Source organism: Phyllobates terribilis, unplaced genomic scaffold (assembly GCF_046119375.1).
Source record: "Phyllobates terribilis strain yellow unplaced genomic scaffold, ASM4611937v1 Scaffold_695__1_contigs__length_805405, whole genome shotgun sequence".
In the NCBI taxonomy this organism is placed as follows: Eukaryota; Metazoa; Chordata; class Amphibia; order Anura; family Dendrobatidae; genus Phyllobates; species Phyllobates terribilis.
In genome coordinates, this window is record NW_027363455.1 from 48,758 (window position 1) to 120,846 (window position 72,089).

The 72,089-nt window shown below is 49.9% G+C and overlaps 1 protein-coding gene across 1 annotated transcript; it reads left to right on the forward strand.

Moving 5' to 3' along the window:
- The first annotated feature begins 31,279 nt into the window (after positions 1–31,279).
- On the forward strand, positions 31,280–58,906 carry LOC141236386 (protein kinase C-like 1). The gene is made up of 2 exons (XM_073668249.1): positions 31,280–31,370; positions 58,649–58,906. Exons 1-2 carry the CDS (start codon positions 31,365–31,367, stop codon positions 58,904–58,906), a joined length of 264 nt encoding a protein of 87 aa, XP_073524350.1. The 5' UTR covers positions 31,280–31,364.
- The last annotated feature ends 13,183 nt before the right edge of the window (positions 58,907–72,089 follow it).

Genomic DNA, 72,089 nt, shown 5'->3' on the forward strand with positions numbered 1-72,089 from the left:
GTAGGATATCATGGTGTTAGTGGACAGCGGAGCTGCCGGATTGCGAGACATGGCACTGGCGGAGGTTGTTGGTGGAGCAGTCAGTGTCCAGGCGAGTATTGACATTCCGCAGGTGACCCAGGATGGACTCCTGTTGGGACCTTTGACGGGACAGTTCATGTCACAGGTCCGAGAGCGAGGGAGCTTGGGTGCCACCGGGTTCCATGGCCCGAGCAAACTGTAACGGGTCTGGGAGGCGGAACCTCTGGGCTACTATACAAGGGAGCGGTCCTTGTAAGGGAGCGGGTGGCGACCAGGCAGGCAGTCACAGCAGGTGACCGGGACAGTCTCTGGAAGAACGGGCTGGAGGTCACGGCAAGTGACCGGGGCAGTCTCTGGAAGAACGGGCTGGAGGTCACGGCAAGTGACCGGGGCAGTCTCTAGGTAAGGGGTAGGTACGACCTGTGATGGCAGAACCTCCAGGTAGGCTAGCAAGGCAGATGGAGGATGTGTGCTCCCAGGTGAGCAAGCGAGAGTCTCTGGAATAGCAGGTGGTCACAGCACGTGACGGCGGAGCCTCCAGGTAGGCAAGCAGGCAGGTAGCGGAGAAGCGCTCCCAGGTGAGCGGGCAAGAGTCTGGAATAGCTGGTGGTCACAGCACGTGACAGCGGAGCCTCCGGGCAGGCAAGCAGGCAGGTAGCGGAGAAGCGCTCCCAGGTGAGCGGGCAAGCTGGTCCATAGACAGACTGACCGGAGTTGTAAGGCAGACCGTCGGACCTCAGGCAAGCAGGCAGGTAGCTGATGTGCGCTCCCAGGTGAGCGGGCAAGTTGGTCCTTAGACAGACTGACCGGAGTTGTAAGGCAGACCGTCGGACCTCAGGCAGGCAGGCAGGTAACAGGAAATCAGGCAGGATTAGGACAGCAAGCTGGCAGGAATCTGGCAGGTAACTGGCAGGTAACTGGCAACGGGACCTGAGGGCTGAAGCAGAGTAGAACGGTGCAACAACATTGCTCGGGCACCTCCATTTTGGAGGAGGTGCCTTATATATGGTAAAGTCCTCCGGCCATTGGCCGGGGACTCCTTAGGATGGCGCGCGCGGCCCCTTAGGGAGGGAGGGCGCGCGCGCGCGCGCCCTAAGCACAGTGGCCGGGAAGGAGCGCGCGCTGCCAGCAGAGCGGGAGAGGGACGCCGGGCACGGAGCAGAACGGTGAGGGGAACAGCGTCCCTGCCTAGCAGAGGGCAGGGACGCCGGCACTACAAAAACTTAACATAAACACAGTATCTGCTGGTAACATCAATTTTGCGGAATCATTTCACCACTTTTTTAGCCCATCCTTTGCAAGGCCACAGGAGACAAGAAGTCTGACATAGTCAACGCCTAGAGACGATGGTACAGGAGTATCTCCAAGTAAACATTGAAGCCATGACTGTGTCACTGGACCCTTGCTCTTTTTGGGCTTCCAATCTGGATAAATAGCCGGAGCTTGCCACTTACGCCTTGGAGATCTTGTCATGCCCCGCAGCCAGCGTTCTGTCTGAACGTGTGTTCAGCGCTGCTGGTGGTGTGCTGACAGATAAGCGCACGGGGCTCTCCACTGATAATGTAGACAGACTCACGTTCATAAAGATGAACAAATCATGGATCCGAAACGACTTTTCTACCCCTGTGTCATGCTGGGGAGAGTAAAAGCTTGATGATTTGTTAAAATCACCTCACCAACCGTTATAAGCTTTCAAATTACTAATCATGTTTATCTGTATCTTGGCTGGAAAATAATTTGGGCCTTGTAGCTGTGTGCAGTACTGATTCTATTAGACCATCTATACTAAGCTCCACCAGCTTTCAAATTAATAATAATTTTTTGCTGCATCTAGCCCGGAAAATAATTTTGGGGCTCCGAGATGCGCAAGACACATGAGTGCCTTCTTGCTGCACTACCTGCAACATGACCCTCAGATTGTCAGAATTCGAAATAATCCTGACTACTGGGTTGCCACACTCTTAGATCCCCCACACTCTACGATCAACCTTTTCATTTTAATAAAGAGCAAAAAAATGGTCATTTTTGAAATTATAAGCATTAGCCGGTTATTACAAACTGTAATCAAACAGTTTTCAGCTCAAAACTTTATTCTAGGTGATGTTACATTTGCACATAGGACCCCTTGTTCGAAAGGAGCTTCTGAACTCTCTCGTCCATTGAATTTGTCAGGTTTTGGATGGTTTCTGCTTCAATTGTTTTGCATGAGGACAGAATACCCTCCCAGAGCTGTTGCTTAGATGTGAACTGCCTCCCGCCATCATAGACACTCCTTTTGATGATGCTCCAGAGGTTCTCAATGGGGTTGAGGTCAGGGGAGCATGGGGGTCACACCATAAGTTTGTCCCCTTTTATGCCCATATCAGCCAGAGATGCAGATGTGTTATGTGCAGCATGAGACGGTGCATTATCATGCATGAAAATGATCTTGCTGCGGAATACACGGTTCTTCTTCTTGAACCATGGCAGGAAGTGCTGTTTGAGAAACTCCACATACATTATGGAGTTCATATTTACCCCTTCAGGGATCCTAAAGGGGCCGACAATCTCTCTCCCCATGATTCCAGCCCAAAACATTACTCCACCTCCTCCTTGTTGGCGCCGTAGCCGTGTTTGCATGGGGTGTCCATCAACCAGCCATCCTCCACTCCATCCATCTGGACCATCGAGCGTTGCACGGCACTCATCGGTGAACAAAACAGTTTTGAAGTCCGTCTTCATGTATTGTTTGGCCCACTGTAGCCCTTTCTGCTTGTGTACATTAGATAGAGGAGGTCGACAGGATAACTTACGCACAGCTGCAAACCTCTGAAGGACCCTGCATCTTGTTCGGGGGACGTTGGAGGCACCAGCAGCTTCAAAAACTTGTCTGCTGCTATGACAAGGCTTTTTTGCCGCTGCTCTTTTAACCTGACGTAATTGCCTGTAGGAAAGAGTCCTCAATTTTCCCTTATCAGCATGCACACGTGTGTACTGTGAATCAGCTACATACTTCTTGATTATGCGATGATCAGGATGAAGTGTCTTAGCAATGTTGATTGTAGTCATGCCTTGACCTAAACACTCCACAATTTGTTGCTTCTCAGCAGCCGACACATCCTTTTTCTTTCCCATTTTGGCAGAAAATGTAGGCTGCTTAATAATGTGGGACAGCCTTCTTAAGAAGTCTTGCCTTTCATTGGACACCCCTGCCAAACTAATTAGCACAGGTGTCTGCAATTGCTTACAGTGATATAAAGAGCCCTGACACACATCACCATCAATGAGTTTAACTGACAAACAAACAAATTCTTCCCTTATCACTCCTAAACACTTTTTGCATAATAATTTGGAACACAGTGTACATGTGCTTTTCCACAAAACACCAGTGGTTCACGTAGTGAATCTTACAGTTCTAACTTGCCAACCGTGGTCTGTATGGAGTTGTTCAATAAAGGGCCCAAAATTAAGATAACATAGACGGGAGAGGTCTCTATGAATACGAATTCCTAAGTATTTGATACCCTGTGAGGGACAGGCAAAGGGAAAGTTGGACTGAATGGAATCCTGTATGGATTTGAGGAGGGAGACATCGAGGGCCTCAGACTTCGCTGCATTGATTTTAAAATTTGACCATGTAACAAAGTGATCGATTTCAGCCATAACAGCAGGGATGGATATATGTGATTGAGTGCTATATACTAGGACATCATGAGCAAATGCAGAGCACTTGTACTCTGTGCCTGCCACCTCAATCCACCTGATATTGGGGTTATGGCGAATTGATGAGAGCAGGTGCTCCATCACTAGGATGTATAAGAGAGGGGACAGAGGACGTCCCTGCCTTGTCCCATTGGTGATTATGAAAGGTGATGAAAATGTTCCATTCATCTTCAGCCTAGGTGACGTATTGCGATACCGGGCTGTGATTTTGCCTATGAAAGGGTCCCCTAGATCCCTACCCCAAGCTTTTTAAGAGAATAATATATGGCGTGCCAGGAGACTCTATGGAATGCTTTCTCAGCATCCAACGAGAGTATCTAATTACAAATTTTTAACTGTATCTAGCCCAGGAAATACTTTGGACCTAGTAGCAATGTCTGCTAGTCAGCTTATTATCCCAACTGTTAAGCAAGCTGCACCACCTGTAGTTTGGACACTTAATTTTTTCAAAGGAAATGCTTCGGGCCCCCGGGACACTCAGTGAAAAGCATCGGGGAGGCACCCCAAGGCATAGGGGCTGGGACTGGCGGTAGGACGCTTTGCGGTGGACCGCCAAGCTCAATCCTTATAAAAGCTTTTTAACTGTAGCAGCTTTAGTGGACGCTACTGGAGCTGGAATTACGCGGCTGCTGGCATCAGAGTTGCCCTCCAATAGATCCTTGTAAAAGGATTTAAAGTGTGCTCATTCAAATTACAGAGACAATTTAAATTAAAAAGCTTAGACCTGCCTCCACCGCAGGGGGGCTCGCTCGAGCCACCAGAGGACAGGCACCAGTATTGGGAGAGGGGGGGCTGGCCGTCAGGTTCCACCGCAGCTCTGGCGCAAACCCCGCGACACGGAGGTCGCACGGGCAGGAACGGACTGGCCGTGTTAGCTTCGCATTTTTGGGGTTTTAGAAGGGCATGACATGCCTATATCTGTGTCTCCCCCTCCTTTTACTCCTCCACCTCTTTTCTTTTCGCATGACTATATGTACTTGTCACTTTTACATGTGTGTGTTGTGTCCTCTGAGCAGTTTGTCAGCTTTTGGACACCTTTTGAAGGTGTTTTCTACGTGTTTCTATGTGTTTTTGTTTGCCTGCCATTGGTTTTAACGGTGTTCGAAGGTGTTCGGCGAACATACAGGTGTTCGACGAACCGAACTCTAACACTACGGGGGTGGCTCAACACTACTTTTCAGATCATATATGGAGAACCTAATGGTAAACCCTGGATAAATGAAGCTTGTGACCTGGTTCCTGTTCCCCACTAGGTTTCTGGCACTTCTGATAAGACAGACGAGCAGCAGTACCCCGACACTGAGAAGTTTGTTCCCTACAATCCTGCAGGTAACTTTTCCACACTTTGCTGTACCTATTGCCTGCCATTAGCCACTGGCCTTTACATTTAATTTTGAGCATCAGAATCAATTCTAATACTTGCATCTGAAGCTGGATGGGGTTAGTGAATTTGTCACCAGGATTTTGCTGCCCCATCTGAGAGCAGGGTGATTTAGGAGCAGAGACCCTGATTACAGTGATGAATCGCTTGGTGCAGTTCAGAGTAAGGCTATGCTCCCATGCTGTGGAAATGAAGCAGAAATTTTCTGCTTCATTTCTGCATGTCCTCTCCCGGATAAACGCATGTGGAATTCCGCACGCGTTTATCATGCTTTTATCGTGCAATTTCCACATGCGGAATTGCCTTGAGTTTTTAATTGTACTGCAAAGGCAATTCCGCTTGCGGAAACGCAAAATGAATGAACATGCTGCGGATTTTTCCCCGCAGCAAAATCGCTGCGGAAAAAAACGCAGCATGGGCATTGAACTTGCGTAATCACATTGGGGACCATGGGGGGCGGATAACATAGCGTTAAACAAGCCTTTACGCTGCGGAAATTCTGCAGCATATCCGCTTGAAAAACGCTACGTGGGCACATACCCTAACTGTGTCTGCTGCAGATCTACAAATTCTCTGAATGCTGGGCTCTGTATAACCCCACCCACACCACTGATATGCAGAAAGCTACCAATGCACAGTGTACAGAGCTATTCATCAGTTGTGGGGACAGGGTTGGACTACATGGCAGCAGCTTTACTAGTCCTCTGGTGGCAGTCTCCTGCTGGTGGAGGATCACTTATCAAAACTACATCAGTCAGCCCAGAGAGCAACACGTCGCTGGAATTGGGGATCTTTGTCCCCACATTGTGCTGTGCTCAGATCAGGTGGCAAGAAACCTGGTGACATTCCCTTTGTCAGGCAAAATGTATTTTTGTCCTAGTTTTAAAAATGTTGAAAGGACAGCCAGAGATGTCTTATATCTCCGCCCCCTGTTCACTTGGAAGGGACCTCCATAGAACTCTACTCTTGCTTCCCCCAAACAAGGAATTTTTATAACCGCCATAAACCTCAGCCCAGGGCAAGCATACTGGTATACACTGGATTTCCCCTCCAAAGCCCTATTGTGTAACTGTACAAACTTTTAATGTCAAGTTTAATAATGCACATGACGGTCACAAACACATGGACCACATTTTTGGGATGCTCGCCTTTTTCCAGTTATGATGGTGTATCTTTCATAACTGGGAAACCACCAGAAACCTAGGAAATGGTTTCTGAGCTTCTGAACGTCATAGAAATATCATATTTGATATCAATCTACGTCAATATTGGTGACGGCAAACTTTCCTTTGGAAGTGCATTGAGGTGAAGGGTGCATTGCTGGAAAAGGGGAAAAAAACAGAACAAAACCTCTTTAAATCTCTTAATTTGCAAGTGTGAACGAGCTGAGTGTGACCAGAGCATAAGTGCGAACGAAAGTAAGTGTGTGACTTATTTTTCAGTGACTTGGATTCAGGAAGTTTGGAAGGGAGGACTTTGGACTGAATTGCTGTCTGCATTTCATTAATTCTTTGCTTTTCTTTTTACTTAACATTCTGTCTATTGCAATCCCCATTAGGAAATGAGCTCCATTATTGACAATGCTATCCAGTGTACATCTTGCCACATGTATGCAATCCTGAACAGCCGGTCGTGGTTGCTTACTGCTGCGTGAGATGTGAGCACGTTGTGCTTTTGGAAGCCCAGATACTGGATCTAAATGAGCAGCTGGCAACACTGAGATCCATTGACAACATGGAAAGGAGTCTGCTGCTCACTGAGCAGCATCTCACTGGGGTAGATGTGGGGGAGGGTGGTAGTCTGGAGCTGCAGGACAGTGAGGCCGTTAGTTGGGTGACAGTTAGAAGGGGGGGTAGAGGGAAGAGTGCAAGGGAGGCTAGTCCTGATCTGGCAAGTTTGCAAAGTTGGCAGATGAGGGGAGTGACGGTACAGGGGTAGCACTGCTGCAGCAAGGCATGTCCCCTGAAAGCCGGAGGAGTGTTTGCTCCAGTAAAGAGGGAAATAGGAGAGTAGGGCAGGCCAGGCAGGTGCTGGTAGTGGGGGACTCAATTATTAGGGGAACAGATAGGGCAATCTGTCACAAATCTGTCACAAAGACAGGGATCATCAAACAGTGTGCTGCCTACCTGGCGCTCAAGTCCGGCACATCGCTGATCGGGTTGACAGATTACTGGGAGGGGCTGGTGAGGACCCAGCGGTCATGGTGCACATTGGCACAAATGACAAAGTTAGAGGTAGGTGGAAGGTCCTTAAAGATGATTTCAGGGAATTAGGCTGCAAGCTGAAAGCAAGGACCTCCAAGGTGGTATTCTCTGAAATACTTCCGGTACCGCGTGCCACGCCAGAGAGGCAATGGGAGATAAATAAGTGGCTCAAGAACTGGTGTAGGAAGGAGGGATTTGGGTTCCTGGAGAACTGGGCCGACTTCTCAGTTGGCTACAGACTCTATACTAGGGACCGGCTGCACCTTAATGGGGAGGGTGCAGCTGTGCTGGGGGAGAAAATGGGTAGAAGGTTGGAGGAGTGTTTAAACTAGGGATTGGGGGGGAGGGTATTCATTTTATAGGTGGGGAAGATAGTGCAGATAGTGACCTGGGCACAAATAAATTGGGGGTGGGGTTAGAACAGCCAATAAAGTAAGAAGGAATAGAGGTACAGAGAGATACATAAAATGCATGTACACTAATGCCAGAAGCCTCACCAACAAAATGGAGGAATTAGAATTAATTTTGTTGGAAAATAATTATGACATGGTAGGAATATCTGATACGTGGCTGGACGAGAGCCATGACTGGGCAGTTAATTTACAGGGCTATAGTCTGTTCAGAAATGACCGTACAAACAAGCGAGGGGGGGTGTGTTTATATGTAAAATCATCCTTAAAACCTGTCTTGTGGGAGGATATATGTGAATCTAATGAAAATGTAGAGTCCCTGTGGGTGGAGATAAGGGGAGGGGGAAAAAATAATAAATTACTGATAGGGGTTGGTCTCCAAAAATAATGGAAGTAGCAGAGAATATCCTCGTAAAGCAAATAGATGAAGCAGCGACTCAAGGAGAAGTCATTATTATGGGAGACTTCAACTACCCTGAAATACATTGGGGGACAGAAACATGTAGTTCAAGCAAAGGTAATAGGTTTTGACAACTATGAGAGACAATTACCTTTCACAACTGGTTCAGGACCCAACAAGAAGGGGGGCACTGCTAGACCTAATATTAACCAATAGGCCAGACCGCATATCAAATATACAAGTTGGGGGTCACTTGGGTAATAGTGATCACAAAATAATACGTTTTCATGTAACCTTTAATAAGATGTGTAGTAGAGGGGTTACAAGGACACTAAACTTCAGGAAGGCTAATTTCCAACGGTTGAGAGATGATCTTAGTGCAATAAACTGGGACGATATCCTGAGATATAAAGCTACACAAAGCAAATGGGAGACGTTTATTAACATCCTGAATAGTACCTGTGCACAATATATACCCTTTGGGAATAAACATGCTAGAAATAGGAGGAAACCACTATGGCTAAATAGAGCTGTAAGGGGCGCAATAAGTGACAAAAAGAAAGCATTTAGAGAACTAAAGCAAGTAGGTGGTGATGAGGCATTAAATAAATATAGAAAATTAAATAAATTATGTAAAAAGCAAATCAAGGCAGCAAAGATTGAGGCAGAGAGAATCATTGCCAGAGAAAGTAAAAATAACCCCAAAATATTCTTTAACTACATAAATAGTAAAAAACTAAAAAATAATAATGTTGGCCCCCTTTAAAAATAGTCTGGGTGAAATGGTGGATGAGGATAAGGAAAAAGCCAATATGCTAAATGATTTTTTTTCAACCGTATTTACACAAGAAAATCGCATGACAGAAAACATGATTAGTGATAACAAAAATTCTCCATTAAATGTCACTAGCTTAACCCAGCAGGAAGAACGGCGGCGTCTAAAAATCACTAAAGTTGACAAATCCCCGGGCCCAGATGGGATACACCCGCGAGTACTGCAGGAATTAAGTAACGTCATAGATAGACCATTATTTTTAATCTTTAAAGATTCAATAATAACAGGGTCCACAGGACTGGCGTATAGCAAATGTGGTGCCAATATTCAAAAAGGGGACAAAAACTGAACTTGGAAATTATAGGCCAGTAAGCTTAACCTCTACTGTGTGTAAAATCCTGGAGGGTTTCCTAAGAGATGCTATAATAGAGTATCTGAAGAAGAATAACCTCATGACCCAATATCAACATGGGTTTACGAGGGACCGTTCCTGTCAAACTAATCTGATCAGTTTTTATGAGGAGGCAAGTTCGGGACTGGACCAAGGAAATGCAGTGGATGTTGTGTATATGGACTCTTCAAAAGCTTTTGATACGGTTCCACACAAAAGGTTGATACATAAAATGAGAACAATGGGGATAGGGGAAAATATATGTATGTGGGTTAAGAATTGGCTCAGTGATAGGAAACAAAGGGTGGTTATTAATGGAAAACACTCAGACTGGGTCTCAGTTAACAGTGGGGTACCACAGGGGTCAGTATTGGGCCCCCTTCTTTTTAACATTTATTAATGACCTTGTAGGGGGCATACAGAGGAATATTTCAATATTTGCAGATGACACTAAACTCTGCAGGGTAATCAATACAGAGGAGGACAATTTTATATTACAGGAGGATCTATGTAAACTAGAAGCTTGGGCTGATAAATGACAAATGAGCTTTAATGGGGATAAATGTAAGGTAATGCACTTGGGCAGAGGAAATAAAATGTATAATTATATGCTTAATTGTAAAACACTGGGCAAAACTGTAACTGAAAAAGACCTGGGTGTATTGGTGGATGACAAGCTCACGTTTAGTGGCCAGTGTCAGGCAGCTGCTGCAAAGGCAAATAAAATAATGGGATGCATTAAAAGAGGCATAGATGCTCACGAGGAGAACATAATTTTACCTCTATACAAGTCACTAGTGCGACCACACTTAGAATACTGTGTACAGTTCTGGTCTCCGGTGTATAAGAAAGACATAGCTGAACTAGAGCGGGTGCAGAGAAGAGCGACCAAGGTTATTAGAGGACTGGGGGGTCTGCAATACCAAGACAGGTTATTACACTTGGGGTTATTTACTGTGGAAAAAAGAAATGCTTAGAGGTGATCTTATTACTATGTACAAGTATATGAGGGGACAGTACAAAGACCTTTCTACTGATCTTTTTACTCTGAGGCCTGAGACGGGGACAAGGGGGCATCTTCTACGTCTGGAGGAAAGAAGGTTTAATCATAATCACAGACGGGGATTCTTTACTGTAAGAGCAGTGAGACTATGGAACTCTCTGCCGCATGATGTTGAAACGAGTGATTCACTTTTTAAATTTAAGAAGGGCATGGATGCCTTTCTTGAAAAGTATAATATTATAGGTTATAAATACTAGATTCCTTGATAGGGCGTTGATCCAGGGAACTAGTCTGATTGTCGTATGGAGTCGGGAAGGAATTTTTTTCCCCAATGTGGAGCTTAGTGTTTTCCACATGGTTTTTTTTTGCCTTCCTCTGGATCAACATGTTAGGCTATGGGTTGAACTAGATGGACTTAGTCTTCCTTCAACCTTAAAAAAAAAAATAAAAAAATGATGTATTCATCTTGGATGTGGGCCCCCCCCCATACCAAGATATGGAAGATGAAGGATTTTTATGTCTTGTGCAGCTGGGTGGGTTCACAAAACAGAGCCCCGTGTGAGGTAAACAACATGGGTGTGTCCTAGTGTTTTGCCTCCTTACTAAAAACCAGAACGTCCATGTTGGCTCATTCCAACCCAGGGACGTCAGATGCAAGCACTCCTCGTTGCGTGGAGGAATCACACCTAATTTCCGGGGAGCCGTCCCCGCCACAGAATCTGAGACCATCACCTCGTGGCGCAGGTTTTGCTATTATTTACCCCTTTTATTTTAATAACTGTTTTATGCATATATGTAAATTGTCTCTTTTATAATATCTTGTATATCTTTTGTAAACACTGCCAACTTTCGGGAGTAAATTATTATTTACCAGCTTCGTTCTTCTTGTCCTATGTCGAGCAAACACGTTCCTCACCCGCTAATTCACGTTACCTAACGGGTACCCAATCCACCTGTTAAGAGATCGGTGGTGGCAGCATACGGTGTATTTATGTGATATTGTGGTTGAGGGTGGTGGGATTTAGGTATATATACGTTCCTGGACTGAACTGGTGGTATATATACGTCCTGTCACATCACGAGCCACAATAGTCGACATAAATGAGAGCAGCTGCGCCCTGTCGCTTATCCTCAGTCAATACCGTGTTTGACCAGCAGGATAAGGGGGCGCCAGAGGGCTGCAAAGTCTGACTAAGTTTTCCTGACACCCTTTAAATGCAGTTTAGGGCCATCTCTGTTGCACTCTTACTCTCTATTAGCTGCAGTGTCCCATCTGCCTAATGCTGCCACAGATCTCATGGCTGCAGTATCCAGATCTTCAGCAACTTGCTGACATCGTGTCAGTTAATCCAATGAGTGTCTGCAGTGACAGCAATGTCTGTTAGCTGGGTTTCTGATGTTGCTCAGTTGTGGAGGAGACAAGACAGATGTCAGTGTGGTGTTCGGAGGCTCCTGAGGCCCCTGCACATGACCTCATGAGTGCCAGAGATCCAGCATGTGATCTTGTGGTCTTGGGCTCCAGTATACAGGTGGGACTTTGCAGCTATTTGGGGGGGCGGGGGAGAAGGGCACAACACTGACGTGTGCAGTGAAGGTGGTTAAAGTTCATTGACGCTAGATGACTCATTTTGGTGCATTGACCCCATAGGCAAACTAGGAATGTCAAAGAACCAATCAAGAACAACCGAACAAAATTGTCAAATTATGCATAAATAGGAAATTAAAAAACCTATAATAAATACACGGTTAAGTAAGACACCATAGAGACAGGCACTCACACCAATGTACATACAATAGTTAAAATAGAAAAATATAGAATAGATGTATACTACCAGGAGTAGTTCTAGAACCGCCCACCAGGGGTAGTTCTAGAAGCGCCCACCAGGAGCAGTATTAGAACCGCACACTAGAAGAAGTTCTAGAACCGATCATGGCACCAGGGGTAGTTCTAGAACCGCCCTCCAGGGGGTAGTTATAGAAGCGCATAACGGCATTAGGGGTAGTTCTAGTACTGCACACTAGGAGGACTGCTAGAACCGCCCACCAAGGGTAGTTCTAAAAGCGCCCACCGGAAGTTCTAGAATCGCTCACGGCACTGGGGGTGGTTCTAGAACTGGACACTAGGAGTAGTTCTAGTAGCGCCCACGAGGGTAGTTCTAGTAGCGCCCACGAGGGTAGTTCTAGTAGCGCCCACGAGGGTAGTTCTAGTAGCGCCCACCAGGGGTAGTTCTAGTAGCGCCCACCAGGGGTAGTTCTAGTAGCGCCCACCAGGGGTAGTTCTAGAAGCGCCCACAAGGGGAAGTTCTAGAAGCGCCCATCGGCACCAGGGGTAGTCCTAGAAGCGCCCATCGGCACCAGGGGTAGTCCTAGAAGCGCCCATCGGCACCAGAGGTATTTCTAGAACCGTACACCAGGAACGAGGGTAGTTCTAGAAGCGCCCTCATGGGGTAGTTCTAGAAGTGCCCACCGGCACCAGGGGTAGTTCTATAACTGCTCACTAGGAGTACTTCTGGAACTGCCCACCAGGGGTAGTTCTGGGACTGCCCACCAGGGGTAGTTCTGGGACTGCCCACCAGGGGTAGTTCTGGGACTGCCCACCAGGGGTAGTTCTGGGACTGCCCACCAGAGGTAGTTCTAGTAGCGCCTACAGACACCAAGGGTAGTTCTAGAAGTGCCCACCGACACCAGGGGTAGTTCTAGAAGTGCCCACCGACACCAGGGGTAGTTCTAGAAGTGCCCACCAGGGGTAGTTCTAGAAGTGCCCACCAGGGGTAGTTCTAGAAGTGCCCACCAGGGGTAGTTCTAGAAGTGCCCACCAGGGGTAGTTCTAGAAGTGCCCACCAGGGGTAGTTCTAGAACCACCCATCGGCACCAGGGGTAGTTCTAGAACCGCACACTAGAAGTTCTAGAACAGCTCATGGCACTGGGGGTAGTTCTAGAACCGCCCACCAGGGGTAGTTCTAGAAGAACACACCGGCACCAGGGGTAGTTCTAGTACTGCACACTAGAAGTACTTCTAGAAGCGTCCACCGTCACCAGGGGTAGTTCGAGAACTGCACATTAGGAGTACTTCTAGAACCGCCCACCAGGGGTAATTCTAAAAGCGCACACCAGGAACAGTATTAGAACCGCACACTAGAAGTTCTAGATCCGCTCACGGCTCTGCGGGTAGTTCTAGAACTGCACACTAAGAGTACTTCTAGAAGCGCCCATGAGGGGTAGTTCTAGAAGCGCCCATGAGGGGTAGTTCTAGAAGCGCCCATGAGGGGTAGTTCTAGTAGCGCCCGCCAGAGGTACTATTAGAAGCGCCCGCCAGTGGTACTTCTAGAAGCGCCCGCCAGGGGTACTTCTAGAAGCGCCCGCCAGGGGTACTTCTAGAAGCGCCCGCCAGGGGTACTTCTAGAAGCGCCCGCCAGGGGTAGTTTTAGAAGCGCCCGCCAGGGATATGACGCGCCCCCTGGGCCTGTGTTGTGCATGGGAGCCCGGAACCGGGCCTGTTGTAGAATGCTGGGGGTTGTAGTGTCCGTGTGGCGGTGACCCGGTCCGTGCCCACGGTGGTCAAACCAGTGGCAGTCTTAATGTATAGCAAATGTCCGACTACGCCACCCGTGGATTGCGGTCAGTGGGGACCGCCGCTGCGCTGCCGACCGCTGAGGCTGATGTTGTTTGCGCAGCAGAGTATGGGATAACTCCCCATGGGAGAAGTATTGCCTCAGGGCAGCTAATGTGAGAGATGATGGGAGTGATGGTGTGAGGGTCCCAGTGCTAATGGTACTGGTGCGGCAAGGAATCACAGAGACTTGAGGTGCAGTTCAGGGTCTTTACTGATGGTACAAGGCAGACCCTCCCGGGAGTACTGGCTAGTATAAGGGGCCTGGTCAGTCTGCGAGCAAGCAGGAGTTCCCCTGGCCAGGTGGAGTTGTAGGCCTCCCCGTTTATCTGCACTCTTCCTGGCTACCTTGCTGTCAGCGGTTTCAAGTAGCCCACGTCCCTGAGTATACCGTGTGGTGCTCACCCGTATGGCTGGTGACTTGGGGCCTTCTGTTAGCCTCCGCTCCTGGATGGCGGCGCTGGTCCCTTCTTTGTGACTGAGCCTCCGGGCTTCTATGGCCAGAGGACCTGGAATCCCCTGCCGGCTGGTTTCTGCTGCTGGGTATATATCAGTCCCCACAGCCTCGGACTCCTGTGTCCGGTTTTAGTAACTTCAGCCAGGGCGAGCTATATCTCTGCTCACAGCCCCTGGCCTTCAGCTGCTGCTCCTACAGAGCTCCTGGTTCTTACTTCCCCTCTCCAGGCTCTGACTCCTCTGCTTGTTCTGCAGGCTCTGTCTCTGTCTTCACTCACTAATCCCACCCCAGACCCAGTTTATAAGGGAAGATTCCTCCCCTCCCAGGTCTGGGCGGACCGTGTTGCATGCTTAGGGCTCCTGACCAGAGAAACCTCCCACTTGCTCTCAGACATAATATCTCTATTACTGTGGCAACCAGACCCCTGGGGTGTCACATTCCCCCCTAGTAAATTTTAGTACTCCGGGACTAAACATATTTTTAAAGAAACATAAATACAGGGTATAAACAATAATACGATAACATATTTACAAGAAGCTTTAGTTCTTTAAAGGTCACGGCGTGTCCGCAACCGGGTGTCCATTTCACCCAAGGTGAAGTTTGTGAAACAAGAGGGTGTCCATGTCACCCAAGGTGAAACTTTAAGCGAAGTAGGGGACCTGTCCAAAGCAAACCCCTTGCGTTGGCCCTGGGCGTGGCTGCAAGGCTGGAGCTAGCTACTTTGGGCCGCAAGTAGGCCACGCCAGACAGGTTTTCTCTTCCGCGGCCGTCTTCACAAGAGGCACCAAGGTGCAACTATCTACAAGAATGTTTCGGTTATCCAGTGTCCATAACCTGTTAGTCCAAATAAATCTGCAGGGTAACTGAGAAACATAATTAATAACAGGCAACAAACATAAACCATAAACAGTTAACAGATAAATTCACAGTGCATTAGTTTAGATTATCCAGCGAGCGGGCATCTGACCTCTAGTGACTCTAGTGGACCTACGGAGCTCACTAACTGGTTCTGCACTACAGGATGTAGGAGGTGTTATGGGTAAGCTGGGCAGCTGTCTGCGCACTCTTTGGCTCACTAGGGGCACGGCAGGCTCACTACTAGCAGAGGGTTGATCCTCCTGTACTGCTGGTGTGGACTCTTCTGCCTCTTGGGCCGGCTGCTCTTCCAGCTCTACCGGTTCCTCTGTAGGCACTTGCGGGGCTGGCTGGAGAAAGGTGAGGACGGGTACCACGACAGCGCCGTTTACTTGTGTCCAAGACCGGGGGAAGTCTCCGAGTACGGTACTGATCATTTCTTCCCTTTCCTCTGCGGGTTGAGGGTTTTCTTGATCTTCTTCAGGGCTTTGCAGCTGCTCGGGACACTTCTTCAGGTGGTCTCTGGAGACAATGGCTGTGGTTTCTCCATCCTTACTGATTACGCAGATTTTTGGGTTCTCATGGCTTGATGGCAGTACGGTGTACGGGTCCTTCTCCCACTGGTCGTCCAACTTGTGGAGCCGCCTCTTCAAGACCTGCTCTCCAGGTACCAGGGGAACAGCGGGAGCATACTGGTTATAAGCCTTCTCTTGCCTTTCTCTAGCTTGAGACAGACTTCGCTCGACGCTCTCCTGTACTTTCCGATACTGCTGCTGCCGTTCTGTATCCCAGTCTGCCTCTGGCGAGGTGTCCTCAGGCGTCAGGACTCCCATATCCATGTCAATAGGCAGCTTACCAGGTCTTGCTCTCATTAGGTAAGCCGGGGTACAGTTGGTGGAACCTACAGGGATGTGGTTATACAGGTTCACCAGATCGGGCAGTTTCTCAGGCCACAGACTGCGTTCTTCCAGGGGCAACGTTTTTAGCAGATCTATCACCACCTGGTTCATCTTCTCACAGAGTCCATTGGTTTGAGGGTGATAGGGCGTTGTTCTTATCTTCTTGCAGCCATACAGGTTGCAGAACTCCTGGAAGACCTCCGCTTCGAAGGCTGGTCCTTGGTCTGTCAACACTTGGTCCGGGTACCCGTGTGGACGGCAGAAGTGCTGCTGGAAGGCTCTAGCTGCTGTTTGAGCCGTTAAGTCCTTGACCGGGACCACCACCAGGAACCGGGAGTAATGATCTACGATTGTGAGGGCGTAGACATACCCAGATCTGCTTGGAGCCAGTTTCACATGGTCCAGGGCTACCAGTTCCAGTGGCTGTCTGGTGATGGGCTGCAGGGGAGTCTTCTGGCTGGCTCGGTCTTTTCTTCTCAGGTGGCACGGGCCACAGTCTCTGCACCACCTCTCGATGGCTCCTCTCATGCCTACCCAGTAGAACCGTTCACGCAACAAGAACTCCAGCTTCTTCCATCCGAAATGCCCTGCTCCATTGTGGTATGCCTCCAGAACCATAGCCGCGTCTCGTCTTGGGGCCACTACCTGCCAGGTCAACTCATGTGTTCGAGAGTTAACCATTCTCCGGCACAGCTTCTCCCTGTAGAGGAACAGCTTACTTTTCTCCTTCCACAGTTGCTTGGTCTCCTCCGGAGCATCTGGGTCAAGACGGGCATCGGCCTGGGTCAGCATTTCCTTCACCAAATGGACTGCGGGATCACTGTCTTGCGTCTCCGCCCAGTTGTAGTGGGGCAAGGGATTGAACGTCACGGAGCGCCTGTCCTTCACACGGTGGGAATACAGGGTAATCCCATGACGGTGGAACGCAGGGAGCTCAACTTCTTCTGGATCTTCCCCTACGTCCGGTAAGTTTGGCATTCTAGACAGGGCATCCGCGTTGGCATTTGAGCGTCCTGCCCGGTATTTGATGGTGAATTCATAGTTGGACAGGCGGGCCATCCATCTCTGTTCCAGGGCACCGAGCCTTGCAGTGTCCAGGTGTGTCAACGGGTTGTTATCCGTGTACACGGTGAATTTGGAGGAGGCAAGGTAATGCTTGAAACGTTCGGTCACTGCCTACACTACTGCCAGGAACTCCAGCTTGAATGAGCTATAATTCTCAGGGTTCCTCTCCGTGGGCCGTAGCTTTCGGCTGGCGTAAGCGATTACCCGTTCTTTCCCTTGCTGGATCTGGGACAGTACGGCTCCTAGCCCGATGTTGCTTGCGTTCGTGTGGAGGATAAAGGGCTGGCTGTAGTCTGGATATGCCAGGATTTCATCCCCCGTGAGGGCCATCTTCAGCTGGCAGAAGGACTCCTCTTCCAGCTTTTCCCACCTAAAGGGCGGCTTCTGGTTTTTAGCTTTCCGAGATTGACCTATCAGGAGGTCCTGCATAGGGGCTGCCATTTTGGTGAAACCGGGAATGAATCTTCGGTAGTAGCCTACCAACCCGAGGAACTGCCGCACTTCCTTTATGCTGGAGGGTCTTGGCCAGTCCTTAATCACTGTGATCTTATCAGTGTCAGGAGCTACTCCGTCAGCACTCACCACGTGTCCCAGGTATTGCACCTTTGGTTTCAGGAGGTGACACTTGGAGGGTTTCACCTTTAGGCCGTAGTTTGCCAGAGCTTCAAACACTTCTGGCAGGTGTTTCAGGTGGTCCTCGTAGGTCTTGGAATAGACGATGACATCGTCCAGGTATAACAGGACCGTCTCAAAGTTCCGGTGTCCCAGACAGCATTCCATCAACCGTTGGAAAGTTCCTGGTGCGTTGCAGAGCCCGAACGGCATACAGTTAAATTCGCTGAGACCCATCGGGGTGGTGAATGCGGTCTTCTCCCGGTCCGCCTCTGCTACAGGAACCTGCCAGTACCCGCTAGTGAGATCCAAAGTAGAGAAGAAGTTAGCAGATTTTAATGCAGCTAAGGACTCTTCTATCCTTGGTAACGGGTACGCATCTTTGTGTGTGATACGGTTGACCTTCCTGTAGTCTACACACATTCTCATGGTGTTGTCTTTCTTTTTCACTAAGACTAGTGGAGCTGCCCAGGGGCTACAGCTGTCCCTGATTACCCCAGCCTCCTTCATGTCTCTAAGCATCCCCTTGGCGTGTTGGTAGTGTGCCGGGGGTACGGGTCGGTATCTCTCCTTTATGAGAGGATGGTCTCCCGTGGGGATGTGGTGTTCTACCCCCTTTACTCGCCCGAAGTCTAGCGGGTGTTTACTAAACACTCTCTCGTACACTCGAACCACCCGATCACTCCCTCACACCAAAAACAGGGAGTCTGAGTCAGTACCCAAATGCAGTTGCTGACACCAGTCCTCCATTGGTTTCTTTGAGCCGTTACCTTCCTCTAGTTGAGATGGAGGCAAGGGTTCCACGGCCTGTACAGAGTTCTGGTTGATGGTGAACAATTTGGCTAGCGTGGCATACCGGGGCAGGTGTACTTCTTTCTCCCCGATATTTATGATGCGGACGGGCACCCTCCCATGGCGTACATCGACCACCCCCCCGTGCTGTCAAAATGGTGGGCCTACTGTCTGAGTAGACGGGTTCTACCATTGCTTGGTAGTCTCTACCTCTTAGACCAATAGCTGCCCGGCACCAAATCATCATCTCACTTTTTGGGGGCATGGCAATAGGGAACGGGTAGCACATTCTCACGCTACCTATCTCACCACCAGATAGTTCCACCTGTTGCCGCTTCATTAGTGCCCGGATCTCTTTTTGGAGCACACGCTGCTGGCCGGAACTGGCGTTCTTGGCAACCTGCTGTAAAATGAGAATCACCTCTGCAAGACAATTTTCAATCACATTACTTCCCAAGGTTATTCTAGGGTGACTCTCATGACGGTCTATGTCCACTATAATCAGTCCTTGTGCCGCCAGTTCGACTTTACCGATCTTAATGGTCACCTCTTTGAATCCCACCTGCGGCACGGGCTGACCATTGCTGGCGATGATACTCAGGTCGTCATCTGGGTAGCTGGTTATGTCCGAGTCATTCCAGTACTGTTTAAAGAGCACGTACGGGATGGTGGTCACCTGTGACCCAGTGTCTAGTAGGGCACTCATAGGAATGCCATCCAGTACCACAGGCAAGATTGGACGTCCCCCTACATATTTATCACGCCAGTTTGATGGGCCTGATGGTCTTATGCCTGGGGGTTGGCCCTCTACCCCAGGTTGTGCCCGTTTAAATGACAGTACCTTGCCACATGTCCGGGTTGATTGCAGCGGCGGCAGATGGGTCGTCCGTCCTCGTTGTATCTGTCGCTGGGTCTTCCTCTGGCCGGTGGGGTCCTCCTCAGTCGGCGCCACGGGACGTCCTCCAGTCCGGATGCCAGCTGGATCTTTCCTGGAGAAGAGACCTGTAAAGACTGCACAGTTCTGGTTAGCGCGGCAACGCTCTTGGTCAGCTCTTGGACCTGATGGTGCAGGTCTGTAGTCGGGTTATTGTTCAAAGCCTGCGCATCAGCTCCCACAGGCCCTGCAGACAAGGGCGCCGTCTCCTGGTGGTAAGTGATAGCAGAGCGCCTGTGGGTCACAGCGCCACCTGGTGCCGGTTCTCCGAGCACCCGGATGGCTCTGTCCTTGAACTGTGCAAAGTCCAGGTCAGGGTCCTGTAAGGCCATTGCCCGCAACTGGGTTCGGTGGGCATTGCACAGTAGACCCTCAATAAATTGTTCAGTCAACAGCTTATCTTCATTTCCCACGCTGTCAGGGTCTGCCTGCTTAATGGCTCTCAGGGCCTCTTGTAGGTTTAGAGCATAGTCTCTTATACTCTCATGTGCCCGCTGTTTACACCCGTAAAATCTGAGCTTTATTTCGGCTGAGGTGCGGGTATCAAATGTGTCTTTCAGCCGGGCTAGTATTTCTCTGACAGTCCTCTTCTTCCCAGGTGGCCAGGACTTTACCTCCCTTTGGGCTGCTCGATTAATTGGGCCACCAGGATGCTCACTTTTTGCTCTTCTGTGAGGGGGTACACCTGGAAGAGGCTATCCAGTCTTTCGCTAAAGTCATTTAGAGTATGTGACTCCCCTGAGTACTGGGGTAGCCAGGTTGCCCCCGGGATATAGGGCATGGTGAATGGCATGACTGCTGCAGCGGTTGCGCTGGCGGTGGCTGTGGCAGTGGAGCTCCCCTCGGTATCCGGCATCCTCCTCCCCCCTAGTGGACCGTGGCCTACCTTGCGATGCTCTTCTTCCGTAGGCCGCGGCTCCGCAGTCAATCGTCGGGGTTGAGGACCTGGCGTCGCGCTCCGATGACGTCAGCGTCGCTCTTCCTCCCTTCCAGGACCTTGCGCAGTGTCAGAGCGTGGGGCGGAGCTTCGGCGTCCACGCCCCTCTTCTTCCCGTGCGGCGTCCCGAAGATGGCGTCCGAAGGCGGGAAGCAGCTGCGGATGGCGGGAAGAAGGCAGAAGACGGCGGGAAACGGTCCAAGATGGCGTCTGATGGCGGGAATCGGCTCCGGATGGCGGGAAACGACTCCGGACGGCGGGAAACTTAACCACAGGTAAGTATAAAAGTCTCTTTTTCAGTCACGCAGTATCCAGTGGTTGCGGGCACGAAATCCTGCCGACTACGCCAAAGTTGACGCGCCCCCTGGGCCTGGGTTGTGCATGGGAACCCGGAACCGGGCCTGTTGTAGAATGCTGGGGGTTGTAGTGTCCGTGTGGCTGTGACCCGGTCCGTGCCCAGGGTGGTCAAACCAGTGGCAGTCTTAATGTATAGCAAATGTCCGACTATGCCACCCGTGGATTGCGGTCAGTGGGGACCTCCGCTGCGCTGCCGACCGCTGAGGCTGATGTTGTTTGCGCAGCCGAGTATGGGATAACTCCCCACGGGAGAAGTATTGCCTCAGGGCAGCTAATGTGAGAGATGATGGGAGTGATGGTGTGAGGGTCCCAGTGCTAATGGTGCTGGTGCGGCAAGGAATCACAGAGACGTGAGGTGCAGTTCAGGGTCTTTACTGATGGTACAAGGCAGACCCTCCCGGGAGTACTGGCTAGTATAAGGGACCTGGTCAGTCTGCGAGCAAGCAGGAGTTCCCCTGGCCAGGTGGAGTTGTAGGCCTCCCCGTTTATCTGCACTCTTCCTGGCTACCTTGCTGTCAGCGGTTACAAGTAGCCCACGTCCCTGAGTATACCGTGTGGTGCTCACCCGTATGGCTGGTGACTTGGGGCCTTCTGTTAGCCTCCGCTCCTGGATGGCGGCGCTGGTCCCTTCTTTGTGACTGAGCCTCCGGGCTTCTATGGCCAGAGGACCTGGAATCCCCTGCCGGCTGGTTTCTGCTGCTGGGTATATATCAGTCCCCACAGCCTCGGACTCCTGTGTCCGGTTTTAGTAACTTCAGCCAGGGCGAGCTATATCTCTGCTCACAGCCCCTGGCCTTCAGCTGCTGCTCCTACAGAGCTCCTGGTTCTTACTTCCCCTCTCCAGGCTCTGACTCCTCTGCTTGTTCTGCAGGCTCTGTCTCTGTCTTCACTCACTAATCCCACCCCAGACCCAGTTTATAAGGGAAGATTCCTCCCCTCCCAGGTCTGGGCGGACCATGTTGCATGCTTAGGGCTCCTGACCAGAGAAACCTCCCACTTGCTCTCAGACATAATATCTCTATTACTGTGGCAACCAGACCCCTGGGGTGTCACAGATACTTCTAGAAGCGCCCGCCAGGGGTAGTTCTGGAAGCGCCCGCCAGGGGTAGTTCTAGGAGCTCCCGCCAGGGGTAGTTCTACAACCGTGCACCGGCACCAGGGGTAGTTCTAGGAGCGCCCACCAGGGGTAGTTCTAGAAGCACCCACCAGGAGTACTTCTAGAACTGCTCACTAGGAGTACTTCTAGAACCACCCACAAAGTGTAGTTCTAGAAGTCTCCACAGTCAACAGGGGTAGTTCTAGAACCGCCCATCGGAGTAGTGCTAGAACTGCACACCAAGGGTTGTTCTACAAGTGCACACGAGGGGTAGTTCTACAAGCGCCCACCAGCACCAGTAGTTTCAGAACCACCCACCATGGGTAGTACTAGAACTGCCCACCAGAGGTAGTATTAGAAGCGCCCACAATGGGTAGTTCAAGAACTGCATACTAGGAGTACTAATAGAACCGCCCACCATGGGTAGTTCTAGAAGCGTCCACCAGGAGCAGTATTAGAACCGCACACTAGAAGAAGTTCTAGAACTGATCATGGCACCAGGGGTAGTTCTAGAACCGCCCACCAGGGGTAGTTCTAGAAGCACACACCGGCACCAGGGGTAGTTCTAGTACTGCACACGAGGGGTAGTTCTAGTATCACCCACGAGGGGTAGTTCTAGTATCACCCACGAGGGGTAGTTCTAGTAGCGCCCACGAGGGGTAGTTCTAGTAGCGCCCACGAGGGGTAGTTCTAGAAGCGCCACGGGGGGTAGTTCTAGGAGCGCCTGCCAGGGGTAGTTCTACAACCGCGCACCGGCACCAGGGGGTAGTTCTAGGAGCGCCCACCAGGGGTAGTTCTAGAACTGCAAACTAGGAGTAGTTCTAGAAGCGCCCACCGGCACCAGGGGTAGTTCTAGAACTGCTCACTAGGAGTACGTATAGAACCACCCACAATCGGTAGTACTGGAAGCGTCCACCAGGGGTAGTTCTAGAAGCCTCCACCGTCAACAGGGGTAGTTCTAGAACTGCACACCAAAGGTTGTTATGCAAACGCACACGAGGGGTAGTTCTACAAGCGCCCATCAGCACCAGTAGTTTCAGAACCACCCACCATGGGTAGTACTAGAACTGCCCACCAGAGGTAGTTTTAGAAGCGTCCACCAGGAGCAGTATTAGAACCGCGCACTAGAAGAAGTTCTAGAACTGATCATGGCACCAGGGGTAGTTCTAGAACCGCCCACCAGGGGTAGTTCTAGAAGCACACACCGGCACCAGGGGTAGTTCTAGTACTGCACACGAGGGGTAGTTCTAGAAGCGCACACTAGGAGAACTAATAGAACCGCCCACAATGGGTAGCTCAAGAACAGCAAACTAGGAGTACTAATAGAACCGCTCATGAGGGGTAGTTCTAGAAGCTCCCACCTGACGTAGTTACCGCTCACGGCATCGGGGTAGTTCTGTCCCGGTGGGCAGAGGCGGGCCCCGATCGCCTGTCCCGGTGGGCAGAGGCGGGCCCCGATCGCCTGTCCCGGTGGGCAGAGGCGGGCCCCGATCGCCTGTCCCGGTGGGCAGAGGCGGGCCCCGATCGCCTGTCCCGGTGGGCAGAGGCGGGCCCCGATCGCCTGTCCCGGTGGGCAGAGGCGGGCCCCGATCGCCTGTCCCGGTGGGCAGAGGCGGGCCCCGATCGCCTGTCCCGGTGGGCAGAGGCGGGCCCCGATCCGATTTCAAAGGTATAAAAATTTAAGACGCGGAAGTAGCATTTAATCATTTCGCCATATAAAAATGTTAAATTATTGAACCCATAATATTAGCTCCATAGCAATTATTTACCCCTTTAATAACCATATAACATACCCAAATAATGATTTTAAAAAATAATCAAAATCTTCTTTGTTCTCTAAACTTTTGTCAATAAAAACATGAGCTTCACTCACACAAACTAAATCCTCATTTTGCTTTACCAATAGGAAAATATTTGGCCACAGGAAATAGTGGGAAACGAGTTATTTTCTTTGTTGCAAAATGAAATAAAATAAAATGTTTTCACCACTAAGATAAAAACAAACTATACAACTATATATTTATCATAGGTCTGAAATGTGGAGAGAAAAAAAATCTTTGTTGGGATGAAATAATGAGATAAAAGCAATTCCACTATTGTCTTTTAAGGATTTGTGTTTAGATTATAATATAATTCTCCAGGTCATTGAGATAACCGCAATACCAAACTCAAGTTGTTTTATCTCCCACGGTGGTTAAACAACTATGTAACAACACTAAAAAAATTGGTTTGGGTCACCATATTCTGAGACCTTTTACATTTTTTTTTCTGTTGATGGACCTTTGTGACTGTGTGATTTTGCGTAGCTTTTATTGATACAATTTTGGGGTATATTAAAAGGTTTGCCCAGGTTTGGGGCGCCATCTGCAGTCAGACTTGTGGCTCCTTAAAGTGCACAGTGTGCGAGCGGACAGAATTTCTCTAGTACTGGCGCCGCAAGATTGCAATTTGCATACACGCTATCACGTGCCGACTGGATGTGTTCGGCCTCTCTCAATACAAGTGAATTGATCCGTTTTTGATACCTTTTTGGGTTGCATTAAATGTCATTGCTTTTGATTGTGTTTTTTTGTGAAGAAGAGCATTTCATTTTTTGTTTTGGGGGGTATTTTAACATAATGGTTGAAGTATAATTTAAACGTTCATATTTTTCAAAACTTTTTCAATTTTTACTTTATTTTTAAGTTAACTTAGTGGACTTGTGATCATTTAACCCCTTATACTATATTTTGTATTATTGCAGTATATACATGTAGTTTAATTGACATTCTCTTGTGAAGCCGAGCTTTATAGGAGTACTAAGATGGCAGTGATTGAATCCTTCTTTAAGGCCCCTGACTGCCATGGTAAATCTTCGGCAATCACTTCTATGGGGCGATGGGAAGAGGTACATGAGTGAAGTAGCTACCAGGACACTTAAATGCCCCTGTTAGTGATTAACCATGGTATTGACTGAACGGCAGCATTTAATGCTCCCTCCCTCCTGCATCTGACACAGCGGGCACGATGACGACACTTCATCGCACTCCATGCTGTGTCAGATAGTGTAGCTGCTGAGGTGAGTATATGCGCTGCAGAGACTGAAGCAGTGGGGGAACAAGGAGCGGTGAGTATTGTATTTTTCTTAAAAATAAAATCAGTGAGTACGTGGTGCCCATAATACTGGAAAACGGTGGGCTGCATTTTACCCTATGGGGGGTGGGGGGGGGTTGAGCTTCACCCTATGGGGGGGTGGGGTTGCGTTTTACCCTATGGGCGGGTGCATATTACTGTGAGGAGGACCATGGGGAAGTGAATTATGCTCTGTGGAGGACTATAGTGAGTATTTTATTGTATGGAGGATTATGGTGGCGTGTTATACTATGGGGGGCCATTATAATATTTGAAGGGTTGTGTGGGGCCATTATACAGTATGCAAGCAATTATACAGTGTTAAGGTTTGTGTGGGGTCCATCATGCTTGGATTGAAGTGAATATCCAGCTCCAGTAAAAAAAACAAATGGATTGTTGTGACACCATTTAGCTGTAGTTGGGGGTTTGGAAGGTGTAGAAAATGTGCAACACCGAACGCGTTTTGAACACTCTGCATGTTCTTAGACTCCTCTTTTGTGCATCTTCCAAACCCCCAACTACACCTAAATGGTGTCACAACAATGCCATTGTTTCAATCGTTCTTATAAAGACTTTTTTTGTACTGGATTTGGATGCACCTTGCTTCTACATCTGGCAGAGTGTCACACTGTCACAGAATACTGGAGGTAGGGGGCCTAAGCTGACCCTAAGCTGGGGCCCTGACTAATCCCTCATCCTGGAGGTACTGTTAAAGGTACAGAGGTCCAGGCCGCCAGCGTAACCCCTACCTCCTGAGGATCCCTGCACCACAGTAATCTAGTCCTGAGAAGGACCCCGATCACAACAATTGGGAACCAGCGATAATATGCCCACACACAGTATTTAGACGAACGAGACAGTACAAGGGAAAAACCAAAACCACCTTGCATACAACTTCAACAAAACTACAACAGAGGGAACACCAACGGGAAAGGAGATAAATGATAAAGCGAGGAAAGGGAAATAACACTTTCAAATACACTTATCTCAGCAACTCCAAACACCACGATCCGCTCTGTAAGTCTGAATGAAAAGCTGCGAGAAGTCAGGCTGTGTACTCGTGACGATCTTCGTGGCAACACACCCGTGACAGTACCCCCCCTTCTACGAGGGGCCTCCGGACCCTCAGGGCCAGGTTTATCCGGGTGAGTCGTGTGGAAGGCCCGAACTAATCGGTCTGCGTTAATATCCGACGCAGGAACCCACATCCTCTCCTCAGGACCATACCCCTTCCAATGAACCAAGTACTGAAGGGACCGGCGATTAAAGCGTGAATCAATGACCCTCGATACCTGGAACTCCAAGTTACCATTGACAACCACAGGAGGGGGAGGTAAAGGTGACGGTACCACCGGCGCCACATACCTCTTAAGCAATGATCTGTGAAACACGTTGTGAATTTTAAACGTAGGGGGGAGGTCAAGACGGAATGCCACCGGATTAATAACAGAACTGATTCTGTACGGCCCGATGAACCTGGGACCCAGTTTCCAGGAGGGAACCTTAAGTTTAATATTCCTGGTAGACAACCATACCTGATCGTTCACACTTAGGTCCGGACCAGACACTCTCCTCCTATCAGCCATACGTTTGTATCGGTTCCCCATAGTATTCAGATTCTTCAGCACCCCTCTCCATACTGAAGCGAGAGATGAGGAAAATCGTTCCTCCTCCGGAACCCCCGAAGAGCCCCCCCTACTGAAAGTACAAAACTGGGGGTGAAAACCATATGCCCCAAAAAACGGGGACTTACCAGTGGACTCGCTTCGCCTATTATTGAGAGCAAACTCTGCCAGAGGTAGGAAAGAAGCCCAGTCCTCCTGGTTCTCTGACACAAAACACCGAAGATATGTCTCCAAGCTCTGGTTCATACGTTCCGTCTGACCATTGGTCTGAGGATGAAAAGCCGACGAGAATGACAAATGCATCCCCCGCCGTGCACAAAACGCCTTCCAGAACTTGGACACAAACTGAGACCCCCGATCAGACACCACCTCGGAGGGTACCCCGTGAAGCCTCACAATCTCCCCAATGAACACCTGCGCAAGAGTTTTAGCATTAGGGAGAGCCGGAAGAGCGATAAAATGTGCCATCTTGCTGAACCTGTCCACTACAACGAGTATGACCGTTTTACCCGAAGACGGAGGGAGGTCCGTAATAAAGTCCATAGACAGATGAGTCCAAGGACGCTCCGGGATCTTCAAAGGTAAGAGGGCCCCAGACGGACGGGTATGTGAGGTCTTAGAGCGCGCACAAACCCCACAGGACGCGACAAAAGTTACCACCTCTTTATGTAAGTTAGGCCACCAAAACCGACGCGAGAGGAGATCCACAGTTGCTTTACTCCCCGGGTGTCCTGCAAAAACTGAGTTATGGTGTGCCTCGATCACCTTTTGTCGCAACTGATCTGGAACGAACAGTCTCCCCGGAGGTCCAACAGGGGCGTCCCCCTGAGCCTCCAATATCTCCTCCTCCAGCTCAGAGCATACTGCCGAAACCACCACCCCCTCCTGAAGAACAGGAATCGGGTCGTCCGTATTCCCGGCCCCAGGGAAACTACGAGATAAGGCATCCGCCTTTACATTTTTAGACCCAGGACGATATGTAACGACGAAATTAAACCTGGTAAAAAACAATGACCACCTAGCTTGTCTGGGATTCAGACGTTTAGCGGACTCCAGATATAGCAGGTTCTTGTGATCGGTGATGACGGTGACCGGATGAACTGCCCCCTCCAAAAAATGGCGCCACTCCTCAAAAGCTAACTTAATGGCCAGGAGTTCCCTATTGCCGACATCGTAATTCCTCTCAGCGGACGACAATTTTTTAGAGAAAAAGGCGCACGGATGCCACTTACCAGGGGACGAACCCTGTGACAATACTGCTCCCACCCCTACCTCGGAAGCGTCTACCTCTACAAAGAATGGCTGAGACGCATCAGGTTGAATGAGTATGGGTGCCGAGGCAAAACATTTTTTCAAGGAGGAGAATGCTTGACAAGCCTTGTCAGACCACCTAGAAAAATCCGTCCCCTTTTTAGTCATGTCTGTGAGAGGCTTAACCACGGACGAGAAATTACGAATGAACTTCCGGTAATAGTTAGCAAACCCCAGGAAACGTTGTAGTGCCTTAAGATTCTCCGGCCGATCCCACTCAAGAACTGCCCGCACTTTCCCAGGGTCCATACGAAAACCGGACGCAGAAACCAGGAAGCCTAAAAACTGGAGTTCCTGTACGGCGAACACACACTTTTCCCACTTGGCATACAGTTTATTATCCCGCAAGATCTGTAACACCTGTCTAACATGCTCCTGATGAGACACCAGATCCGGCGAGTAAATTAAGATATCATCCAGATATATGACAACAAACTGTCCCACCAGGTGGCGAAAAATATCATTAACAAAGTGTTGAAACACCGCCGGGGCATTAGTCAGACCGAATGGCATGACAAGGTTCTCATAATGCCCCTCCGGAGTGTTAAAAGCCGTCTTCCACTCATCCCCCTCCTTCATCCTAATCAAATTGTACGCCCCCCTGAGATCCAACTTAGAGAACCATTTGGCGCCCACGATCTGATTAAAGAGATCGGGAATAAGTGGGAGCGGATACGGATCTCGGACCGTAATCCGATTAAGTTCACGGAAATCCAGGCAAGGGCGTAGGCCTCCATCTTTCTTCTTAACAAAGAAGAACCCCGCGGCCACCGGTGAAGATGAAGGTCTAATATGCCCCTTAGCCAGACTTTCAGAAATATAATCCTTCATGGCCTGCCTCTCAGGACCAGAAAGGTTATACAACCTAGCTTTAGGTAACTTGGCCTCAGGGAGCAGTTTTACAGAACAGTCATACTCGCGATGAGGAGGTAGTTCCTGACACCCATTCTCCGAGAATACATCCTCAAAGTCTGCCAGAAATGGAGGTAAGACCCAAGGAGTAACCGCACCGATGACCGTGTTCATGCAGTTTTTATTACAGAATTTACTCCATTGGCTTATCTCTCTGGTTTGCCAATTAATAACAGGGTTATGCTTAGCTAACCAAGGAAGGCCCAACACTATAGGAGTGGGAAGACCCTCCAACACGTAGCAAGACAACAGTTCTTTATGTATTGCCCCCACTTGAAGTTTTACGCCATGCACAGCTTGCAAAAAACTTCCCTGACCGAGAGGCCTGGCATCGATCGAGAATATGGGGATGGGTTTAGCCAACTCACTCAATCGCATACCTTGAACCCGGGCAAACCGAGCATCAACCAGATTAGCCCCGGCCCCACTATCCAGAAGAACAGATATCCTCTCAGTTCTCGTACCCACCACCACCTCCGCCGGTACGAGAAACTGAGACGAACCTAGGGACGAAATACCTACTCCCAGATTGCCGTCCACCACACAACCTGGGATCAACAGTTTTTTCGACGACTCTTTACTCAGCAAGGGGCGGGATGGACACCCCCCAATAAAATGTCCCTTTTTCCCGCAGAGGAAACACCTTCCTGTCTTATGGCGCACCACCGGTCCCCTTCCCCGAAATGATGTCCCTCCTAATTGCATAGGCTCCTCCGGACTGACCAGGGGAACCACCATATGAGGGGACCTTGTAAGAGGTGGAGACATTACAGGGGGTAGAGTTATCCCGCACCTCTCCCGAAGCCGTCTGTCAACGCGAATAGCAAGGGCCATAGCGGCTTCCAGTGACGCGGGAGAGTCATACTGTGCCAACACATCCTGTAATTTGTCGGATAAACCATGACAAAACTGGCTCCTAAGAGCCGGGTCATTCCACTGGGTGTCCGTGGCCCACCTACGGAACTCCGAACAGAATTCCTCCGCCGGACGATCTCCCTGCTGAATCCTACGTAACTTAGACTCAGCAAGGGAGATCCGATCTGGGTCATCATATACGAGTCCCAAAGCAGCGAAAAACCTATCCACTGACTGGAGAACTGGGGAGCTAGGGGGAAGAGAGAACGCCCAAGATTGTGGGTCCCCTTGTAGGAGCGAGATGACAATTCCCACCCTTTGTTCTTCACTGCCCGATGACCGAGGCCGCAGCCGAAAGTACAATTTGCATGCCTCCCGGAAAACAAAAAACTTGTCCCGCCCCCCAGTGAACCTGTCAGGGAGAGCTACTTTAGGTTCTGGTCCGGCTTGCTCCAGAGGATGCAAAACCTTGGACCTAACGTCCGCCAGCCCCATGGACAAACTCTGCAACTGCTGAGCTAGACCGGCTACTGGATCCATGGTAGCTGGAGAAAAACTAAGTTGGTCGGTGAAAATGTCACACTGTCACAGAATACTGGAGGTAGGGGGCCTAAGCTGACCCTAAGCTGGGGCCCTGACTAATCCCTCATCCTGGAGGTACTGTTAAAGGTACAGAGGTCCAGGCCGCCAGCGTAACCCCTACCTCCTGAGGATCCCTGCACCACAGTAATCTAGTCCTGAGAAGGACCCCGATCACAACAATTGGGAACCAGCGATAATATGCCCACACACAGTATTTAGACGAACGAGACAGTACAAGGGAAAAACCAAAACCACCTTGCATACAACTTCAACAAAACTACAACAGAGGGAACACCAACGGGAAAGGAGATAAATGATAAAGCGAGGAAAGGGAAATAACACTTTCAAATACACTTATCTCAGCAACTCCAAACACCACGATCCGCTCTGTAAGTCTGAATGAAAAGCTGCGAGAAGTCAGGCTGTGTACTCGTGACGATCTTCGTGGCAACACACCCGTGACACAGAGACTGGATCCTGTGCTTCGTTATATGGAACCCGCTGGGAATCCTTCAAGGGTGAGCTGAATATTACTCTGACCTATGTGGTGTCCATCATACTGTTTGGAGGGCTAGTGCAGACTATTGTACAGTGTGGGGCCTTTATACTGTATGTAGGCCCATTACACTGCATGGAGGGCTGTACACTGCATGGAGGGCTGTGTGGGGGTCAAAGTTGGGGGATTACTGTGTTGTGGTCACCTTACTTTGCCTTGGGAGTTGAGGGGGGGGGGGCACAGTTTGATGACCCTACTGTACATGTGGAGGTTAAGGTAGAGGAATTCACCATGGGGGGTATCATACTGTTTTTGGGGGGCACTTTTGTTGGCATCATACGTTATGGTGGCAATGAGAGGGGAATCTAGGACTTCAGCAGGAGGAAAATTACTATGTAAAGGCTGGAAAGTTGTGACACTGACAAATATAATTGTTTTATTCATTTCTTTTGAAGGGAGAGACCTCAACTCAAACTTCTGCTATGGGCCCGATGATTTCTATGTACGCCCCTGCCCCACGGCATCAATATACGCGCACAGCACTGCTACAGCAATACACAGAATTAACAAAATGAAGGTGAGTGACCCCCTAACCTATTAGCCCCCTGTGCAGCTGCTCTGGTTGCACCAATGATATCCACTTAGTCTAGTAAAATCTGTCATCCCTCATCAAAGCTGAGCAACAAACTCTCCTAGTTACCCATAGCAATCAGAGATTAAAAGGGTATTCCCATCTCCAAGATCCTATCCCAATATGTAGTAGGTGTAATAATAATATTAGCAAAAACCTCCAATTAGAAATGTAGAATAGTTTTTCTGCTTCGCTGTCTCTTTCCTCATGTGCAGGCATTGCAGGACCTTAGGTATCCATGGTTACGACCACTAGCAACTAGATAACTGGTGGTTGTAAGCATGGATATCTAATATTATTATTATTATTACACCTACTACATATTGGGAGAGGATTTTGGAGATGGGAATACCCCTTTAATAAAAGCTGAGCTCTGACTGGTTGCTATGGGTAACAAGAATAGTTGTAATGTTGCTACATAATCTACATAATTTCTCCCCTTTCTCATCAGTCAGGTGGATGTGACGGGGTCCTGGGTCTCCTCCTCCGCTTCCATCCGCTCAGTCTTGTCATGGCTCAGTGAAGGCTAAGAAGCGGGTTATTCTGTTCTTGGCTTTCTCCTGTCCCTGTTCTCCAATCGATTCTTCTTGCCTTCCTTGTGGTTTGTGAGCTCCCGTGTGTCTCCTCTCACCTGCGCTTCTGTGTATATAGGCGCCTGCCATTGTGATGTCATCGCTATGTCATAAATTCCACATTCCGGCACCTCCCATTGTGATGTCATCGTTGTCATAGATTCCACATTCCGGCACCTCCCATTGTGATGTCATCGTTGTCATAGATTCCACATTCCGGCACCTGCCATTATGATGTCATCGCTATGTCATAGATTCCACATTCCGGCACCTGCCATTGTGATGTCATCGCTATGTCGCCATGCTTCCACATGCTGGTATGTGCCTCTGTGATATCACAGCTTTGGCCAATATGGCTGTAGTCCTGGGGCAGCATAAGTCACATGACTGGTACAAGTCGTATGGTTCAGGACATTGCAGTCCAATTGAAGAAATCATTGCTTGATTACAATCCGGTTTTCCACACCATTTACCTCACACACATTATTTACACCAGTGCATTATTAATGGCCGTACAGAAGTAGGCCTCAAAAAGGCTGGGTTTATTGAGGTCCTGACAAGACCAGGTAATGAAGGGTTTATTACAGGGTTTGATATGGAGGTTGGATGTGGAACTAGGAATGTGATAGGCTGGTGGAGTTATAGTGAGATTTATATAATAGGAGGGCAGCCATCTTTGGCGTGACATTCAGCGCTGGCTTCACTTTCCTCTCCTACAGACAACATTGACATCTGGAGGAAGTGGGAGAGCAGCTGCAGCGGTCAATTCCTCCAAAGTACGAGAGAGTGAAGATGACTCGCCCCCTGGGCCGCATGGGGAACCCGGAGCCGGGCCTCTGGTGGGATGCTGGGGGTGGTAGTCTCAGTGTGGCGGCGACCCGGTCCGTGGCTCAGGGTGGTCAAACCAGTGGCAGTCTTAGTGTAATAACAAATGTCCGACTACGCCACCCGTGGATTGCGGTCAGTGGGGACCGCCGCTGTGCTGCAGGCCGCTGAGGCTGATGTTGTAAGCGCAGCCAAGTATGGGATAACTCCCCACGGGAGAAGTATTGCCTCAGGGCAGCTAGTGTGGATGATGGGAGTGATGGTGTGAGCGTCCCAGTACTAATGGTGCTGGTGCGGCGATGAAACACAGAGACGTGTGGTGCAGTTCAGGGTCTTTACTGATGGTATAGAGCAGACCTTCCCGGGAGTACTGGTTAGCAGTAGAGGCCTGGTCAGTCTGTGAGCAAGCAGGATCTCCCCCTGGCCAGGTGGAGTTGTAGGCCTCCCCGTCTATCTGCACTCTTTCCTGGCTACCTTGCTCTATGCGGGTAGAAGTAGCCCACGTCCCTGAGTATACTGTGTGGTGCTCACCCGTATGGCCGGTGACTTGGGGCCTTCTGTTAGCCTCCGCTCCACGACGGCGGTGCTGGTCCCTTAGTGTCTTCAGCCAAGGCGAGCTATCTAGCTTCCAGCCTCTGGCACTCACTCCTGCTCCTACAGAGCTCTTGCTGTATCTTTCCCTCTCCAAGCTCTGACTCACCTAATCCCGCCCCAGACCCAGTTTATAAGGGCAGATTCCTCCCCTCCCAGGTCTGGGCGGGCAGTGTTGCATGCTTAGGGCTCCTGACCAGAGAAACCTCCCACTTGCTCTCAGACATAATATTTCTATTACTGTGGCAACCAGACCCCTGGGGTGCCACATTCCCCTCTAGTAAATTTTAGTACTCCGGGACTAAACACATTTTTAAAGAAACATAAATACAAGGGTATAAACGATAATACAATAACATATTTACAAGAAGCTTTAGTTCTTTAAAGGTCACGGCGTGTCCGCAACCGGGTGTCCATATCACCCAAGGTGAAGTTTGTGAAACAAGAGGGTGTCCATGTCACCCAAGGTGAAGCTTTAAGCGAAGTAGGGGACCTGTCCAAAGCAAACCCCTTGCGTTGGCCTTGGGCGTGGCTGCAAGGCTGAAGCTAGCTACTTTGGGCCGCAAGGAGGCCACGCCAGACAGGTTTTCTCTTCTGCGGCCACAGTGTGCAACTATCTACAAGATTGTTTCGGTTATCCAGCGTCCATAACCTGTTAGTCCAAATAAATCTGCAGGGTAACTGAGAAACATAATTAATAACAGGCAACAACAAAAACCATAAACATTTTCAAGAAACAGGTAAATTTACAGTGCATTACTTTATATTTTCCAGCGAGCGGGCATCTGACCTCTAGTGACTCTAGTGGACCTACGGAGCTCACTAACTGGTCCTGCACTACAGGGTGTAGGATGTGTTATGGGTAAGCTGGGCAGCTGTCTGCGCACTCTTTGGCTCACTAGGGGCATGGCAGGCTCACTACTAGCAGAGGGTTGATCCTCCTGCGCTGCTGGTGTGGACTCTTCTGCCTCCTGGGCTGGCTGCTCTTCCAGCTCTACCTGGTCTTCTGTAGGCACTTGAGGGGCTGGCTGGAGAAAGGTGAGGACGGGCACCACGATAGCGTTGTTTACTTGTGTCCAGGACCGGGGAAAGTCTCAGAGTACGGTGCTGATCATTTCCTCCTTTTCCTCTACGGGTTGAGGGTCTTCCTGATCTTCATCCGTGTTTTGCAACTTCTCGGGGCACTTTTTCAGGTGGTCTCTGGAGACAGTGGCTGTGGTCTCTCCTCCATCCTTGCTGATGACGTACACCTTTGGATTATTGTGGCTTGAGGGCAGTACGGTGTTCGGGTCCTTTTTCCACTGGTCGTCCAACTTATGGAGCCGCCTTTTTCTTTTCAAGACCTGCTCTCCAGGTACCAGGGGAACAGCGGGAGCATGTTGGTTATAAGTCCTCTCCTGCCTTTCTCTTGATTGACAGAGACTTCGCTCGACGCTCTCCTGTACTTTCCGATACTGCTGCTGCCGTTCTGTATCCCAGTCTGCCTCTGGCGAGGTGTCCTCAGGCATCAGGACTCCCATATCCATGTCAATAGGCAGCTTACCAGGTCTTGCTCTCATTAGGTAAGCTGGGGTACAGTTGGTGGAACCTACTGGGATGTGGTTGTACAGGTCCACCAGATCGGGCAGTTTCTCAGGCCACAGGCTGCGTTCTTCCAGGGGCAATGTTTTTAGCAGATCTATCACCACCTGGTTCATCTTTTCGCAGAGTCCGTTGGTCTGCGGGTGATAGGGCGTTGTTCTTATCTCCTTGCAGCCATACAGGTTGCAGAACTCCTGGAAGACCTCTGCTTCCAAGGCTGGTCCTTGGTCTGTCAACACTTGCTCCGGGTACCCGTGTGGACGGCTGAAGTGCTGCTGGAAGGCTCTAGCTGCTGTTTGAGCCGTTAAGTCCTTGACGGGAACCACCACCAGGAACCGGGAGTAGTGATCTACGATTGTGAGGGCGTAGACATACCCAGATCTGCTTGGAGCCAGTTTCACATGGTCCAGGGCTACCAGTTCCAGTGGCTGTCTGGTGATGATGGGCTGCAGGGGAGTCTTCTGGCTGGCACGGTCCTTTCTTCTTAGGTTGCACGGGCCACAGTCTCTGCACCACCTCTCGATGGCTCCTCTCATGCCTACCCAGTAGAACCGTTCACGCAACAAGTACTCCAGCTTCTTCCATCCAAAATGTCCTGCTCCGTTGTGGTATGCCTCCAGAACCATAGCCGCGTCTCGTCTTGGGACCACTACCTGCCAGGTCAACTCATGTGTTCGAGAATTAACCATTCTTCGGCACAGCTTCTCCCTGTAGAGGAACAGCTTACTTTTCTCCTTCCACAGTTGCTTGGTCTCCTCCGGAGTGTCTGGGTCAAGACGGGCATCGGCCTGTGTCAGCATTTCCTTCACCAGACGGACTGCGGGATCACTGTCTTGCGTTTCCGCCCAGCTGTAGTGGGGCAAGGGATTGAATGTCACAGAGCGCCTGCCCTTCACACGGTGGGAATACAGGGTAATCCCAAGACGGTGGAACGCAGGGAGCTCGACTTCTTCTGGATCTTCCCCTACATCCGGTAAGTTTGGCATTCTAGACAGGGCATCCGCGTTGGCATTTGAGCGTCCCGCCCGGTATTTGATGGTGAATTCATAGTTGGACAGGCGGGCCATCCATCTCTGCTCCAGGGCACCGAGCCTTGCAGTGTCCAGGTGTGTCAACGGGTTGTTATCCGTGTACACGGTGAACTTGGAAGAGGCAAGGTAATGCTTGAAACGTTCGGTCACTGCCCACACCACTGCCAGGAACTCCAGCTTGAATCAGCTATAATTATCAGGGTTCCTCTCCGTGGGCCGTAGCTTTCGGCTGGCGTAAGCGATTACCCGTTCTTTCCCCTGCTGGATCTGGGACAGTACAGCTCCTAGCCCGATGTTGCTTGCGTCCGTGTGGAGGATAAAGGGCTGGTTGTAATCAGGGTACGCCAGGATTTCATCCCCCGTGAGGGCCATCTTCAGCTGGCAGAAGGACTCCTCTTCCAGCTTTTCCCACCTGAAGGGCGGCTTCTGTTTTTTAGCTTTCCGAGATTGACCTATCAGGAGGTCCTGCATAGGGGCTGCCATTTTGGTGAAACCGGGAATGAATCTTCGGTAGTAGCCTACCAACCCGAGGAACTGCCGCACTTCCTTTATGCTGGAGGGTCTTGGCCAGTCTTTAATCACGGTGATCTTATCGGGGTCGGGAGCCACTCCGTCAGCACTCACCACGTGTCCCAGGTATTGCACCTTTGGTTTCAGGAGGTGACACTTGGAGGGTTTCACCTTTAGGCCGTAGCTTGCCAGGGCATCAAACACTTCTGCCAGGTGTTTCAGGTGGTCCTCGTAAGTCTTGGAATAAACGATGGCATCGTCCAGGTATAATAGGACCGTCTCAAAGTTCCGGTGTCCCAGACAGCATTCCATCAACCATTGGAAGGTTCCTGGTGCCTTGCAGAGCCCGAACGGCATACAGTTAAATTTGCTGAGACCCATTGGGGTGGTGAATGCGGTCTTCTCCCGGTCCGCCTCTGCCACAGGAACCTGCCAGTACCCGCTAGTGAGGTCCAAAGTAGAGAAGAAGTTAGCAGATTTTAATGCAGCTAAGGACTCTTCTATCCTTGGTAACGGGTACGCATCTTTGTGTGTGATATGGTTGACCTTCCTGTAGTCTACACACATTCTCATGGTGTTGTCTTTCTTTTTCACTAAGACTAGTGGAGCTGCCCAGGGGCTACAGCTGTCCCTAATTACCCCAGCCTCCTTCATGTCCTTTAACATCCCCTTGGCGTGCTGATAGTGTGCAGGGGGTACGGGTCGGTAACTCTCCTTTATGGGAGGATGGTCTGCCGTGGGGATGTGATGTTCTACCCCCTTTACTCGCCCAAAGTCTAGCGGGTGTTTGCTAAACACTCTCTCGTACTCCTGAACCACCCGGTAGACTCCCTGTTTTTGGTGTGAGGGAGTGGAGTCAGTACCCAAATGCAGTTGCTGACACCAGTCCTCCATTGGTTTCTTTGAGCCGTTACCTTCCTCTGGTTGAGATGGAGGCAAGGGTTCCACGGCCTGTACAGAGTTCTGGTTTATGGTGAACAATTTGGCTAGCGTGGCATACCGGGGCAGGTATACTTCTCTCTCCCTGATATTTATGATGCGGACGGGCACCCTCCCATGACGTACATCGACCACCCCCCGTGCTGTCAAAATGGTGGGCCTACTGTCTGAGTAGACGGTTTCTACCATTGCTTGGTAGTCTCTACCTCTTAGACCAATAGCTGCCCGGCACCAAATCATCATCTCACTTTTTGGGGGCATGGCAATAGGGAACGGGTCACACATTCTCACGCTACCTATCTCACCACCAGATAGTTCCACTTGTTGCTGCTTCATCAGTGCCCGGATCTCTTTTTGGAGCACACGCTGCTGGCTGGAACTGGCGTTCTTGGCAACCTGCTGCAAAATAAGAATCCCCTCTGCAAGACAGTTTTCAATTACGTTAGTACCTAGGGTTATTTTTGGGTGACTCTAGCGACGGTCAATGTCCACAATGATCAGTCCTTGTGCCGGCAGTTCAACTTTACCGACCTTGATGTTCACTTCTTTAAATCCTATCTGTGGCACGGGCTGACCATTGCTGGCGATAATGCTCAGGTCGTCATCTGGGTAGCCGGTTATGTCCGAGTCATTCCAGTACCGCTTGAAGAGCACGTACGAGATGGTGGTGACCCGTGACCCGGTGTCCAGTAGGGCACTCATAGGAATGCCGTCCAGTACCACAGGCAAGACCGGACATCCCCCTACGTACTTGTCACGCCAGTTCGATGGGCCTGATGATCTTAGGCCTGGGGGTTGGCCTTCTACCCCAGGTTGTGCCCGTTTAAATGACCGTACATTGCCATATGTCCGGGTTGATTGCAGTGGCGACAGATGGGTCGTCCGTCCTCGTTGTACCTGTCGCTGGGTCTCCCTCTGGCCGATGGGGTCCTCCTCAGTCGGCGCCACGGGACGTCCTCCGGTCCAGATGCCAGCTGGATCTTTCCTGGAGAAGAGACCTGTAAAGACTGCACAGTTCTGGTTAGCGCGGCAACGCTCTTAGTCAGCTCTTGGACCTGATGGTGCAGGTCTGTAGTCGGGTTATTGTTCAAAGCCTGCGCATCAGCTCCCACAGGCCCTGCAGACAAGGGCGCCGCGTCCTGGTGATAAGTGATAGCAGGGCACCTGTGGGTCACAGCGCCACCTGGTGCCGGTTCTCCGAGCACCCGGATGGCTCTGTCCTTGAACTGTACAAAGTCCAGGTCAGGGTCCTGTAAGGCCATTGCCCGCAACTGGGTTCGGTGGGCATTGCACAGTAGACCCTCAATAAATTGTTCGGTCAACAGCTTGTCTTCATTTCCCACGCTGTCAGGGTCTGCCTGCTTAATGGCTCTCAGGGCCTCTTGTAGGTTTAGAGCATAGTCTTATACTTTCATGTGCCCGTTGTTTGCACCCGTAAAATCTGAGCTTTATTTTGGCTGAGGTTCGGGTATCAAATGTGTCTTTCAGCCGGGCTAGTATTTCTCTGACAGTCCTCTTCTTCCCAGGTGACCAGGACTTTACCTCCCTTTGGGCTGCCCCGATTAACTGGGCCTCCAGGATGCTTACTTTTTGCTCTTCCGTGAGGGGGTATACCTGGAAGAGGCTATCCAATCTTTCCCTAAAGTCACTTAGGGTATGTGACTCCCCTGAGTACTGGGGTAGCCAGGTTGCCCCCGGGATATAGGGCATGGTGAATGGCATGACCGCTGCAGCGGTTGCGCTGGCGGCCGGTGTGGCGGTGGAGCTCCCCTCGGTATCCAACATCCTTCTACCCCTCTAGTGGACCGTGGCCTACCTTGCGATGCTCTTCTTCCGTAGGCCGCGGCTCCGCAGTCAATCGTCGGGGTAGAGGACATGGCGTCGCACTTCGATGACGTCAGCGTCGCTCTTCCTCCCTTCCAGGACGTTGCGCAGCGTCAGTGCGTGGGGTGGAGCTTCGGCTCTCGCGCGCTTTCGGCGTCCACGTCCCTCTTCTTCCCGTGCGGCGTCCCGAAGATGGCGTCCGATGGCGGGAAGTGGCTGCGGATGGCGGGAAGACTGCAGAAGATGGCGGGAAACGACCCAAGATGGCGTCCGATGGCGGGAAACTACTCCGGTCGGCGGGAAACTTCACCACAGGTAAGTACAAAAGTCTTTTTCAGGCACGCAGTACCCGGTGGTTGCGGGCACGAAATCCTGCCGACTACGCCAAAGTTGACTCGCCCCCTGGGCCGCATGGGGAACCCGGAGCCGGGCCTCTGGTGGGATGCTAGTTGTGGTAGTCTCAGTGTGGCGGCGACCCGGTCCGTGGCTCAGGGTGGTCAAACCAGTGGCAGTCTTAGTGTAATAACAAATGTCCGACTACGCCACAGGGCAGCTAGTGTGGATGATGGGAGTGATGGTGTGAACGTCCCAGTACTAAGGTGTTGGTGCGGCGACGTGTGGTGCAGTTCAGGGTCTTTACTGATGGTATAGAGCAGACCCTCCCGGGAGTACTGGTTAGCAGTAGAGGCCTGGTCAGTCTGTGAGCAAGCAGGATCTCCCCCTGGCCAGGTGGAATTGTAGGCCTCCCCGTCTATCTGCACTCTTTCCTGGCTACCTTGCTCTATGCGGGTAGAAATAGCCCACGTCCCTGAGTATACCGTGTGGTGCTCACCCGTATGGCCGGTGACTTGGGGCCTTCTGTTAGCCTCCGCTCCACGACGGCGGTGCTGGTCCCTTGCTTGTGACCGTGCCTCCGGGCTTCTAAGGCCAGAGGACCTGGAATCCCCTGCCGGTTGGATTCTGCTGCTGGACCTGGATGTCCCCACAGCCTCGGACTCCGTGTCCGAGTTTAGTGTCTTCAGCCAAGGTGAGCTATCTAGCTTCCAGCCTCTGGCACTCAATCCTGCTCCTACAGAGCTCTTGCTGTATCTTTCCCTCTCCAAGCTCTGACTCACCTAATCCCGCCCCAGACCCAGTTTATAAGGGCAGATTCCTCCCCTCCCAGGTCTGGGCGGGCAGTGTTGCATGCTTAGGGCTCCTGACCAGAGAAACCTCCCACTTGCTCTCAGACATAATAATTCTATTACTGTGGCAACCAGACCCCTGGGGTGCCACATTGACACCTCTGATTGGCCGCAGGGATTGCGGACCCCGGGAGAGCCAGTGCTGACACTGCTGGAATGGCACAGAGTAGAATAGTTATTATTTTACTGAGGGGAAACAGTGATTGAGAAGTTGTCTGAATAGTGGAAAAGCCTTTTAAGTTTGGGGGTGGCGCGTTCTCATGAAGCCTCAGCGCCACCTGATGGTGTTTAGGTTTTCTACAATAGGGGGCTAGTTAATGTTGTGACTTCATTGCCACCTGCTGGTCATTCAGTGCAATGCAGAAGAGTTTACTTTATTATTATTATTTTTCATTATTGCAGGCTTCATCAGAGGTCGTTAATCCAGAAGATACTTTGCATCAGGTCCTCAGAGTGCCCAGAGTCAGTTAGGATGGACCATTAGTGGGTTGTGGTGATGACCTCCGGTGAGACATGCCAGTTACACGCTTTCACACCTCACGTACGGTAACCTGAGTACATCTTTTAGGCCACCGGGTGTTGCAGTTGGGACAACAGTGTGAGGGGCCTGTAGCAGCATGGTCTGTTAGGGTTGATGATGCGGAAGGATGTGTTGGGACTTGGCCAGTGGCAGCAGAGACTGTTACCAAAAATAGGCTTGTCCGTCTGCAACAAAGTCTGACTTGGGAGCGTGTGTGTATGCTTTCAAGGACCATTAGGGCCTCATTTAAAAAATGGAAGTTAAAAATATTTGGAAAAGGAAAACTGCAGCTATATCTACTTTACTGCCTCTTGAGTGTTTCATCACTGAAATGTGGGAGCAGGGAAAAAGCATAGGGAGGTGGAGGGTGAGCAATGTAGGAGGCACTTTTGGAAATTGGCTACAGGCATTTATTATTCTCGGCAGGGTGCTAGGTGAGGAGAATCCTGAGCACTGTTCAGATCTGTTCTGTAGTGATAAGCTAACGTGCTCCGATAAGGCGTTATCCGAGTATTCTCGGGTGCTAAGAGTATCTTCGGCGTGCTTGAAAAATATGTTTGCGTCACCGCGGCTGCATGTCTCACGGCTGTTAGACCGCCGCAATACATGCTGGGCTTGCCAGTTTGTGTGCAGCCGCGGCGGTGTGAACATATTATTAGAGCACGCAAAAGATAATCTGTTAGCACCCGAGCATGCTCAGATGACACCTTATCCAAGCACGTCTGCGCAACACTACTGTTCTGTTATCTTGATGCAAATTGGGAGGATTATAGTGTGTATAATAATGATGATGGCCACTGGATGCCATACCATAATGATACTGGCCACTGGATGCCATGCCATAATGATACTGGTCACTGGATGCCATGCCATAATGAAACTGGCCACTGGATGCCATACCGTAATGATACTGGCCACTGGATGCCATACTGTAATGATACTGGCCACTGGATGCCATACCATAAAGATACTGGCCAATGGATGCCATACCATAATGATACTGGCCAATAGATGCCATACCATAATGATACTGGCCACTGGATGCCATACCATAATGATACTGGCCAATGGATGCCATACCATAATGATACTGGCCACTGGATGAGCTTGAGAGCAGAAGTCGGTGCAGACTTCTGGACAAACCAGGTCTTCATAGGTAATTGAATAAAATGGAGGTTAATTTAGAATAAACTTACAATTAAAAAAGGTATAGATAAGGCTAAGATATAAAAAAAACTTCTACAGAAACCTCTAGGAATGAGCAGTGGGTCGGCCTTCTTGCAAAAGGGTGAAGTATATAAATGTAAATTTCTCTCATGCATGTGTAGCACCCTGAGGATTCGGCTGCTACAGGGGTATTGCACCTCAAGCCAGAGGTGTGGTATTCCACTCCCGGGTAAGGATGGAGTGTGGAACTGAGCTCAGTAGGCTGCATACACTACATACATCCCATTTCCGGGGGACAGATCAACGGTACTCCCACCAGTTTATGTGCAGGTACGATAGTGTCTGTCCCTGGCTGGAGTGGGAGGGGGGTGGAACATCCCAGTAGTGTAGGGGCAGATAGGGGGAGCAGTCTGGGTAAAGCTAGGAGCTCATTGGGTGCTGGTCACCTGAGCTCACACATAGAGGGAGTATATAAGGTGGGAACCATCTTAGATCAGGGTCAGACAGGCAGACAGCTACTAGTCAGTCTGTTGTAGAGGGTCAAGCAGTCCTGAAAGAAGGAAGAGAGAGAGGAGTCAGAAGGACCCAGAGGGGAAGAAGAGGGAACCCCAAGAGCCCAAATACAAGCAACAGGGTGAAGGGTTGGCACAAGGGTACCGGATCCCAAGCTGGTGGAGGGCACTAATCCTCAGCCAGAGACCGGAGGTTGTGGGCAGGATCTGCCACGACCCCCCACTATATCCACCCGAAAGGCAGACCAAGTATAGGGTCAGGGAACCCAGAGGAGGTGTACCCACCAAGAGACCCGAGGGAGCCGGACATAGGTGGATCCCTGGTGGGGAAGGCCAGAGAAAAGGAACGTCAGAAAGGGAGCTCAGGATCACGCTCCAGAATTACCTGGGGGTTGGCCGAGTCCAGGACCTGGTGGACGCAGCACGGCTCGGGCGGTCACTCAAGGCCGGAGTGACCAGAACAACAGCAGTAAGTAAACACCCTGAACTGCACAGCCCGACTCTGAGTCTTAATACCATCCTCACTGCACCACCACAACCACCACCCTCTACAACTGACCCCCTGAGGCTATACCCCTCCCGTTGGGGGTTATACCACCAGAAGCTGCACACACACCACCAGCCTCAGCGGACCCTGCTGCAGCAGCGGCCGTATTGACCGCAAATCAACGGGTGGCGTAGTCGACACGAAAGAACATCCAGCAACATCTGTAGGACTGCCACACACTGAGCTTGACACCCTGGGCACGGACCGGGTCACCGCCACTCGGAGACTACAACCCCCATCTGATCCGGCTCCGGGTATCCCCCAAACAATACTGGCCCAGGGGGCGCGTCAACTTTGGCGTAGTCGGCAGGATAACGTGCCCGCAACAACCGGGTACTGCGTGCCTGAAGAAAAGTTCACCGTTACCTTAAAAAGAAGTCTCCCGCCGGTTCCGGAGGGTCCCCGCCAACGGACCCCATCACAGGTCGTTTCCCGCCGGTTGTCCGCCATTTGCAGCTTTTTCCCGCCATTTCCAAAGATTTCCCGCCTTGGAAGAGCGGACGCCATTATGGGCGTGCCAGAGGGTGGCAAGAGGCCACCTCCCATCGTGGGCCAGGTCGAAGAATGGCGCCAAAAGTGGAAACCGCGCCCACCAACAGAGACTGTGATGCTGGAAGTGTCCATCAGCGTAAGAGAACTGCCCCTGGAACTGACAATCACAAAGTTGCCCCGGGACCACCCTCAATGTGGGCGGAGACTGAACAAAAGAACGAAGATGGGTGCAGCCTGGAGGAGTCTGGAGAGAGCGCACCCGGAGACAAGAAGTCTGGAGAGGACTCCGGAGAAAGCGTACCCGGAGATGGAGGGAGAGACAGGCAGCACCGACCCAGTGGTCAGGAGCCTGCTGCAAGCAACAACCCCACTAGGCTTAGTGGAGATCCTGGCACAGCTCCCCCGAGACCGGGAGTGTGCACAGACCGCGCTGGAGGACCTCGCACGGAGGATGGCCCAGGTGCAGCAAGACACGCTGACGGAGTGGAGCCGTGAGATGGCCCAGCAGACCGGAACCCGTCAGCGGAGCACGCCACCCGAGACGAGGAGACAGACCGCCTCTGAGGATGGTGCAGGAGGAGTGAAGGCCGGAGACGGCGCCGAGGAGGGAGCTGAACGGACGGAGGCAGGTAAAGGGGACGTCTCTACCCCGAGCCGAGAAACCGTGTACCTGTCCCAGCTCCCCGTCGCAGAGCCCGAAATTCCCCCTGCCGTGCCCGTCGCTGCATCGTCACCGTGCCGGACTAGGCCTCAAGCAGAAGCCGCGGCCGCGACCCCTGTGACGTCACACGCCTCGACCCTGAGCGCGACCAAACAGGAAATACCAACGGCCTGGTCGCAAGGTCTAGTACCTCCGGGCGCCGCAATTCCAACAGCGCCCCCTACCTCCGCGGAGCCACCGGCCTGGTCGCAGGGCCGAGTACCCCCGGGCGCCGCCGTCCTTACAGTGCCCTTTACCTTTAGGGTGCCCCAAGCCTGGTCGCAAGGCCTGGTCAACCCGGGCGCCGCTACCATCAACGCGCCCTCAACATCTCGAGTGCCGCACCTGGGCGAAGATCTATTTGCCAAGCACACGTGCCCGGATGGGCAGCCCTTTGTATGGCCCCAGGAGTACTACCAACTGGAACTCCGAAGAGCAAGGCCCCTGTGCGAGCCTCTGATTCCGGCTCCGAAGCCCGTCAGGAGAACCCCGCTCCCGCTAGAAGAAGCACAATTCGAGTGGAACCCCACCGGAGGAGACCTCATGGGGTTCACTCAAGAAACGCGGGCAGCTGCAGCAGAGCGAGTGGAGTGCTGCCGCCAGCAGTTGGCAGACTTCGAGCGAGAACGGAAAGAGAGGCGGATCCGAGAGCAGCGGCTGCAAGAACAGAGCGCAGGGCAGAAGAGCCGGACCAGGAGGAACCCCCGTGCAGCTCATGGTCCCCGTACCACCGGGACTGTGATTAAATTCAACCTGCAGCATGGGTGGGGCTTCATAAGAGACCATCATACCCCCGGCGACGTCTTTGTAACCCGCAGAGACGTAGAGAGCCATCTGCCGGAGGGACACAGAGGTCGTGACCTGTACGTAGGGGACGAGGTCACGTTCACCCGGCACAAGTGTGCCAAAGGACCCTACGCCCTCCATGTACACCGGCTGACGGAGGAGGAGCTACGGTGTGAGGAGGAGCAAGATGACCCGGACGGGTCTGAAGATAAAGAAGGAGCAGGAGGACGCCGTCGTTAAAGTACGGTAAAGAGACTGTAAATAGTTACCCGCCGGGGTACAGTGAACTGTTGCTGCTTTAAATATGTCCCCGTTGGGACAAGTTTAAACTGTTACCCGTATTTCCCTTAATCCAACTGACCGAGGACTGAGAGCGGTCATTCCTTCCTTATACCTGGCCGAGGACTGAGAGCGGCCATACTTTCCCCTGTATATAGTTGCGCTTTCTAAGGCGCCCCCTACCGGTTTTATAGGAAACTGTTGTTTTTCTTGAAGAGACTGTCGCACTTTACCCGGTCACAAGTTGCACCGTGGCCGGAGGAACAAGAATGTTATTTATGAAAAGTTTATGCTGATATATATACTGTTTTATATGTTTATGTTTTATGGAAAAAAATTTGTATGTTTTGGATGTTTATTCTCTTACAGCCCGAGGACGTGCTGTGATTTACCAGGGGGGAATGTAGCACCCTGAGGATTCGGCTGCTACAGGGGTATTGCACCTCAAGCCAGAGGTGTGGTATTCCACTCCCGGGTAAGGATGGAGTGTGGAACTGAGCTCAGTAGGCTGCATACACTACATACATCCCATTTCCGGGGGACAGATCAACGGTACTCCCACCAGTTTATGTGCAGGTACGATAGTGTCTGTCCCTGGCTGGAGTGGGAGGGGGGTGGAACATCCCAGTAGTGTAGGGGCAGATAGGGGGAGCAGTCTGGGTAAAGCTAGGAGCTCATTGGGTGCTGGTCACCTGAGCTCACACATAGAGGGAGTATATAAGGTGGGAACCATCTTAGATCAGGGTCAGACAGGCAGACAGCTACTAGTCAGTCTGTTGTAGAGGGTCAAGCAGTCCTGAAAGAAGGAAGAGAGAGAGGAGTCAGAAGGACCCAGAGGGGAAGAAGAGGGAACCCCAAGAGCCCAAATACAAGCAACAGGGTGAAGGGTTGGCACAAGGGTACCGGATCCCAAGCTGGTGGAGGGCACTAATCCTCAGCCAGAGACCGGAGGTTGTGGGCAGGATCTGCCACGACCCCCCACTATATCCACCCGAAAGGCAGACCAAGTATAGGGTCAGGGAACCCAGAGGAGGTGTACCCACCAAGAGACCCGAGGGAGCCGGACATAGGTGGATCCCTGGTGGGGAAGGCCAGAGAAAAGGAACGTCAGAAAGGGAGCTCAGGATCACGCTCCAGAATTACCTGGGGGTTGGCCGAGTCCAGGACCTGGTGGACGCAGCACGGCTCGGGCGGTCACTCAAGGCCGGAGTGACCAGAACAACAGCAGTAAGTAAACACCCTGAACTGCACAGCCCGACTCTGAGTCTTAATACCATCCTCACTGCACCACCACAACCACCACCCTCTACAACTGACCCCCTGAGGCTATACCCCTCCCGTTGGGGGTTATACCACCAGAAGCTGCACACACACCACCAGCCTCAGCGGACCCTGCTGCAGCAGCGGCCGTATTGACCGCAAATCAACGGGTGGCGTAGTCGACACGAAAGAACATCCAGCAACATCTGTAGGACTGCCACACACTGAGCTTGACACCCTGGGCACGGACCGGGTCACCGCCACTCGGAGACTACAACCCCCATCTGATCCGGCTCCGGGTATCCCCCAAACAACACTGGCCCAGGGGGCGCGTCACATGGAGTTTCCACGCACGCCCAGACAATATAATGAAATGACATGGAAATCTGTATTCCAAGCAAAACATCCATATTCACAGGTGATTAGAATGAGAGAAAAATGTATTTTGAATAATAGTTACAGTTCAGAGATGGAGATGAGACATAAATTGTGTATACAGGACCCCTATGAATGAGAGAGGGACCTACTCTGTTACAGAAGAGTGCAGTATCTAAACCAAAGTTCTGGCTCACAGTAACAAAGTTTCCATGCATGTTCAGATTAAACATTACAATTCTTAGTTCTCAAGGATAAGTCTGTTGCAGGAGACCTCCAGACACCTGGTTTCTGTGAGTACATTTTATCCATAGAATAACATGGTACAGAACTTTCTAACAATATCTGCAGGCTCAGCCTTGATTTCCTTTACAGAAACAAAACATGATTTACTAAAGCTAGACTATATCAGACGTATCACAAGTAATATAACATATTGGAATATTATGGATTATAATTACTGTATTGATTATTTTCTTTATTAGAAATATTTAAAGTAAAATATAATTAGTTCTTAAGCATAAATCTGACAAGGAGGCTTCCAGGCGGTTTGTTTTTGGAAGAATATCTGATCTATAGAGCAATGTCTTACAGAACCTTCTGACCATATCTGCAAGCTTAGCACAGAGGCAGATCTGTTTTCCGGCACCCGGAGCAGGAATTCAGTTTGGCGCCCCCCACACACACCGCTCATGCAGTTTGAATAGTAGTCATGTGACCGCTCATCTACGATTTGCTTTTTGACAGTCACGTGACTACCTACTCTTCCTAATTCTCTCAATTTCAGTCAAAAACTACAGCCTACAGGCTAGTTGTCACATAACCGTAAGTATGAAAATCACATACGAGTGGTCATGTGGTGTCTGCTGGACCCAGCTAGCAGAGCTGAATCCTGACATTGAGTATATTACACGCTGTTAGGATTGGGCATGCTACAGTACTTAATTGTATAATTAAAAGGGTTGTCCAGGTTTGTGAATAAAGTCGGAAGAACTCTAGGTGACTGCAGACTTCTGAATACTCGCAGCGCATGCACTGCACACTTTCACCTTTCCTCCAGTACAGGAGAATCCTGAAAGGTCATGTGAGTCCAAGTATGAGATTTTCATATTTCTGGCCACATTCCAACTAAACGTGACCAGCCTCACTCAAGTAATTTGTATAGAATGAGGCCACGCATGTCTAGTCGGCATGTGACCATTAGAGATGAGCGGTGTTCGAATCGAACTGTTCGCCAATCTCAAATTCGAGTGGTTTTGGGCGGTGTTCGAGCCGTTCGACGAACCCGAACGATTTGAAAAAAATCCGGCTGTTCGAGGTTACGTTCGATAACTGTTCGTGCACCCAAATCATAACTGGATTTTTTCTCAGTAATGCTGATAATGTTAATACACAGTTTGAGTGTACAGCGGGGTGGGGGGAGGGGCAGGGGATGGATCTCTGCAGGAATAATGAAGATCTCCATTTTTTTTTTCTCTTTCCCGCATTTACAGTGGGGAGGTGCAATCTATCAGCAGCGCACACACGGAGCGAACTGCTTTTTTTCACACAAGCAAGGGCATGTGTCATTGGCTGTGTATGTCACATGTCCTTGCCCTGTAAGACCCAGCCATTTTCCCCGTCGCCACCATTTTCTCACTGCTGCTGCTGTTAGCGCTATATTGTGTAACTGAATTGCAAGCAAATTTTCTCTTAAATAGACAGAAAGGTTTAGGGAGTAGGGACTAGTTTGTAATTGCAGCTCTTTTGAGGGTTAGATTACATCAGTTCCTATCACTTTTTGCCAGGCAGGTCTGTGCCAGTGCTGTGAAAGTGTTTTTGACAGCATTTGGCTATATCTAGCTAAACAAATCCTTTGGGCCTATTGCAGTGTGTTAGTCAGTGGAGTAGCCTATCTGTGTTGCAAGCTACACCACCTGTGTATGTAATACTCATTTTTTACTGCACCTACCCAAGTAAAACCTTTTGGGCCTGTAGCAGTGTGTGGTACTCAATCTATTAGGCCATCTATACTAAGCTCCACCAGCTTTCAAATTACTAATAATTTTTAGCTGCATCTTGCCTGGAAAATAATTTTGGGCATAGCAGTAGTGTGTGGTAATCATTGTATTAGGCCATCTATACCAAGCTCCACCAGCTTTGAAATTAATAATAATTTTTAGCTGCATCTAGCCCGGAAAATAATTTTTCTTCCCAATAGTGGTAGCAATAGAAATATGGGGCGCGCGCCTGGCTAACAAAAATATACGCTTCATAACAAAAAACACCAGCCTAGAGCACTGCATTAATAAGATGGCATTATCGTCTCTCCCAGTGCTAGGCCAACTACGCCGGCTAGCATTCCTGTGCCTAAAACACAATGTATGGGTCCGCGCTAGCCACGATGCTGAGGGGTCTAAAGCTGCTGTTAACGCTTTATCACAATTCAATTGGCAGATTTTCACAGAGCTCCTCCCCAGCGCCCACCCATCGGGCAACAGTTGCCCACCCTCCCTATGGGATCTAGTGGCGAATAGTTGATGCCATTAATCATAGCGTCAGTTGCCCCGTCGACGTGGCAAGCATACGGTAAGGCAAGGGAAGAGTGGACACGACTAGTAGCAGGCAGACGGGTTGACCAATGTGAACAAGCCAGATTACAAGTCACCATAGAATTTCTCCACCAGCTAATGATGAGGGGCTTTTCAGGGGCGTCAGCGCAGCGGTGTCTGACCGGAGTAGCATTTCACTTCCAACTACTGAATTGAGGAGATGTGACAAAGAGATTCATCATCAGACAATCCATAAAAGGGTGGAAAAGGGGTCAGCCAAGTCAGGAGTGTAGACGTCCCATCCCGTGTCAGTAAAACTGATTTCTCACATCACATCCCTAACACCATTAACATGACACTCACAATTTGAAGCAACACTACTGTCTACTGCATTTGCGATCGCCTTCTTCGGGGCGCTATGTATAAGCGAATTAGTCCCTCAATCCAAAATTACCACCAGTGGAGGCTTATTACACCAGGACGTAGTCCTAGCCAATAATGCTATACGTCTACGCATACGCCAATCGAAAACGGTTCCAGCAGGCAGGGGCACTTGGGTACTTCTACAACCCACAAACGGTACACTGAGTCGGGTAACAATAGTAAAAACATATATAACCATCAGATCACAAAGTAATTTCTTCCTATCACACATTGATGGAATGCCATTATCAAGATACCAGTTCCAAGCTATATTTAATAAATGCATAACATCCGCAGGGAATCACCCCAAAGATTATGGGACACACTCATTCCGCATAGCCGCGGCCACGGAAGCAGCAAGAGCAGGACTGTCAGAAACGGAAGTTCAGAGGATAGGGAGATGGCGTCCACGTGTTTGGCGAGATACATAAGACCGGACTTGTTATCCTAACGTGGTTTGTTTCTTCTACAGGTGACGCTAAGTCAACAGTGTGGGTGATAGGCCACTCGTTTATATATTGGGCAGAAAAAAGGGCGAAAGTCCACCCAGGCGGGAGGAAATTAGAGTTTCATAACACATATTTCAACTGCAGAGGTATTAGAGGCCTGCTATGGCCACAGGTACTAATGGAGGTAATCAAGGTAGGGAGAGAGGCAAGAGGTCTGGTCATCTTAGTTATACAGGCCAGGGGAAACGACCTAGGTCATCACAAGAGCGCATAACTAATGGCAATAATGAAACTAGACACTGAGCGCTTCAGAGAATTTTTCACAAAACTAGCTATAGTATGGTCAGAGATTGTGCCGATAGCGGTGTGGCAAGGTGCGCGAGACATCACGGCCATCGAACGGACAAGGCGGGTAATAAATATTCGGATGGCAAAATTTAGAAGCGACAGAGGCGGTGTAGTGATACGACACCGACAACTGGAAGGAGATAAAGCAGGCCTCATACGGCCCGACGGTGTTCACTTAATGGATATTGGACTAGACATATTCCTGTCAGGACTCCAGGACGGAGTGGAACAAGCGTTAAGAGTGATGGGTGGGGGTCAGAGTCCTGCATACGAGTACGCAGGATCCTCCGTGGCCTGGAAATAGAAAGGACATGTTGGAGAGTTACATTTGTTGGCCAACTTGCCAGAGTGGAGACCCAGGGCATGCTGCAACAAGCTGAATTATTTTAGAAATAAAATGCCTTTCTAATGGAATGAGTATAAAGAGTTAATAAAGCTGTGACCGATCCTCACCCATCCAGTTGTAAGAGTTACATTATTGTATCGTCAAGGAAAGGGGGGCGGTAGGGGGGCTGAGCGTCTGGGTTTGGTTGGGGGTCCCCACAGTCTGCCTAGGCTAGATGCATTTAAAAATTCTTATTAGATACACAGGCGGTGCAGCTTGCTTCGCAGCTGGGCTACTACGCCCAAAGTATTGCCTAGGCTAGATGCAGTTAAAAATTCTACGCTGACTAGCAGACACAGAAGCTTTGGAGCAGACCTCTGAGTAAACAGCTCTTCACACTCAGCCATCTGTGTTACCCCAAGCCATAATGTATGTAGTTTCTCACAGTTAAAAGGGGGGGGGGGAGCGACCCAACCCACCTGGAATTGACGATGCCAACGTCACGTAAGACACAGCAAGGGGACTCAAAAAAGAGTCTCCATTTTTTCCCAAAATTGTGGCACAGACACCACTTAACGCTAGAACACATACCTGGGGCCTCGCAGGCCCGCCCTGTTAATTGTTTTCTATTTTCTGCAAGATTACTTCAGTTAGAATTTTGAAACTCTAGGTATTCTTCATGTATATAGTTGTTTGTCATTTGAGTTTGAGTTATTCCATGTTATTTGCACACGGGCCTGAAAGGTCCCAGGTATGTGAAAGTGTAGATTTTTATGGTCATGCGTTCTAGGGTTAAGTGGCATCAATTGCCCCACAGTTGCTTAAAATGGTTGGTGAGGTGATTTTACGAAATCCTCAAGCTTTTAGTCTCCCCAGGATGACACAGGGGTAGAAAAGTCCTTGCGAATCCATGATTTGTTCATCTTTATGAACGTGAGTCTGTCTACATTCTCAGTGAACAGCCGTGTGCGCTTATCTGTCAGCACACCACCAGCAGCGCTGAACACACGTTCAGAGAGAACGTTGGCTGCAGGGCATGACAAGATATCCAAGGCGTGAGTGGCGAGCTCCAGCCATTTTTCCAGATTGGAATCCCAAAATGAACAAGAGTCCAGTGACAGTCATGGCTTCGATGTTCACTTGGAGATACTCCTGTACCATCCTCTCTAGGCGTTGACTATGTGTCAGACTTCTTGTCTCCTGTGGCCTTGCAAAGGATGGTCTAAAAAAGTGGTGAAACTATTCCACAAAATTGCTGTTACCAGTAGATACTGTGTTACTGTTACGGTTTGAGTGATGAAGACTCGACAGTCCCACGGTTGGCAAGTTAGAGCTGTGAGATTCACTACGTGCACCACTGGTGTTTTGTGGAAAAGCGCATGTAAGATTCTGCAACAGAGTCTGCAGATACTCCTGCATGCGTAAATCCCTTTTTATGGCAGGAATTATTTCGGCAAATTTACTTTTGTACCGGGGATCTAAGAGTGTGGCAACCCAGTAGTCGGGATTACTTCGAATTCTGACAATCCGAGGGTCATGTTGCAGGTAGTGCAGCAAGAAGGCACTCATGTGTCTTGCGCATCCAGGAGGACAAAGTCCTTGTTGTGTTGGTAGCGAGGTAACAATCATGCTTCCTTCCTCTGCCCTCTCCCCCCAACCTCGCACAACAGAAATGTGATCAAGGTCTCCCTCATCTGATGAGTCTTCCATGCCCATCGCCAGTTCGTCCTCCACTTCTTCCTCGGCTCCTGTACCTTCCTCAACAGTTTGGCTGCTACCATGCGCCCTGGTTAATCCCTCTCCCCCACCCTCCCATGCCTGCTGCCTTGGTGCTGCCGACCGTCTGGACCTTGGAGATGTTATCCCTTCCGCAAACCAATCCTCTACTTCCTCCACCTCCTCTTGTCCCACCACCTGACTCTGAATTCTGTTTAATGTGTGCTCCAGCATGTAAATAACCGGAATAGTCATGCTAATAATGGCATCGTCGTCAGCACTAAACATCTTCGTAGACATTTCAAAACTGTGCAGAAGGGTGTGTGGCGCCCCTGAGGGTTCAGTCGCCACAGAGTTACTGCATCTCACCCAGAGGTGTGGTATCTCACCCTCAGGTAAGGAAGGAGTATGGCTCGGGACCCTAACACCTGCATCCAACACATACCCGCAGTGGGTGTAGGGTGAGATTACTCCTAAGGGAGAGCACAGTCCCAGGTCCCTAGCTGGCGGGAGGGTCCTATATAGTGGGTGCTTAGGGGAGCAGCTTAGGGGAGCACATGACAGGGAGAGTATAAATAGGAAGCCATCTTAGAAAGAGCAAGCCAGTCAGAGGAGGAAAAGTGACAGGAGCAGAGGCTCTGCGCCGGAGGCGGGCCTAGCCTGGGAGGCCCAGGACTGAAGGAGAGAAGAGAGGAGTGGGAGCAGGAAGGCTCCAGGAACCGAAGGGACCCTAGGGGTACGGGCCGTGCAGAAGGCCACCTGTACTCCCGCTGCTACCAGGAGGTAGAGGGGTCAGGCCAGATAAGGGGAACCGGTCCCTCAACTAGCGGAGAAACAGCAAGGCTCAACTAGAAACCGGAGGCTGCAGCATTTCATTTACTGCAGGCCAAAGTCCACACCAGTCTCACTAAGAAGGTAGCCACATAGGACCCAGGGGACGGAACACACGTCGCCCGCCAAGGCCCGAGGATACCGGATAGAAGTGTCACTGGGTGTGAGGTGCAGGGAGAAGGCCAGAGAAAGGACACACAGAAGGGGGTCCTGCTAAGTACCCCAGAGCTATCTGGGGGTGGACTGAGCCCCTCACTGAGTATGCACAGCACAACGGGGGAGATTGCTCTGGTACCTGTAATCTGGACTGCAACAACTGTGAGTAAAGATCTTGGGACTGCATCACATGGACTCTGTGTTCATTACTGACTCCCTGCCCTACAACTACCATCATCCACCCACACTGCCCTGAAGCTACACTCTTCCTGTGGGGAGTAATAATACCATTGCTGCAAAACCACCAGCTTCAGAGGATTGTTCCGCAGCAGCGGCCCCTTTTGCCGCACTCCAGAGGTGGCGTAGTCGGACATCATAAAACCCATATATACAAATTACCCTTGGATTGACCGCCCTGGGTCACCGCCACAGTGACTACAACCCCCAGCGTCTACCGGCCCAGCTCCGGGTACCCCACGGCCCAGGGGGCGCGTCAACTTCATAGGTCCCTGATCTGAGACCACTCCTGCAGCGTGATTTGCCCCACCTCTGGATCTCGTTGGCCCAGGCTATACGTCAGAACGTATTGCACCAGGGCTTGTCGGTGCTGCCACAGTCGCTGCAACATGTGCAGAGTTGAATTCCACCGTGTCGGCACATCGCATTTCAGCCGGTGAACTGGCAGGCCCAACGACTTCTGTAGAGATGTAAGTCGTTGAGCTGCGGGATGCGAACGGCGGAAGTGAGCACACAGCGACCGTGCCGTCTGCAGAAGGCCATCTAGTCCGGGATAGTGGGCTAAAAATTGATGGACAACCAGGTTCAACACGTGAGCCATACAAGGCACGTGTGTGACATTGCCCCGGCGAAGGGCCGCACCCAGGTTTGCAGCATTGTCGCACACGGCCTTCCCTGGTTTCAGGTCCAGTGGAGACAACCATTCATGAAACTGGGTCTCCAGAGCTGACCACAACTCCTCAGCTGTGTGACTCACATTTCCCAGACATTTCAAAGTGAACACTGATGCCATTGAGCCCTGCTGCCAGCATAGTAAGGAGGTGTGCAGGATTCTTTCTGTGCAGTTAGAAAGCAGGTGGCATTACCAGACAGGCTTTGGGTGCAGGTGGAGGACCGAGAGGAGGTTGAGGAGGCAGAAGCAGTGGAGGAACTTCGAGATAAAGAGGATTGACGCACAACTCGTGGGGATGGTAAGACTTGGACAGCAGCCCCTTGTCCTGCTGTCACCATAGTTACCCAGTGCCCAGTCAGCGACATGTAATGCCCCTGTCCATGCCTACTTGTCCAAGTGTCTGTGGTGAAATGCACCCTGTCACACACAGAGTTTCTCAAAGAAGCGGTGATGTTGTGTGCGACATGCTGGTGGAGAGCAGGCACACCTTTCTTTGAGAAGTAGTGCCGACTGGGCATCTGGTACTGGGGCACTGCGACGGACATAAGGTCTTGAAAATCCTCTGTGTCCTCCAGGCGGAAAGGCAGCATTTCTGTAGCCAACAGCTTGCAGATGGTGAAATTCAACCTCTTAGCTTTGTCATGGCTAGGAGGAAATGGTCTTTTACTTTTCCACATCTGAGGAACCGAGGGCTGGCTGTTGTGCTTAGACGGGGTTGAGTAGGGTGTCCCCGGCAAACTGCCGGTCTGTGAGGAAGATGCAGGCGGACATGTTAGGTTGCCTTGATCCAAAGGTGGTACTCTCGATGTCGGAGAGCGCTCAACACCAGCAGGTGTTTCCACTTCCCAATGAACTGACGACCTGCCAATCACACTGGCTGTTGCGGGTAAAGAGGTGGCAGGTCTACGTCCAAAAACATGTGTGACTGCTGTCCCCCCAGTCACAGAGGATGAAGAGGCTGCGGATGCACAAGATGGGGCAGACAGTGGTTGGCCCGGCCCGCTAGGCCGCATTGTAGCACAGTGAGCTTCCCACTGTAACTTATGCTTCATATCCATGTGACGGTACATGCATGAAGTACTCAAACTATGGATTTTTTGGCCTCTACTTAGCTTTTGGTGACAAATATTACAGATAACACGAGTTGGGTCATCCTTATCGATCTGAAAAAATGCCCAGGCTATGCAAGGCTTAGAGCCCATGCGACCTGAAGAGCCACTACGACTTGTGGTCAGAGGCAGAGTTGTGGTTGAGGATGCAGTTGTTGACGTGCTTCCAGTACTACGTCTCTGTCCAGGAAGGCGCAACCTAACCTCATCGTCAATAGCATCTGTGACGCCCCGCTGCTCTTGGTATCACAGATCCTAGAAGAGTGCATTGATGGAACCCTCCACAAGAGGCCCCCATAAACATTCACACATCTCCACCTTCCACCTCAGACCACCAGAGGGAGCCCGTTAGGGATATAAATAGGGAAGGTGGAGCTAGGCAGTTCAGTTCTTCTGAAGAGTTCCTGCAGTAGAGAAGCCTAAGAGAGGTCAGTCTGCAGTGGAGCTCAGTCTAGTCTAGAGAACTCAGTTAATAGTTCAGCAGTGGAGCACGAGGCTCCTGCTCGCTAGATTCAGGGAGCCCAGTTAGAGCTTAAGGTGTGCCGGCGCCATAAGATCGGTGAAGCGCGGCAAGCTGCCGTTAGTGTGTATAGCCTAGTGAGGGCCCGAGTAGGCCGAAGGCGAGTGGCGAGTTAGTACATAAGGGGCAGAGGAGCTTAACCAGCTCACCCCGAAGCATTTACCGGACACCGGATCCGAGCTTACCGGGATCTCTATGACCCAGTAAGGCATAACTGGAATCCCTGGAGAACTACAAGTCCCAGGATCGCTAAGGTGCTGATACGTAACAGAGCCAGGAGACGCTTAGGCCCCGCATACTGGGAGCGTGAACTCCAAGAGAAGGCCCTACCACAAGGTCAGCCAGCGCAGGACAGAGACAAAGTTAGGCCTAGCTCCAGGCAGGTCAGAAACTTACTACGCAGAGGCAAGAAACAGGAGGCCCTACACCCGCTCATTGGGGAGGATCCTGATATGCACCCTTCACCCTACAGTGCTCCGGGATGTGCCTGAATTTCCACCAGTAAAAGGTACTGAAGTGACTACCGTGTCCGTTCCCGTTCTTGCTCTGACCCAGCTGGGTCTTGCCTGTGCTGCATTCCCCCTGCATACGCTGCCCTGAGACCTAGCTCCACCTGTGGGGAGCTATACCATCGAGCTGCCCTATCACGGGCCTCAGTGGACTGCTGCAGCGCTGGTGCTTCTCACCAGATACCACAGGTGGCGTCACGAACTCTTATAAAATTAACAATTATCCACCCTTTTAAAGAGTGACCCCAGGGTACGGGCCAGGGAGCTGACCACCGCGACATCCCCAAAGCCAGGCAAAGGCCCGGGTACCGAGTCATCCCCATCCCCTGGGCTAGTCACATCCTCCTCCACCTCCTCTGCTGACCTCATCGACTAGCTGACTGTGGGTTGACAGGAAGTGGGATCTCCAACCTCGTCATCATCACCCTGTGTGTTCTCACACCCGTCGTCCTCAGAGCCAACCTCTTCCTGCCCTGACCGAAAAGTCAAGTTGTCGCTCCAATCAGATATTTGAGTCTCATCATCGTCTTCATCATTGTCTCCACCAACAGGAGTTACAGTTTGGGAACGAGGGTCTACATTATGCTCAGAACCTTCTTCATCAGGTCCTGGATCCAACTTATAAAGATTCTGGGCATCAGTGCAGATCATTTCCTCGTCTGGATTAACCGAAGCTCTGGAGCAGACCTCCGTTTCCCAGGCTATAGTATGAGTAAACAGCTGTGCAGACTCAACCATCTGTGTTACCCCATACTCAGACGGGCAGCTGGAGACTTGGGAGCTGTGAGGAAGCAAGTGCGATTGGGGTGACACCTCTGAGGACTGGAGTATTTGTGATGTTGAAGTTGAGGTGGAGGAGAGCCCACTTGAAGGAGCACTTGATATCCGTTGAAGCACCTGCTGTTTTTGTGCCTCATCTGGAATTTGTAGCGATGGGCATGTCCGTAAGAAAGGGATCTTATCACATTGTCCACGAAAAGAAGTCGACATCTTAGTTTGGCTGGAAGATGGTCTTTCTTCTGCAGATGTTACTCCCCCCTCCCCCCCCACCGCGGGGGGGCTCGACCCACCAGCGGACAGGCACCAGTATTGGGAGAGGGGGTCTGGCCGTCAGGGTCCACCTCGGCTCTGGCACAAACCCGGCGACACGGAGGTGGCACGGGCAGGAACGGACTGGCCGTGTCGGCTTCGCACTTTTTTGGTTTTAGAAGGGCATGACATGCCTATATCTGTGTCTCCCCCTCCTTTTACTCCTCCACCTCTTTTCTTTTCGCATGACTATATGTACTTGTCACTTTTCCATGTGTTAGTTATGTCTTCTGAGCAGTTTGTCAGCTTTTGGACACCGTTGAAGGTGTTTTCTATGTGTTTCTATGTGTTTTTGTTTGCCTGCTATTGGTTTTAATGGTTTTCGAAGGTGTTTGTCGAACAGTTCGTCGAACAGTTCGGCGAACATACGGGTGTTCGACTAACCGAACTCGAAGACTACGGGGGTGGCTCAACACTAATCCTTACCTCGGAGAGGAGATACCACACCTCATTAAAGAGATGCAGTACCCCTGTGGCGACAGAACCCTCAGGGGCGCCACATTACCATCAGACTCTCTCACCACTCAGCCCACCCGTTTCTTGTGCAGTGATAAACCAGCTGTTCTCCACCTCCCATACACATTTTCTAAGCATTCCCTATTTCTTTCTTCAGGTGGTCCTGACATCAGTCCCCAGCCGAAACATCTTTATGGCTGTAAAAATGATCAAGAAAAAGAAGGTGAAGGAAAACATCCTTATGAGAGAGCGGCGGATACTCCTCGCGGCCCGAGACTGCCCATTCTTATGTCACCTCTATACCGCACAGCAGTCTCGGAAGCTGGCGTATTTCATCACGGAGTATCTGTCCGGCGGCAGCCTCGAGGCTTTGATTGACATGTGCGGCTGCCTGAACATCGACAGCGTAAGGTGAGTATGAGGAAGATATACGAAAAAGAGAGCAGAGGGGTGAAAATAAAAGCAGAGGTGGAGATGTAGCTGGGAGAGGACTGGCAGGTCATGTAGCCCAGGAGGGAAGGAGGTATCAGTGATGACATTGATACTACACTCTGTTCTCTCCATCAGATTCTACACAGCAGAGATTGTATGTGGTCTCCAGTTCCTCCACAGACACAACATCGTCCACCGGTAAGCACAACTTTCCTCCTTCTCTCTGTCCCCTCTACATGCTCAAAAAATTGCCCCCAACTTTCCTGGGCTCCTGTCTGCCTAGTCCATCTGATCTTGCAGTGACCCATTTTCCATCTCCTGTATCATGGGGTAGATTTCTTATTATGTTTTCTTATTTCATTGCAGAGATATTAAGCCAGTAAACATCATGTTGGATGCCGATGGCCACATCCGTGTAGTTGACCTGGGGCTTGCCCAAGATGGGGTCACCTCCTCCAAAAACATCTCAGGAGTGACGGGCACTTTCCACTTCATGGCCCCTGAGGTGCTTCTCAAAAAAGGATATGGCACAGCAGTGGATTGGTGGAGCCTGGGGATTGTGGTGTCCAAGATGGCAACAGGACGCTCCCCATTTTACACCGGCTCTTTCAGCAAAATGGCTTACACAGCGATAACCAGAGGAGAGCCTGAAATTCCATCTTGGCTTGATGCTGACTTGAAAGCTCTTATCAAGAAGCTGCTGTGCAAAAATCCTGAGAAACGATTGGATGTGTGCGGGAACATCAGAGAGCATCCATTCTTTACCAACATCGGCTGGGAGGATCTAGAGAAAAGGAGAACAAAGCCGCCATTCGTACCATTCAGGCCAGTTCTGGACAACCATCAGCTACAGTGGCCGGAGGATAAGAAAGCCTTTAACCCCATGGCCGGATTCAATTATGGGTCATCAAGCTGGGCCCGGTAAGATCATCCTCTGTGAGGATAAATCCCATCAAATGTTCTTCTCACCTTGTGGCCATTATGACCATCTTTGTCTTCTCCCACTGTTTCTGTCAATGACTATGTCTCTGTCATTCTTAGGTGGATGAGAATATCTGGGCTGTGAAAGAATCCACGACCATCTGGTGAGTGACCGCTGTACACACAGGACACCGATCATTAGATGTGTACATTATATCTGATGTTACATAGGGGAATGGTTCATTATAATGACCATTCCTCTAAGATAACAGAAGATCCAGGAGCTAGAAGTTATTGAAATGTCTTCCTCTTATGTCTTGCAGGATGAACCCGTGCCAACTGCCCAGAACTTCTTGCCTCCTGACCCGTACCTCACATCTCTGCTGCTGTTTGTCACCTCGGCTGCCCTAGAACATCATGTCTCTCATTAACACCTTCATGTCGGACCACTGCCATCGTGTCGCTGCACCAGGCCCTTGACTTGGCCTCCTCCAATCCATGGCTGGCATCTGAGATCCCTCCAGCCCGAAGGTCTTCTGCGCCCCAGGAGCGGCCTGTGCTAAGTTTCCATCTGGTGAGTTCAGGAACAATAGTATAATATAGGCCATTATCCCTGAACTTACCTCAGCGCAGGCCGGGTAAGTACTGCACCCATCATCCGTCACATCCACAGTACATGATAGGTGTAGACCCTACACTACACTACAGGTATAGGCACACACACATAGACACATAGAACGTAGATAGAGATTTCGGCTTTTGATCCTGGGATTTAATCTGATCGCCATATTTGGGGTCAGGAAGGAATTTTCCCCCCTAATATGAGGATAATTGGCCCATTCCTCATAGGGGGTTTTTGCCTTCCTCTGGATCTACACGGCCTTAAATAGGTTTAGTAATATATCAATAAGTAGATTCACACATAAGTAGTGCAAAAAAATAAGTTTAAAAAAATAAAATTCAAAAATAGTTTATTTTACACAAACCAAAAACATTTTTAGTCTAAATATATAACAATTAAAAAATGTAAATATATATTTTAAAAATCTCACTTCCACTACACACAGGGAGGTACGAGCCTTTGATCCTGGGATTTAATCTGATCGCCATATTTGGGGTCAGGAAGGAATTTTTCCCCCGTCATGAGAATAATTGGCCCATTTCTCACGTGGGGTTTTCGCCTTCCTCTGGATCAACACGGCCCATAGATAGGTTTAATAAAATAGAAGAAATAAGTAGGTTCTTATATTTATAATGAAAAAATATCTAAAAAAATAATTTATTTTTTGGTTTAAGAAAAATTATTTAATATAAATATAAAAATAAATTAGTCCAAAAATTGAAAATAATTAAATATTTAAATAAAAAATGTACACTTACGTATCACACATTAGCTATGAGCCCTTGATCCTGGGATTCATCCCGATCGTCATATTTGGGATCAGGAAGGAATTTTTCACCTTCTTCTGGATCAACACGGCCTTAAATAGATATAAACTGACAGTTATATAAGTAATTCCCAGATTAATGGCTTATTATAAATACATAAAAACATTTTAAAGTATAGGTAGATTTTCAGATAATGTATAATATATACCGTAGCTCTGAACTTAAATAAGGAAAAGATAAATAGTTTAATACATTTTTTAGAAATTAATTTATTTTCGGTCTCAGCCCTTGATCCTGGGATTTATTCTGATCGCCATATTTGGGGTCAGGAAGGAATTTTTCCCCCTGATATGAGGACAATTGGCTTATTCCTAACAGTGGGTTTTCGCCTTCCTCTGGATCAACGCGGCCCATAAATAGGATTATTCTGCTAGAAGAATAATTTACACATATACATGATACTATAACATATAATAACCCCATCTATAAATAAAATCTTTCGTTTACCCCCTACATCGTTGTTCTTGTCTTTATTCCATCGGTCGTCCATGTAGTGAATGTGGGTTTCGCCCCTGAGTCTTGATGGGGTCGTACGGTCTCATGTAAGGTTTCTCCATATGGGTCAGAGGTGAAACCCCAATGTGCTGCGGATAAAGACCAAACTGATCCCTTCTGCAGTAAGCGAGTACCCGGCAGCAGGTGCTGCATTTCCCTACAGTGCCTCCAAAGGAGAAATGAAGTATTACACATGATTCTCTGTAATCACTGGGCTGTACCTGGACATCATGGAAGTGTTGGGTCCTCCAGGGCAGGAGACGCTGTTTGGTGGTCGTTTTCATTCTGACTAATGGATGAGAATACAGAACTTCAGATTCCCATAAAATGGCATTTGGATATTGGGTTTTCTACAGCTGCCGCTCACTATACACAGAGCGGTGATTGAAGCCGCACAGGCGCCGCCGCTGTGACTGACAGAGAGAGGCTGCTGGGTGACATAAAGTTAATTTCCTCCTGGCAGCGGGGCTCTCAGTGCAGGCACCGCACAGTGTCACAATGCTATTACTTGCAGATTTACCCCATATCCCATATCTGCAGGTTAATAGTGTTATTTTACATGACAGGTTCCCTTTAACCCATGATGTAGTTTTGTCCCAGGTCTCTAAGGCCTCTATGAAACCAACTCAGTAGTAGAGCTCACATCATATGTAGCAGATGCCGGCTGTGCTACACAGTCAAAAACTGCCTGTAACTGCAGCAACCGGAGCTCGCTCCGATCGCTGAGGTTTATCCATCTAAATGCCTTTGTCAATCACTGAATGGCGATTGCAGGGAGCTGATGGGTTACTGACGCGCCCCCTGGGGCTGTGGGGTACTCGGTAGCTGGGCCGGTTGGTGCTGGGGATGTCACGGTGGCAGTGACCCGGTCCGTGGCCCCGGGTGGTCAAATTAAAGGAAAAGTAAAAGGGGAATAAAGTTTTTTAGAGATAATGTTTGTGACGCCACCTGTGGTATGCGGCTATATGGGGCCACCGCTGTGGTGCAGATCCACTGGAGCTGAAGGTGACGCAGCAGAGTTGGTTCAGCTCTCCACAGGCAGAGCTTAGCCCCAGGGCAGAATAAGATTAATTTTGAAGGTAGATGTTGTTGGTGCGGTGTAATGCAGGTGATGACGTAGCAATTATTCAAGGACGCAGTGGGGTGCAGTCTTCAGGTTTTACTCACAGTTGTTAAGTTCCTCAGGTTACAGTCACCAGTGTGCAACTTCCCATGTCGCCCTGTGTCCTCCGGGGTAGTGATCCAGCAAACTCTAAGGTACCTCAGGAGCACTTGGACGGGACCCCGTTCAATGTACCTTTCCTGGTCGTCTCACAGCGCTGGTTCTCACCCTCCTACCCTGCGCCTCACAATCAGTGTCCCAAGCCAGTGGCCTCGGGCCTTGTCGGGCGACTTGCAATCTCCTGTACCCTATGTGGCCACCTTTTCAGCGATATAATTGTGAATATTGGCTGCAACACCTTGCAAATGCTGCAGCTTCCGGTTGGCTAGCTGAGCCTGGTTGTTCTCCACTAGTCTGGGGCCGGTACCCCTCTGCGGCCTGATCCCTCCACGTCAGCATGAATTCGGGCGCACGGGTGGCTTCCTGCGCTCACCGTGCCCCTGGGATCCCCTCTGTCTCTGGAGCCTTTCTCTCGCTGCTCCCGTCTTCTCTCACTCTCCTCCTGGGCTTCTCTTACTAGGTCCGACTCCTCTCTCTCCTTCCTTGCTCTCCTGAGCTCCCACTCCCAACTGAGCTCCTCACTGTACTGTCCGCTTCTAGATGGTTTCCCTTGTCTTTTATACTCTTTCTGTCTGTGCTCCCCTGAACTTCTTCCTCCACCCACCTCCTGTACCTAGTTCCACCTCCAGCTAGGGACCAGGGACTGCTCTCCCTTAGGATCAATCTCGCCCTTCCCTACTGTAGTGAAGAATATTGGATGTGGGTGTGTGGGTCCCGGGTAGTACTCCGTCCTTACTTGAGTGTGGAGTACCACACCTCTGGGTGAGATGCAGTACCTCTGTGGCAACTGGACCCGCAGGGGCGCCACATTACCATGGCAGCCGGTAAGTATAGTGTAAGCAATCGAACAATTGCAGGTTGAGATCCCCTAGTGGTACAAAAAAGTAGAAATAAAAAAATGGGAACCTGTCACGTGAAAAAACAGGGTTAATCTGCAGGTTAATAGCGTTCTGAACCTGTCTGGCCCTGGCACTTAGAGCCCCGCTGCCGGGAGGAAATTATGTGTATTCCTCCTGGCAGCGGTCAGCTTCCAGTCATAGGTGCGGTAGCGCGGGTTCAGTCACTGCTCTGTACATAGAGAGTGGCGCCTCCAGCACTGACTGTCGTCCGGTCGTACTGCTGAGCTGCTGTCAATCAATGCCGGGGGGTGCGGTTACACCAATGCCGGGAGGAATAAAGCTTCCTCCTGGCAGCGGGGCTCAAAGTGCGGGCGCCGAGCAAGTTCAGAGTAACCCCACATCTGCAGGTTGATAGCGTTTTTTCACATGATAGGTTCCATTTAAAAAATAAAACTGTATAAAAAACTGCACCTCCTTTGTCCCCATTCAAAAATGGAAAAATGGAAAAAAAAATTGATATTGTCATGACTAGTGTTGAGCGATACCTTCCGATATCAAGAAATATCGTATCGGATTGGATCGGCCGATACCCAAAAAGTATCGGATATCGCCGATTCCGATACCGGAAACCAATGCAAGTCAATGGGACACAAATATCGGAATGAAAATAAACCCTTTCTTTCCTTGTAGGTTAATTCTACATGAAGTAAAACAACTAAGAATAATGTAGAATGTATTATGCGAAAAGCCGGCAATTCATCAGCGGCATTCACCGGTACCCGACAATTTACAACAGAAAGAATAGAGCATCACACATAGATTAGATAGATAGAACCATGTCAGTCACATATATATGAAGTACAGTGACAGTGTTGCTTACTGTACTTGTCATTTAGTGTAAATGATTTATTTAAAAAAATATTAGTGTTTTCGTGCACCGTCTCTTTAAAAAAGCCGGCCGGCAATTCAGCATCTGTACCCGACAATTTATAACAGAATAGAGCTTCACACATAGATTAGATAGATAGAAACATGTCAGTCACATATATATGAAGTACAGTGACAGTGTTGCTTACTGTACTTGTCATTTAGTGTAAAGGATTTATTTAAAAAAATATTAGTGTTTTCATGCACCGTCTCTTTAAGAAAGCCGGCCGGCAATTCAGCATCTGTACCCGACAATTTAGAATAGAAGGAATAGAGAATCACACATAGATTAGATAGATAGAAACATGTCAGTCACATATATATGAAGTACAGTGACAGTGTTGATTACTGTACTTGTCATTTAGTGTTAAAATAAAGGATTTATTTAAAAAAAAATTGGCGTGGGGTTCCCCGTAATTTTAGACTCTAGCGGAGGTTAAGCAGACGGCTGGGGCAGATGTTTGAAGCCTGGGAAAGGGGTAATACCCACGGAGCTTCCCAGGCTACTAATATCAGCCCCCAGCTGAATACCTAGCCTTTACTAGCTATTAAAATGGGGGAACCCCCCCAAAAAAATAACGTGGGGTCCCCCCTAATTTAATAGCTAGCAAAGGCTCGGCAGACAGCTGGGGGCTGATTTTAATAGCCCAGGAAGGGTGCCATGAATATTGGCCCCCTCCCAGGCTAGAAACACCAGCCGTCAGCCGCCCCAGAAATGGCGCATCCATAGGATGCGCCAATTCTGGCACTTAGCCTCGCTCTTCCCACTGCCCTGTAGCGGTGGCAGTGGGGTAATAGGGCTGGGGTTGATATCAGCTTATAATGCCAGCTGACATCAAGCCCAGATTAGTAATGGAGAGGCGTCTATAAGACACCCTCATTACTAACCCCATAGTCAAAGTTAAAGAAAAACACAAACACCCAGAATAAAGTCCTTTAATTGAAATAAACACACAATTCTTTATTGTTCTAAATTAAACCATACTTACAGTCACGCCCATTCCAGCTGAAGCCAACGATCTCCTGCAATAAAAGAAAAATAATAAAGCAACCTCATCCTTACCTTTCCATGGTTCCCACGACAGCTTCAGTTCTGCTACATCGAGATGACAGGCTGGACCGCAGCAGAACGCTGCCAACCAGCCTGTCATCCCGCAGACACTGAGAAGCGCAGGCATGCTTGCGCTCCTCAGTGTCTGGCTGTGACGGCATAAAGATGAGCCGAGGTCATGTCCAATGAACTCAGCTCACCTCATGCACGTCACTGACAGCGTGGGAAAATTCTCCTGCACTCAGCGCTTCAGCGTGAGAATTCTCCCACGCTGTCAGTGACGTACATGAAGTGAGCTGAGTTCATTGGACATGAACTCGGCTCATCTTTATGCCGTCACAGAGAGACACTGAGGAGCGCAAGCATGCCTGCGCTTCTCAGTGTCTGCGGGATGACAGGCTGGATGACAGCGTTCTGCTGCGGTCCAGCCTGTCATCTCGATGTAGCAGAGCTGGAGCCGTCGTGGGAACCATGGAAAGGTAAGGATGAGGTTGCTTTATTATTTTTCTTTTATTGCAGGAGATCGTTGGCTTCAGCTGGAATGGGCGTGACGGTAAGTATGGTTTAATTTAGAACAATAAAGAATTGTGTGTTTATTTCAATTAAAGGACTTTATTCTGGGTGTTGTGTTTTTTTAAATACTTTACTAGAAATTCATGGTGGTCATGTCTAATATTGGCGTGACCCCATGAATTTCGGGCTTAGGGCCAGCTGATAATGCCAAGCTGGCCTTAACCCCTTTATTACCCAGTGAGCCACCGCACCAGGGCCCTGGATGAGTTGGGTACAGCGCCAGAAGATGGCGCTTCTATGAACGAGCCATTTTCTGGGGCGGCTGCGGACTGCAATTTGCAGCGGGGGTGGCCCAGAAAGCTTGGGTCTCCCTGCGCTGCGGATTCCAGCCCCCAGCTGCCTAGTTGTACCTGGCTGGGCACAAAAATAGGGCGAAGCCCTACGCATTTTTTTTTTTAATTATTTCATGAAATTCATGGAATAATTAAGAAAAAAAGGGCTTCCCTATATTGTTGTGTCCAACCAGGTACAAATAGGCAGCTGGTGGATGGGGGCAGCCCGTTCCTGCCTGCTGTACCTGGCTGGACACAAATATAGTGCAAAGCCCCACGTCAATTTTTTTTTAATTATTTCAGGAAATTCATGAAATAATTAAAAAAAATTGATGTGGGGCTTCGCCCTATATTTGTGTCCAGTCAGGTACAGCAGGCAGGAACGGGCTGCCCCCAACCACCAGCAGCCTATTTGTACCTAGCCGGACACAACAATATAGGGAAGCCCTTTTTTTCTTAATTATACCATGAATTTCATGAATTTAAAAAAAAAATACGTGGAGCTTCGCCCTATTTTTGTGTCCAGCCAGGTACAACTAGGCAGCTGGGGGCTGGAATCTGCAGCGCAGGGAGGCCCAAGCTTTCTGGGCCCCACCCGCTGCAAATTGCAGTCCGCAGCCGCCCCGGAAAATGGCGCGTTCATAGAAGCGCCATCTTCTGGCGCTGTACCCAACTCATCCAGGGCCCTGGTGCGGTGGCTCACTGGGTAATAAAGGGGTTAAGGCCAGCTTGGCATTATCAGCTGGCCTTAAGCCCGAAATTCATGGGGTCACGCCAATATTAGACATGACCACCATGAATTTCTAGTAAAGTATTTAAAAAAACACAAACACCCAGAAAAAAGTCCTTTAATTGAAATAAACACACAATTCTTTATTGTTCTAAATTAAACCATACTTACAGTCACGCCCATTCCAGCTGAAGCCAACGATCTCCTGCAATAAAAGTAAAATAATAAAGCAACATCATCCTTACCTTTCCATGGCTCCCACGACAGCTTCAGCTCTGCTACATCGAGATGACAGGCTGGACCGCAGCAGAACGCTGCCATCCAGCCTGTCATCCCGCAGACACTGAGAAGCGCAGGCATGCTTGCGCTCCTCAGTGTCTGGCTGTGACGGCATCCAGATGAGCCGAGGTCATGTCCAATGAACTCAGCTCACTTCATGTACGTCACTGACAGCGTGGGAGAATTCTCACGCTGAAGCGCTGAGTGCAGGAGAATTTTCCCACGCTGTCAGTGACGTGCATGAGGTGAGCTGAGTTCATTGGACATGACCTCACCTCATGTATGTCACTGACAGCGTGGGAGAATTCTCACGCTGAAGCGCTGAGTGCAGGAGAATTTTCCCACGGTGTCAGTGACGTGCATGAGGTGAGCTGAGTTCATTGGACATGACCTCGGCTCATCTTTATGCCGTCACAGCCTGACACTGAGGAGCACAAGCATGCCTGCGCTTCTCAGTGTCTGCGGGATGACAGGCTGGATGGCAGCGTTCTGCAGGTCCAGCCTGTCATCTCGATGTAGCAGAGCTGAAGCTGTCCTGGGAACCATGGAAAGGTAAGGATGATGTTGCTTTATTATTTTTCTTTTATTGCAGGAGATCGTTGGCTTCAGCTGGAATGGGCGTGACGGTAAGTATGGTTTAATTTAGAACAATAAAGGAATGTGTCTTTATTTCAATTAAAGGACTTTTTTCTGGGTGTTTGTGTTTTTTTTAAATACTTTACTAGAAATTCATGGTGGTCATGTCTAATATTGGCGTGACGCCATGAATTTCGGGCTTAGGGCCAGCTGATAATGCCAAGCTGGCCTTAACCCCTTTATTACCCAGTGAGCCACCGCACCAGGGCCCTGGATGAGTTGGGTACAGCGCCAGAAGATGGCGCTTCTATGAACGCGCCATTTTCCGGGGCGGCTGCGGACTGCAATTTGCAGCGGGTAGGGCCCAGAAAGCTTGGGCCTCCCTGCGCTGCAGATTCCAGCCCCCAGCTGCCTAGTTGTACCTGGCTGGACACAAAAATATGGCGAAGCCCCATGTATTTTTTTTTAAAATTATTTCATGAAATTCATGGAATAATTAAGAAAAAAAGGGCTTCCCTATATTGTTGTGTCCGGCCAGGTACAAATAGGCAGCTGGTGGTTGGGGGCAGCCCGTTCCTGCCTGCTGTACCTGGCTGGACACAAATATAGTGCGAAGCCCCACATAAATTTTTTTTAATTATTTCATGAATTTCCTGAAATAATTAAAAAAAAATTGACGTGGGGCTTTGCACTATATTTGTGTCCAGCCAGGTACAGCAGGCAGGAACGGGCTGCCCCCAACCACCAGCTGCCTATTTGTACCTGGTTGGACACAACAATATAGGGAAGCCCTTTTTTTCTTAATTATTCCATGAATTTCATGAAATAATAAAAAAAAAAAAACCGTGGAGCTTCTCCCTATTTTTGTGTCCAGCCAGGTACAACTAGGCAGCTGGGGGATGGAATCTGCAGCGCAGGGAGGCCCAAGCTTTCTGCCCCCCCCCCCCCCCTGCTGAAAATTGCAGTCTGCAGCCGCCCCGGAAAATGGCGCGTTCATAGAAGCTGGATGCTGTACCTGGCTGGCATACAAAAATATGGCGAAGCCCACGTCAAAAGTTTTGGGAAAAATTAATTAAAAAATAAATAATAATTTAGGGACTGCATCTTTATTAACTCCTCAAATGTCATTTAGTGTTAAAATAAAGGATTTATTTAAAAAAAAAATGGCGTGGGATCCCCCATAATTTTAGTCTCTAGCGGAGGTTAAGCAGACGGCTGGGGCAGATGTTTGAAGCCTGGGAAGGGGGTAAAACCCACGGAGCTTCCCAGGCTACTAATATCAGCCCCCAGCTGAATACCTAGCCTTTACTAGCTATTAAACTGGGGGACCCCCCCCAAAAAAATGACGTGGGGTTCCCCCTATTTTAATAGCTAGCAAAGGCTAGGCAGACAGCTGGGGGCTGATATTAATAGCCCAGGAAGGGTGCCATGAATATTGGCCCCCTCCCAGGCTAGAAACACCAGCCGTCAGCCGCCCCAGAAAGGGCGCATCCATATGATGCGCCAATTCTGGCACTTAGCCTCGCTCTTCCACGCTGCCCTGGTGCGGTGGCAGGGGGTAATAGGGTTGGGGTTCATGTCAGCGCCAGCTGCCATGAAGCCCAGGTTAGTAATGATGGGCGTCTATAAGACACCCCCATTACTAACCTACAAAGTGTTAAAAAGAAAACACACACTACACCCAGAAAAAAATAATTTATTTGAAATAAAACAGACCATTTTATTTAATTCTTAGTTTACTAAAAATAATAGTTACCTGTCCACGTTCCTGCGCTGATCTCCCATGCACAGCTGTCACATCTGGAGATGGTGACAGCTGTGCATGGCTGCTGTAAGCTCACGCTGCCGGGAACACGTCCGCTCCCTGCAGCGGGAGCCCCTGACTGAGGTCACCGGAGTGCATTCAGTCAGCGCTGCTCCGGAGACCTCCTTTACGGCAGTGCTGTACCATGGGAATTTCTCACTATACAGCAGGGCCGTAAAGGAGCTAACCGGAGCAGCGCTGCCTGAACTCCGGTGAACCCTTACGGCCCCGTCATTCTAGCGGCGGCGGCGGTTCAGAGCGGTCACATTCTATGTGGCTGCTCTAAACTGGAGATCTTCGTGGGACACTCGTGGACTACTACGGAGGGGTAAGGATAAGGTTGTGGTTTATTATTTTATATTTTATTACAGGAGATCGATGGCTTCGGGGAATTAGGTGTCTAGGTGAGTATAGGTGTAGTTTTTTATTTTTTACTTTATTTTAGGTGGCGATCGGCGGGGACAGGTAATGTATGAACTAATTTATTGTAGGTAACCACTGGCCACCAATGACATGTATTTAAAATTTATTGGGGACACAGTAGGGCAATTTAAATAGCAGGATCAGGCTGATGGGAACTACTGCTCCCATCGAGCTGATCCTGCTAGCACGAGTGGACCGGGGACAGACATAGGCCGATGGGAGTAGTAGGGTCACATTGGCCTATGTCTGCCTGCACGCACAGACACCGCGCACACCCGCACAAACATCGCACAGACACCCCGCACACACACGCAGACATCGCACACACACCCCGCACACACACGCACAGACACCCGCACACAAACTAATCATGACCGGTCTGATGGTCTGGGAGGTGAGGCTGACCTGTGCGGCCGTGGGAAAGTTCATGTGAGTTCATGCAATGCAGTCAAGCATGAACTCACATGAACCCTCTGAGGGCACCGCGGCGACTTCAAATGAACAGCTGATCAGCATCACCTGATACCTCAGCTGTTCATTTGAAATAACCGGCGGGAAAGCGCAGCACAGAACGGGAAAGCCGGCGGTGAAGTCTTTTCACTGCCGGCTTCCCCGCCCGGGTCCTTCACTCCCCGCTCCTTGGTGCTGCGCTCCCCGCCCGGTCCTAACTTACGATCGGGATGGGAGGTGGCGAGGGGAGCGGAGGTTCGGGGTGGGAGGCTGCGGGGAAGCAGTATGGGGCTGTGTGATTGTTTAAAAGCCGGCGGCTTTTTACCGCGCGCCGGCTTTAAACAATCAGGAGAATTCTCCCCCGCTGGGATGGCATTCTGATGACAGGCTGGATCGCGCTGCCATCCAACTTGTCATCCTTCACAGACACTGCAGAGCTCAGGCATTATGGGAACTTCCGATTCCGGTATTCGATATTGTAAAAGTATCGGAATTAAGTATCGGAATTCCGATACCGCGAATATCGGCCGATACCCGATATTTCAGTATCGGAATGCTCAACACTAGTCATGACTAAAAAGTCCGATCTATCGAAATATTAAATTATTCAGACAATATGTTAAACATGAAGAAGGAAAAAAAAAGTTATGGCTCTGGGAAGAAGGGGAGCAAAAAACGAAAACGCAAAAATGGAAAAACCCAAGGTGGTGAAGGGGTTAAAAGCATCAGCTCCCAGCGAAAAATAACCAAGACCTCACTCAGCTCCATGAGCGAAAAGATGCAGGTCTCAGAATATGGAGGAACAAACAATTTAAGGGTCTGAATTTTTTTTTAACCACTAAAATATAAAGAAACGTCATAAGGGTATGTGCACATGTTCAGTAATTGCAGCAGAAAAACCCACTGCAAATATTGGAGTATTATTTTCCGTCCTATAACAGAACCCAGAGGGTCCCCTTGCTTCCATTTGTATCAGACATACTGATAGGGAATGTAGATTGTGAGCCCCAATGGGGACAGCGCCCAGAATGTCTGTAAATTGTCTGAATTGTAAAGAGCTGCAGAATATGTTGGCGCTATATAAATAAAAAGATTATTATTATTATAAAGATTATTAGTTATGCAAAGGGTTGAAAAAACGCAGCATGTGAACAT